General features: G+C 42.6%; 1 protein-coding gene across 2 annotated transcripts; it reads left to right on the top strand.

Moving 5' to 3' along the window:
- Positions 1-24723: 24723 nt before the first annotated feature.
- On the top strand, positions 24724-49572 carry LOC733735 (novel protein containing P21-Rho-binding domain). 2 transcript variants are annotated; one of them, NM_001044502.1, is given in 3 exon segments: positions 24913-24944; positions 25506-25836; positions 46713-47759. In NM_001044502.1, a coding segment is annotated over 1 exon segment (915 nt). In that variant the 5' UTR covers positions 24913-24944; positions 25506-25836; positions 46713-46725; the 3' UTR covers positions 47641-47759.
- The last annotated feature ends 13032 nt before the right edge of the window (positions 49573-62604 follow it).

Here is a 62604-nt window from a genome sequence, read left to right as displayed (position 1 = left end):
GCTGTGGACTGAGCTGAAGGCATAATGACAAGTATGGGACCCAAGGCTTTATGTTATTATTATTAACATTTATTTATAAAGCGCCAACATATTCCGCAGCGCTGTACAATAAGTGGATTTCATACATTGGACATACAGAGTAACATATAAAGCAATCAATAACCGAACAGAGAGCCCTGCCCAAAAGAGCTTATTTATAGTTACGAGGGTTTTCCTGGAACGTTAGTATTGTGCTGACTGATCCAGCCAGAGAAACACAGTTAAAGCTCCAACCTCCTTTGTTTGCTCCTCACTTCAGATCGGGATTGTGAGGAAGAAGGTGGAGTGAGCAGAGGTGTAACTACCCTCTTGGGGCCCACAGGAGACACAATGGCGTCCAATCACGGGTGAATCTGTGGAGAAGTTTGCATGCTAAAAGTAGATTGGGCACACTTCTTGAGGGGGCCTCTTAATAGTAATTACATTAATGGGAGTGAGGGTGCAAACCATTCCTGAACCTGGCAACATCAGCTTTGGCGCAACTTTTGCTGTAGCGAGCCTCCTGATATTCTGGTTTACAGAGAGTTCTGTATAATGGGACATCCGACGGTGCAATACCTGTGCTTCCTAAATTGAGAACATCTCCAGGCCAGATTTGTTAATTCATAGTGCTTCAGTTTTTTTACCATTGTGCGCAACAAGGGCCTTTGGGGGGTATTTAGGCTATTTTGTAATACAGCCCAAAATTTGCTACAGTGTGTTATTAATATTCTTTTTGTAGCTGATTCTACATAGGGCCTTCCCTCACCTACAGTTCACTTGCATGAACCTCTTAAAGAGGTTAGTAGTATATTATATTTTATATCACCTTTTCAACTGGTCTTTATTTCTTTATTATTCATCATTTTTGAACTATTTAACTTCTGCCTCTTTGGGGGGGTCACTGACCCCAGCAGCCAAAAAAACGATTGTTCTGCGAGGCTACAAGTTTATTGTTATTGCTACTTTTTATTACTTATATTTCTATGCAGGCCCTCTCCTGTTCATATTTCTCTCTCATTCAAACCACTGCCTGGTTACTAGGGTGATTTGAAGGCTAGCAACCAAATAGCTGCTGAAATTCCAAACTGGAGAGCTGCTGAACAAAAACCTAAATAATCCAAAAACTTCAAATAATAAAAAATGAAGTCCAATGGCAAATTGCCTTAGACTATTACTCTCTATATTATACTAAAAGTTAATTTATAGGTGAACAACCTTTTAACAGGATTTGGAGATTTTGCTTCTTTTTGCTCTAATCATATTTTATTCATTAAATACAAAATAGAAGAGCCCAAAAGTGCATGTGGGATCGGCTATTCCAGAAGCCATCTAGGAGTGTCCAGACAATTCCCATTCAGAGTCATTGGAGGGGCAAGTCCCAGCTTTTCTTTCCCACCCACTGAGCCGGATATTGTGGGGGCAGTAAATGCTGGGAGTCCCCCCGTGTCCTGTGTGCCATTGCCCTTTGGGTTAGTGAGTTGCTCCACTTCCCACTCTCTCTTTTTCTTACATTTGTCAACAAAGTTTGGAGTTTTGGCTCAGAATGCTAGAGAGGAAATCCAATGCTAAAGTCGGATCTCTGCCTTCCAAGCTTGTCCCTCTCACAAGGCATGAACTGACTGGTTCTCAGGGTGGGCTGTTTTGCTTCTCAGTAGCCCATACCAGCCCTGCAGACTGGAGACACTTCTCACAGTTGACCCATGGAATATCCTTTCCAACAGATTTTTGCCAGCTGCTCCTTCTCCGAGCTCTGCCTTTAAGGGGTTTGTGTTCACTCCAGAAACACAATAAACATTAAGGGTGGATTTTTTTTTCCATTAGACATATATTATGGGGAGAGGGAATTACTGTGTAAACAACTGGAGCTGATAATTTATGTGGGGCGAATGTAACAAAGAGTGAACTTTGGAGGAAGTGCCATAATGTTATTATGTTGTTAAAGTGCTCTGTCAGTTTGAAGTTCAATCTCCAGTTGCTTTTATTCAGATTGTTTTTATATTGCATCTTTTTCGTGACTTTTTTTTAATGACCCTTTATGACCATAAAGGAGAAGGAAAGGCATTTTGTGCATTTTATAGTCAATAGATTAGCCACAATAGTGCAAGCTAGAATGCTATATTTATTCTGTAAAAACTTACCATATCTTACTTACCAGCTCCCTCTGTTTGTTTAAGATAACAGCAGCCATTTTAGCTTGGTCTCAGGTACTTCGGTGCTGCAGCTCTGGATGCTGGTAGCTCAGATTACAGCAGAGTGGGGAGAGGAGGGAGAGGAGGGAGGGGGAGAGAGCAGAAGGGACGGGGATAAAGCAGAAGGGAGAATGAGAGAGCAGAAGGGAGGGGGAGAGACCAGAAGGGAGAAGGAGAGAGCAGAAGGGAGGGGGAGAGAGCAGAAGGGAGGGGAAGAGAGCAGAAGGGAGGGGAAGAGAGCAGAAGGGAGGGGGAGAGAGTAGAAGGGAAGGGGAGAGAGTAGAAGGGAGGGGGAGAGAGCAGAAGGGAGAAGGAGAGAGCAGATGGGAGAGGGAGAGAGCAGAAAAGAGAAGAAGAGAGTAGAAGGGAGGGGGAGAGAGCAGAAGGGAGGGGGAGAGAGGAGCAAACTACGCAGACTTATGCCATGCCCTGAAGGATTTTTCCAAGAGAAGCAAGTCTGATACTGAAGAAAATGTACACAATGGGGCACATTTACTAACCCACGAAGGGGCCGAATGCGTCCGATTGCGTTTTTTTCGTAATGATCGGTATTTTGCGATTTTTTCGGAAAATTGTCGCGACTTTTTCGTTACCAATACGATTTGTGCGAAAAAACACGAGTTTTTGTAGCCATTCCGAAAGTTGCGCAAAATCGTGATTTTTTCGTAGCGTTAAAACTTGCGCGAAACGTTGCGCCTTTTAAGTTAACGCTATCAAAAAAGGCGCGACTTTTCGCGCAAGTTTTAACGCTACGAAAAAGGCGCGACTTTTCGCGCAAGTTTTAACACTACGAAAAAATCGCCAGATTTTGCGCAACTTTCGGAATGGCTACGAAAAACTCGCGTTTTTTCGCGCAAATCGTATTGGTAACGAAAAAGTCGCGATAATTTCCGAAAAGTCATAAAGTCGCCGAAAAAATCGCAAAAAATACGGAAAAGTCGCAAAATGTTCATTTTTCAATCGGAATTTTTCCAATTCGGATTCGAATTCGTGTCTTAGTAAATCAGCCCCAATGTGTACACAAAATAGGAAAAGAAATCCTGTGTTTCTTTTGATGGAGGACTCTTCCTTAGTTTTAACCTTTCCTTATGTAGGTTATAGAAACGGCCTATTCCTGCAATTTGTTTTTATTATTTATATAGTTTTTAAATTATTTGCCTTCCACTTATTCTGACACGTTTCACCTTTCAAATGGGGGTCACTGACCTCAGCAGCTAAGATCTATTGCTCTGTGAGTCTATCATTGTATTGCTATTTTCAAGTTTTTTTTGCTTTCTATTCAAGCCCTCTCCTATTCATATTCCTGTCTCTTGTTCAAACCACTGCCTGGTTAGTAGGGTAAGACCCTAGCAACCAGATAGCTGCTGAAATACCAAAATGGAGAGCTGCTGAATAAAAAGCTAAATAACTAAAAAACCATAAAAAAAAGAAAAAAGAAAAAATGGAGACCGATTTTAGGAAGGTGTCCCCTTTTATTACTGTTATAAACTGAATATCCTGTATAGGTACTTTCAATATTTAACATAAGGAAGGTTCTTACATAATGCAGAGAGTGTGAGATATCTGAGTATCCCTTTATATTTGAGTATTTTTGCCTCATTTGGGGGTTACAAACTTTTCATTGTTGCGTCTTCTTAGTTCACAATAAAAACAAGCAGTTTTGGGTTGTTTCTTTGTTATGGGTCGCAGCTATCCAAATACCAGGAATCAGTGCGGGCAGGTTTACGATGGCCCATGCATTTCCTGACAGTTTAAATGCGGCTGGTAATTAAAATACTTCTTTTGCAATAGTTTTATAGACTGAAGTCTAAGTAGCCAGTCACCTTCCTGATGTCTGGGCAAACACTGAGCTCTGTTTGCCTGTTTGTGCCAGTAGGACTAATGCTGCTCAGCCTAGCCCAGTGATCCCCACCCAGTGGCCCACAAGCAACATGTTGCTCACCAACCCCTTTGAAGTTGCTCCCAGTGGCTTCAAAATCCAAAAGCACATTTTTGAATAGGAACTTTTTTCACGCTTGCGCTGCTCCCAGACGTTTTTAAATTTAAATGTTGCTCACGGGTAAAAAAAGGGGACCCCTAACCTAGTCAGTATCTCCCTAGTCTTAGGTTGAAGACTTACAGTAATGTCCATAGAGAGATTAGTCTCTTGCAATACCACGAGCGACTAATTTCTCCGAAATGCCTTTCCACCAGCAACAATGGGAATCGGCAATGGAAAGGCCTATGCATCCTATTGGTTTTTCACACAAAGTTGCCTGCAGGAGGAAACCTTGTGGGACTTAGCAGTCACCGGTGGCAACCCTCCGCATTGTTTTGGTCATCCTAAATCGTGTGTTTCTGCCTACAGACAACTTTGAGCGACTTCGGAAAATGAAGCAATGTGAAGGGCTTTCCACCGGCAACTCCTATTGTTGCCAGTGGAAAGGCATTTTGGAGGGGTTAGTCGCCTGTGATAGCAGAGATTTATTGCGGGTGACTGAACCGCTGCGTGGGTCCTTTCCCTTAAACACCAAAAGATTGAGAGTGTGTTTGGTGTGTTTGCTTCAGAGAATATACTATAGTTGAGGGGTCCCCAACCTTTCTTACCTGTGAGCCACAGTCAAATGGAGAGCAACACAAGCATTATAAAAGTTCATGGAGGAGCCAAATAAGGGCTAAGATTGGCTATTAGGAGCCTCTATACACACTATCAGCTTACAGGGGCTTTATTTGGTAGGAAATTTTGTTTTTATTCAACCAAAACTTGCCCCCAAGTCAGGAATTCAAAAATAACTACCTGGTGTGGGAGCACTGAGAGCAACATCCAAGGGGTTGGGGGGCAACATGTTGCTTACGAGCCACTGGTCGGGGATCACTGGTATAGTTTATATAAACAAGCTGAAGAGGAAAAGGTGAGCAGAGGCCCATGACTATATGTCTTAGTAATCTATAGCTCACAAGATAATATCTCAGCATGAAATAGGGAGGGCAAGGTATGCCAGCAGGTGAACCTGGGGCTATCTCTCTTTAGGGCTAAGGCACATGGGACACTGTAATCAGGCAGAAAGCAGAAAAGCGGTCAAGATGCCCCTATCCATCTGTCACTGCTTCCCAGAGTAAACTACCGGAGTCTCCTAAGGTACATGTGGGGGCCCTTGCCAAACACTTTAAGGCATTCACCACTCCATGTGCCTTAGGGGTAACTTTCTCATAGATTACTGTGGCAGGCAGGTTGGTAGGGTATATGCTAAGACTGTGTGAAAATGTTCTGTGTGCCACAGGACCATAGTCTATAGAGATACTTTCTCTGCCAGTGGGAATGTTAGTCAAGAATGACAAGCAGTTATTTTCACGTACATTTTGACCCATATAAAATGTTAAGTTTTCCCTTTACGATTAATCAGTGTCACATAAGGATTAATTAGGTTGTAAAATAAAATTCTGAATGATGTGCTTCTTCTCTGTTTCTCCCTAGTCCCTGAAAATTCAAAGGATTGTGGGAACTAGAGTCTTGGCTGCTAGAAAATGACCAGGGATGCCATCGGGGGGGACACAAAAGTTTGATGGCTGTGAAGATGGTGGGCAGATTGGGATGTGGTCAAGCATGAAATTTAGTCTGTTTTGTTTTTATTGGTGCCCCATTGACTTAGTTGGCAGGGCCCATTGCCTATAAGGGATGGGGGAATTAATAACTTGTGGTGGGAACTAATAACTAAGGGCACTAACAAACTAATATGGGTCTACTGCAACATTGTATAAAAATACAGAACCAGCAGTGCAAGGAATTTCAAAAGACCAGTAGTATAACAATGCTGCGCTGGGCTCCCTGCAGAAAAAAACTTTAGGGGCCCAGCGCCCACCACCTACCCGGCCCTCCATCCACCCGCAGGCCCACCTACCCGGCCCTCCATCCACCTACAGGCCCACCTACCCGGCCCTCCATCCACCCACAGGCCCACCTACCCGGTTGTATTATTAGCTGCTGGGAAGAGTGGATTTCTTATAGAGGGAGCAACCACAGGGTCTGGGCCCCCCTGTCCTACAGCCCACCCGCAACCACAGGGTCTCTTGGCTCTATGTGTGAGTGGCTCTTTCTGATCATTATACCTAAGCCTAGCAGCAAGGGGTCATTTACCATAAGACCTGAGGGATTTTAATGATTTCAAGCTCCATGGGCGGTCACTTCATTCATTTACATGGTGCTGTAGTCTGCAAGCAGCTGGAGATACAGATTAGTCTGGCAACACAGACGAGGAAAGTTTAAAGTGTAGGAAAGTAGAGAGGAAAGTATATATATACATTTATTTATATAAACCGTGGCTGCCCCAGACATTATTAGAGCAGATAACTTCATCCTGTTATAAACTTATTGTGCACTTTGTATTTCACCCTTGAAGGGGCAAAGTGATAATGGTTCTTTTTTGCAGACATCTTTTATCGTTACGCTGTGGTTCATTCATTCCATAATCTGTTCTAAGCCATTCCCCAGAATGAAACATTCCCTTGCAGATCAATCATTTGGCAGCCAAGACAGACCCAACGGCATGACTTATTCTCCAACTGTTCGACCTTTTCTTCCAGGTCAGATAACATGACTTGAAACATTCAGAGTTAGGGGCAACATAGAATGGAATATGCTCAGGGATCCATAAAACATTCTTCTAAAAACTCTCTGCTAATTTAAGAGGCTTGTCATTGGGCAGAGCAAGAAGATAACATGTGACTGGATGAAGCTGAAGACATGAAAAAGCTATTCCTTGTATAATGCAAGTAGGCCAAGGCCTTCTGGTGAAGGAAATATTTGATGATTCTATGGGTTTATTAACAAGAAAAAATACTTCAAGTATATTACTTTGTCCCAGTAATAAAGATCGTTGTCTTCCTGTGCAACTGAAATGTGTCCACTGGCTCAAACCTGAGCCCCGTTATTCTATAAACTAATGTCTTTTCTGACTATTCTAACAGAAACTTTTTAAATCATTATAAATAGACATTTCCAACATAGGCAAACAACACAAGGGCACAGATTAGCAGTTACATCTTATAATACTGTAAATAGGGGCCTTAGTAATTGGATTAAATTTGATTTTTTTTTTCACTTAAACTATTTGATATAGTTTGTGCTACTTCTAAATAATACATTATATATAGTGGAATAAAACTCATTTGCAGAGTAAAACAAACTTGGTGTTACCCATATGGCCTGACAAAAACAATAATGTATGGCTTTCAGCTGCTGACAGATAAGAACCACCTGACTCCTGAAACCTGCAGGTTTTCCCAGGACCATGTAGAGTCTGCGGCCCAGATGTTGGATTTTGGTGATATCTGAACAGGATTATTTTAGCTTCCCGTGAGTAGAGCAGCACGCTTGTAGGATGAACTAAACACCTACAAATAAAGCAGATGTGTGCTTTCTACCAATGATTTAGAAATATTGATTGTTTCTCTTCAGAGTGATACTCCCTTCATTATGTTTCTCTTTTTATACATTTATAGCTGTTTGCTATAAACACATTCACATATTTTACATTTTCTTCTCATTTTCTAAAGGTGGCCGTACATGAACGGATAAAATCAAAGGAAACAAAGTTTTGTGCAATTATCTGGACATGTATACTGGACCGCCTATCCCAACAAATGTTGGGATGTACTAAGGATATTGGTCAGTCTGGGAATTGGGTAGGTTTGGAAAAAATATATATTTAGATGTACCATACTGGTCAGTGCATTGGCAGATGCTGTTCCATTCTTTCATGGACTTTGCACAAGAAAGAAAGAAGAAAGAAAGAAGAAAGAAAGAAAGAAAGAAAGAAAGAAAGAAAGAAAGAAAGAAAGAAAGAAAGAAAGAAAGAAAGAAAGAAAGAAAGAAAGAAAGAAAGAAAGAAAGAAAGAAAAAGAAAGAAAGAAAGAAAGAGAAAGAAAGAAATGCTACACGGCAGGAATGTAAGGAAAGAGAAAGAAAGAAAGAAAGAAAGAAAGAAAGAAAGAAAGAAAGAAAGAAAGAAAGAAAGAGAAAGAAAGAAAGAAATGCTACACGGCAGGAATGTAAGGAAAGAGAAAGAAAGAAAGAAAGAAAGAGAAAGAAAGAAATGCTACACGGCAGGAATGTAAGGAAAGAGAAAGAAAGAAAGAAAGAAAGAAAGAAAGAAAGAAAGAAAGAAAGAAAGAAAGAAAGAAAGAATGAAAGAAAGAAATGCTACACGGCAGGAATGTAAGGAAAGAGAAAGAAAGAAAGAAAGAATGAAAGAAAGAAATGCTACACGGCAGGAATGTAAGGAGAGAAAGAGAAAGAACGAAAAAAAGAAATGCTACAAGCCAGGAATGTAAGGAAAGAGAAAGAAAGAAAGAAAGAATGAAAGAAAGAAATGCTACACGGCAGGAATGTAAGGAGAGAAAGAGAAAGAACGAAAAAAAGAAATGCTACAAGCCAGGAATGTAAGGAAAGAGAAAGAAAGAAAGAAAGAAAGAAAGAAAGAGAAAGAAAGAAAGAAAGAAAGAGAATGAAAGAAAGAAAGAGAAAGAAAGAAATGCTACACGGCAGGAATGTAAGGAAAGAGAAAGAAAGAAAGAAAGAATGAAAGAAAGAAATGCTACACGGCAGGAATGTAAGGAGAGAAAGAGAAAGAACGAAAAAAAGAAATGCTACAAGCCAGGAATGTAAGGAGAGAAAAAGAAAGAAAGATTGATTCTACTAGCCAAGAATACACTGAGAGTGAGACACTTGAACTTTTCCAGTTCCAAAGACCCCCCGCCGTTCTGTTATTGCAGAAACAGGATGTTGCCTTTGTGTAAACCATCAGGTTCACCCATTAAGGCCCTTTAAATTTGGTTTATTGGCTGAGGGCCTATACAGTCTGAAAAGCCGTGGGATGAGGCCCCTCTTGTTCAGTCACCTCTGTGAAATTGCCAATAGACTTATTTGGTCTAGATTAGGCAATTATACGTCTCCCTAGGACACATGAGAAACACTGAACCCGAACAAGAAAAGTGCAGATGTTATGGAGACAGAGCTACGGGAAACATTCGTTTAACATGTTTTCTCAGACTGAAAGATTGCTGATATCCAGTCCTTATCTATGCACAGTCATTACATCCAGCAACTGTCCTACACTCTTCTTTCAATTCTATTCCCCAGAAAACTTAGTTAAAGGGGCTTTTGTGCTGTATAAAGCTGGCCATACACACTGAGATCTGATTGTTGAGAAGAGGTTGTCAAATAAAGGTGGCCTTTAAGCTGGCCATACACGCACCGATACTATTGTACGAAACCTCGTTTCGTACGATATTCGGTGCATGTATGGCATGTCGGCGAGTCGACTGGTATCGCAGGAAGCTGCTGATATCGGACGACTCGCCGATCGGCCAGGTTAGAAAATTTTGATCGGGCGCCATAGAAGGCGCCTGACCAAAATCTGCCGTCAGGGCTGAATTGGCAGAAGGAGGTAGAAATCCTATTGTTTCTACCTCCTTATCTGCTGTTTCAGCCCTGACTGTGTGTGGCGGATCTGACGATGTTTCGTGCGACCGATGGTCGCACGAAACATCGTCAGATCGCCACGTGTATGCCCAGCTTTAGACTGATTCGGCAGCTTATCTGCCCATGTATGGGGCCCCCAGACAGGCCTCCTTGAACAATATCTGGTCAAAAATTGTCCAGGTGTCAGTCGGGCAGGTATGATTATTCCATCTGATTGTGTCCACATTGGATCATTGATGTGGTCCTCAGTCCGACGGCTCCCATACCCATTGTTGTAATTTGGCCCTATGTTAGTTGGGCATATTGGGACAAGATCACCAAACAAGTATGGCCATCTTAATCCACATATCAGTCGCCCAATACATGGACCAATAAGCTTCTGAATCAGGAGAGGTCAAGTAGCCAGCGTGCACTGGGCCATGTATAAGGAGGATACTAGAAGTCATATAGGAGTTTCATGGTTATATTATGCCAAAGGTTTATTCAGGCCTTTAGACTGTAAGGTCTTGTAAATAAATAAGCTCTTGGAAGTTGGTTCCCCGATCCTATTTTTTCTGTAACCCTTGTTCATTAAGTTATGACCCCATTTTATTGTAAATGATTGTAAAGTGAAGCATAACTTGCTGGAACTGTATAAATGAACAACCATGATAATGATGAAGAAGACATTCAGTCAACCCTTTCTACAAAGAAAAAGAAAATAAGACTTGCCCATGATATACGTTAATCCTCCACCCTGTTCCCCCAATGCCAGAGAATGGGTATAGATTGCTACACAGGAGGAACAGCCTCTTTGCAGCTTGGGCACCAGTGAACCCTTCTGGCCAAGGGCAGGATGCACTATAGGCTGAGGAAAGCAGCAGCACTCCACTAGCAGGTGAAAAAGTCTTTTATTAAGTGTCAAAAATGGCAGCCATATGTGGCACTTAATAAAATGTCACCTGCTACCAGCTGCTACTGCTGCTGCTTCACTCAGAGTCAAAAGTCTGTGACTGACAGTGATTGGTTATTAGTGGGTACAAATGAAGACTTGGCCAACAATGGGATATAGTGAGTCCCACCTAATGGTTGTTATATCACAGTGAATCAGACTTTATTTTCTAACTGAAATGTTAAAGAAACATTACAGAGTAGTTCTGTGTATAAAACATATTGGTTTCCCTAGGTAGAGCACTGCAGGGGATAATAAAGGTGGCCATACACGGGCCGACTATAGCTGCCGATATCGGTCCCTTGGACCGATTCGGCAGCTAATCGGCCCGTGTATGGGGAGAGCAGAGCGTCCTGGCCGACCGATATCTGGCCTGAAATTGGCCAGATCTCGATCGGCCAGGTTAGAAAATCTGGTCGGATCGGGGACCGCATCGGCTCGTTGATGCGGTCCCCGATCCGACTGCCCCATTGCCGCTCACATAATCCGATCGTCTGGCCCCAGGGCCGAACGATCGGATTATTATTTTTTTTACCTAAATGGTCCCCGATATCGCCCACCCGTAGGTGGGGATATCGGGGGAAGATCCGCTCGCTTGGCGACATCGCCAAGCGAGCGGATCTGCTCGTGTATGGCCACCTTGAGCCCTCACCTAACAAACTTTATAATTGTTTTTTATATAGCGCCATTTTGTCCAGCAGTGCTTGGTACCCACAGTGTTGATTCTCGCCCCACATATTTTTTATATGCTTTTATATGCTTGTGTAGGGATCTTTTGTGACAAAAAACATAATACATGACTTTGGATCATAAAAAGCCACAGTGTTTGTTGACATCATGTGTTAAATATTAACCATGTTAATTAACTAACATAGAACTGATATCAGATCAGATCCTTATCCCTCCCTTTGCATTCTCTCGCGTTTTCATGCGTATATCGGCTACATGTGCCTGCACCCGAGCGTATCCCATTCATTCGGGTGCAGGCACAAGTAGCAGGCGTAGGGCTGAATTTTCGGCAAGCGTTTTTCCGCTTGCCGAAAAAATCAGCCCTACGCCTGGTGTGGCATCAGCCTTAGTAGATGGCCCATAGGCAGCACCAACATTTTGACCTACTCCAGTCTAAGGTGGCCACACACATGGTGATTTTAGATCTTTCGGGCGACCATCGGTCGCAGGAAAGATCGTACAATCTGCCACTAACCGTTCAGGGCTGAAACGGCAGATAAGGAGGTGGAAACAATAGGATTTCTACCTCCTTCTGCCGATTCAGCCCCGAAGACAGATTTTGCTCAGGTGCCATCTATGGCGCCCAATCAAAAATTTTAAACCGGGCCTATCGGCGAGTCGACCGATATCAGCAGAATCCTGCGATATCGGTCGACTCACCGACTTGCCATACACGCACCGAATATCGTACGAAACAAGGTGTATGGCCAGCTTTAGCCTATATATTGCAAACTAGCCTAGAGGCAACTCGGCAGCTGACCAACTCAACAAGGGCCATCACCAGTCTCTCATCCCTCTTCCACCTGAGGTTGAGATGCCCCAGAACAAAAGTTCCCAAACTCTGGAACCTCCTCCCCATATTGGCAGGTTGTTCCCATAAGCCACCTTCCTCCAGCATGCTGTAACAACATATTCCCCACCCCCCTTTTCTTATCTCCTTTTTCATACCTCACTCAAGTGAACCAACTTTGGGAGGGAGGGAGATCTTTTCATGCCTGTTCCTCACTGAAATGGCACCCAGTCCAGCAGCCCCTGGCATCCTTGTCTTCCCCTCTCTGCCTCAATCCCCATTGGCAAGTTCTGCCTCTATCTTGTTGCCATGCCCCCTCTTCTGCCTTTCCCTCCCAAATGTGTTTATCTGTAAAGACCAATGTGATGTAATTTCTGGTTCTGGCCCTGTGCATAAGGAGTGATTATTCTCCTAGCCTGGACCAATTGTCCTCAAATTGTTTTGGTTAATTTGCCAACACAAACACACCACCAAAATATTTCCCCACCTGTTGAAGTTGCCTGTGCACCTGATATAATTATTCGAAGAAAGACCATTTCTGGAACAGATTTGTATTTATTTAAGTGGAGGTGAATAGCTAAACCTTCTTTTGATATGGAAAATGAAGGAAGTCTCTTCTTGAAGGAATACGCACAATGCAATCCGCAAAGGCTCACGTTGAGCAAGGAAGGATATGACACTCTTTGCTTTTCTGATTTCAATGCCGGTTCTTTTAGGTACTTTGTAAAACAATAAGGGAGAGTTACCTTAATGTGATTATGTATTGTCATTGTAATTAGTTCCAAATCCCTGAACCGCCACCATCCCCCTCCCAATTTCCTTCCTTTAGCAGCTAAATCAGAGTCTGCAAAGCTTTTATTATACCAAAGATGACAAAATATTTCTTGGAATTTCCTAGCAGTTAAGTCTTTATTATACTGTATATATTATACCTAGGTCAATAGCAGAAGTATAGATTCCCAGTGTCTCGCTTCTGTGGCATTTCCTGCATGGGGGCGTACAGCAAAATGCTGCAAATTGTCCCTATACTGACTCTAATGGTAACTGCCCGGGCCCTAGCAGTGCATTTTCAGGACTGCATCTGGGAAGTTCTATGTATTAGTATTGCAAGGGGACAGCAAGTCTGTTGATGGGGCTAATGAATACATAACGCTTTTATATAGGCATGGTTTGGAGCCATGGGTACTGGCACTGGGGTCTGAGATAAATCTGGCCCTGCATATTTTTAAAACAGTGATGGTCAGGCCTGGACTGGGATTCAAAATAAACCCTGGCATGTCAGTTACACAAAGGCCCAAACAGCCTCCCATCCAACCCAATACATAGTGACTGTCTATGGCATCTTACAGCAGCCCCTCTGGCATTTGCCTGAACCCACAGACTGTCAGTCTGGGCCTAGTGACAGTGAACCTGCAGCCTTCCAGGTTTATTGAACAACAAGTCCAACAACTTTTGGAGGATGCTGGGAGATATATAATAACATCTAGCTTGCCACCCTGTATTAGTGCTATTCCTTCCTTTATCCCTGACTACAACTATTTGAGGGGTTAAGAGAAGATGCCCCTATTTATACTCCTTGCAACAACACAACATGTTAACAAGACAACATGTAAGCACAGTACAGTACAAATACCCATATAGCAGCAGTTTTTATTAACTTATATTGACTTTACTAATGACATTTCTGTTAATTACTTCTGTATAATATTATTTCAAAAAATATTTACCTAAAACTTTGGAAAACTCATTCCATGGAAAGCTAATCACTCTAATTAGAAACTCACACAATGGAATTAAAGAATCAGAGTCAATTTTAAGACAAACACAGTCTTGTGTACTTCTCTGTGGTAGGTGACCGCCCCGAAGCCTCTCTAATCTACGGCAAAGAGAATGGAGATTAGAAGAGTCTGAGAGAGGTCTCAAGACAATTTGTGACTGCTTGCCAAGCAATTTTCTCAAAGACAAATCTAAGGCCATCCCACCGGCGAACATGTAAGTCGCCGGTGGGATGGCACACGCAGCGGCACGATTTCCCGAAATCAGCGAAAAAGCCTCGCGAGTCTTTTTCGGCGATTTCAGGAAATCGCGCCGCCGCGTGTGCCATCCCGCCGGCGACTTAAACTCGGGGAGATTAGTCGCCCGTGACAAGGGAGATTTGTCGCGGGCGACTAATCTCCCTGTGTGCCAGAGCCCTAAAGGTCTCCATACAAAGGCCAATTCTAGCTGCCGATATTGGTCCCTTAAAGTCCCTATACACTGGCAGATCCGCTCGCCAAGCGAGCAAATCTTCCCATGTATGGGGTCCTTTAGGCAACTTTTGTAAGCAGCCATAAACATGTCCCCAAAGTGCCCATGATGATCAACCCATTGGCTTGGATTGTATTTGCCACCATGTTTCCAGGCAACTAAAAGTGCTCACAGAAACACTTTCAGCCAATGGTAAAATTTCAAAGTAATTAAATGCAAGTCAATTATAACCCAATTATAAGATATAATATCCTAAAATACCCCAATATTTTTCTTAGTTAAGAGAATATCTTAAGGGTATTTCATGGTATCATCTTTCTGTACTGGCTGTAAATAAAAGGAGTAGATAGTTGTCCCTGCTATGGAACCCAATAGTGAGTGCCAATCTGGAACTGTGGCAAATGCCAGAAAGGCTGCATATGTAGGCTTCCATAGACCGGTAATTTATACTGGGCCTCTGTGGCGCTGTTTAGGCCTTTGTGCACTTGAAATACCACAACCCTCTTATGAATCTCATTCCAGGCATAGAGGAGAGTTTTATTTACAGTACAGCCTGGTTTGGTCATTCTTCAAGTGCTTGACAAGCCGTCTTGTTTCTGTCAAGAAGACCAATTGGGATTGTCGGTACGTACTTACCATCTTGGATATTCCTGGACATTATTATGAATAAATGTGTATAAGCTAAGGGGGCCTGACTGATTATGAACAGTTTCAGGACATTTGTAGAGATATAAAACTTTGATAGGGACATTAACTGTGGTTTAGCAAGACATCAATTAACTAAGACAATGATTTGTCAAGACTTGTGTAATTAGGTTTGCAGCATAGACTAATTCTCAGCCTGGCTGGAAATCTAAATGAGGGCATGATTGGATTAGATTAGAGGCTAGACTTAGCTTTGTCTCAGGGCTGAGAAAGAGAAAATTAAAAGGTGAGAAAAGGTCTCCTCAGCGAGGGTACAGATTGGCTAAAGGTGTAAATGCTGTAAAAACTAAAGGTGAAGGTACTAAAATGTGTTACAGCTACAAGTGTATATACAGGTATGGGACCTATTAAACAGGACCGGGGTTTTCCGGATAAGGGAGCTAAAAATGAAAGTGTTTTAAATGAATGACAATATAATTTACTGTTGCCCTGCACTGGTACAACTGGGGTGTTTGCTTCACAAACTCTACTATAGTTTATATTAATAAATATATAAATAGGCTGCTGTGTAGCCCCGGGAGCAGCCATTCAAGCACAGGGTACATGATAGATAACAGATATGCTGTGTAGATTCCCATTGTAGACAACAGAACTTATCTGTTATCTGCTGTGTAACCTGTTTCTTGTCTCCTTTTTCAGCTTTAGGGCTCTGGTACACGGGGAGATTAGTCGCCCGCGGCAAAACTCCCTGCTCGCGGGCGACTAATCTCCCTGAGTTGCCTTCCCTCTGCCATCCCACCGGCGAACATGTAAGTCGCCGGCGGGATGGCAGACGCGGCGGCGCGATTTCGCGCAAATCGCCGAAAAAGACTCGTGAGTCTTTTTCGGCGATTTCCCGAAATCGCGCCGCCGCGTCTGCCATCCCGCCGGCGACTTACATGTTCGCCGGTGGGATGGCAGAGGGTAGCCAACTCGGGGAGATTAGTCGCCCGCGAGCAGGGAGTTTTGCCGCGGGCGACTAATCTCCCCGTGTACCAGAGCCCTTAGGGTAAGAAACTTTTTTGTAAGCAACTGAACCATGCACGGTTCAGTTGCCTACAATAGATCTCTGCTATCGTAGGAGACTACCTCTCCGAAATGGCTTTCCACCGGCAACAATAGGAGTCACCGATGGAAAGCCCATCTCTCAATAGGGCCATTCTGCCCCCAATAAGGGGTAATTATATCTTAGTTGGGATCAAGTAAGCACCTCTTCTGTTTACACTGGAGAAGAGGCGCTTAAGAGGTGACATGATAACTATGTATAAATATATAAAGGGATCATATAATAACCTTTCTAATGTTTTATTTACCAGTAGGTCCTTCCAACGGACACGAGGGCACCCACTCCGTTTAGAAGAAGGGAGGTTCCATTTAAACATTCGGAAAGGATTTTTTACAGTGAGAGCTGTGAAGTTGTGGAATTCCCTCCCCGAATCAGTCGTGCTGGCTGATACATTATATAGCTTTAAGAAGGGGCTGGATGGATTCTTAGCAAGTGAGGGAATACAGGGTTATGGGAGATAGCTCTTAGTACAAGTGAGGGAATACAGGGGTAGGGGAGATAGCTCTCAGTACAAGTGAGGGAATACAGGGGTATGGGGGATAGCTCTCAGTACAAGTGAGGGAATACAGGGGTATGGGAGATAGCTCTCAGTACAAGTGAGGGAATACAGGGGTAGGGGAGATAGCTCTCAGTACAAGTGAGGGAATACAGGGGTAGGGGAGATAGCTCTCAGTACAAGTGAGGGAATACAGGGTTATGGGAGATAGCTCTCAGTACAAGTGAGGGAATACAGGGGTAGGGGAGTTAGCTCTCAGTACAAGTGAGGGAATACAGGGGTAGGGGGATAGCTCTCAGTACAAGTGAGGGAATACAGGGGTAGGGGGGATAGCTCTCAGTACAAGTGAGGGAATACAGGGGTAGGGGAGATAGCTCTCAGTACAAGTGAGGGAATACAGGGGTATGGGAGATAGCTCTCAGTACAAGTGAGGGAATACAGGGGTATGGGAGATAGCTCTCAGTACAAGTGAGGGAATACAGGGTTATGGGAGATAGCTCTCAGTACAAGTGAGGGAATACAGGGTTATGGGAGATAGCTCTCAGTACAAGTGAGGGGATACAGGGGTAGGGGAGATAGCTCTCAGTACAAGTGAGGGAATACAGGGTTATGGGAGATAGCTCTCAGTACAAGTGAGGGAATACAGGGTTATGGGAGATAGCTCTCAGTACAAGTGAGGGAATACAGGGGTAGGGGAGATAGCTCTCAGTACAAGTGAGGGAATACAGGGGTAGGGGAGATAGCTCTCAGTACAAGTGAGGGAATACAGGGGTAGGGGGGATAGCTCTCAGTACAAGTGAGGGAATACAGGGGTATGGGAGTTAGCTCTTAGTACTAGTTGATCCAGGGACTGGTCCGATTGCCATCTTGGAGTCAGGAAGGAATTTTTTCCCCTCTGCGGCAAATTAGAGAGGCTTCAGATGGGGTTTTTTGCCTTCCTCTGGATCAACTAGTAGTTAGGCAGGTTATATATAGGCATTATGGTTGAACTTGATGGACGTATGTCTTTTTCAACCCAACTTACTATGTTACTATGTAAGTACAGGTACTGTTTTATTATTATAGAGAAAAGGGAATCATTTAACCATTAAATAAACCCAATAGGGCTGTTCTGCCCCCAATAAGGGGTAATTATATCTTAGTTGGGATCAAGTACAGGTACTGTTTTATTATTACAGAGAAAAGGGAATCATTTAACCATTAAATAAACCCAATAGGGCTGTTCTGCCCCCAATAAGGGCTAATTATATCTTAGTTGGGATCAAGTACAGGTACTGTTTTATTATAACAGAGAAAAAGGAAATATTTTTTAAAATTTAAATTATTTGATTAAAATGGAGTCTATGGGAGATGACCTTTCCGTAATTCATAGCTTTCTAGATAATGGGTTTCCGGATAATGGATCTCATACTGGTGCTCTAGAAACCTAGAAAGCCTGTATCTCCCCACCCCCACCAAAGACTGATCTGTCTAGTACCATAATTCTCTTATCTGCAAATCCACACAAACAAATTGTTTGGCTAAATTGTCCCAGGTGTGCCAGCTGTACTGGCAGGTATAATATATATATTAGAGAATCACTACAGAAACAAAACCTGCTCAGACAAACTTTTCATTTAATATCACGAATATCAGAAAATGTATGGGCAAAAATGTTTGGAATGTAAATTATTGGCCCTTTGTGATTGGGCATTCAAGCGACCTGTCAGGTGTTTGACTATATATGTTTCTGTGTTCCACCAGTCAGAAGATAAACATAGAACACTTAGTAGCAGCTACTTGTCATGGGGACTAAACGCCAGAAAATCCCCTGCCATAGACAATACTGAGAATTGCCTCTGCTAAAACACAAGTAGAGACAATTATCAGTAAATGATCAGCATTGTCTATTTCTGTAGCCGTGACAAGTAGCTGCTACTAGTAACTCTGTGTGTTTTCACCCTAGCTCCTGGAAGTTCTATCCTATCAGATCTCTGCATGAGGGTGACCAGACATCAAGTCTTCTGAATGGTCTTATCAGGAACCTTTTGGCTTCTATGGCAATCCAGTTAACTAATCTGAACTTTCAGTGATACAGGATTTTTCTTTCAAGTGCTAAACTCTCATTATGTATGTCCACCTTCTGGTGCATGAGTGGCCACCATAGTAAAAGCTCCAAAAGACTGCCCTGCAATCTCATTAGACATTTTTACACTTATAATGTGGTTTTCTTCTATGAAAGGTAAAGGTGGCCATACACAATAAGATTAGTTTGCTTGGCAAGGTGGCCAAGGCATTTTTCAGGCACTGTATTTTTTCCTTGCTGGAAATGCCTTGGAGGAAATACTAATTTGTTGCTCTGACCAGTATGTTGGAACATCATAACTAGATGATTGTAATGACAATTTGTTATATACCTCTAGAATTGTTATTAGTTACAAGGTACCTAAAAAATTGTTGGACCTCAAAAAAGTCATAAGACTTCTGCAGTTTTGGGGTGTTTCTCACATCAGAGTTAGTACAATAAGACTAATCAGTGTAGGGTCTGTTATGCCATGTTATGTGCTTCCACGGGCCGTAAGCCACGTGACTTCTATTTAGTATAAAGGGAAAATGTCTGTCACTGGTTTTACGTATTTTGATAAATACGGTGCAGCGTCAGTAAAACGTGATTGAGCCGTTTGGTTTGATATAATCATTGCCATTAGAGGAAGCAGTTACGTTCCTAGGCCCTTTATATAATCTAGAAAATGATAAATGTAAACACTTGTTTGAACTTTTTTGTCTTTATTTGAAATAATCAGCGTAATTGCAGACAGGCCCTATGCAGTTCTGCCTAATGAAGAGTACATCTGACTCATAAAGCCCTCATTCCTTTTAAGTCATGTAATAAACATTTTAAGCAGGCTCCTAGAAAATGGGTCATGAAACATATAAAAATCTTTAAAGACTAATATTCCCTTTGTTAATGTAATCTTTTAATCTCTGTTCCCTATAGTAAAATCATGTCAACCCTGGATCCCCATTTCATTGGCTATCCTACAGAGCCTGGGATCAGATAATGAGAAGTAGATATATATATATATGAACCCAAAAAGTGACTTTATGTACCAACAAGTGCTGGGGCCATTGGTAATGATTGAATGATGACATGGACAACAGTTGAACAGGGCCAGAACTAGGAGTAAGCAGAAGAGGAACATGCCTGGGGTGCAATGGTAGGGAGGGCACAAGGCATGTACCTCTTTACCTACCTTTAGTCTAGAACCTTGTCCCACTGCCCTCAAGTATCGCTTACACCCTGCACAACCCCCCCCCCCCCCCATCTTCGGCGTGACTGTGCCCACACATTTGCTCATACGCTCATGTGCTTGTGCCTGGGGGGTTGGAACAGTGGGCAGTTTGACAGCTTGGCCGGCACTGCAGTTGAAGGTCACCATCTTTTGCAGAATCTTCCAATAGGAAGGCCCTAGCATTTCAAGTACACAGAGGCCCAAAAAGCCCCCCACCAGCCTACTAAATAATGTGGCAGTGATCCCCAAACATCTGACATCTGGCATCTGAGAAACATGTTGTTCTCCACCCTATTTAAAGTTGCCCAAGTGGCCACAAAGTAGGTGCCATTTTTAAATTTTTGCCTTGGAGACAAGTTTTGGAAGCACAGAGACACAGTTTTACTCCAAGCAGAGCCTCCTCCAGGTCAGCAGCCACATGGGGCTACTAAATAGCCAATCACAGTCCTTATTTGGCATCCCCAAAGAACTTTTCTCACGCTTGTTTGTCTCACCAACACTTTTTACATGAGTGTGGCTCACAAGTGAAAAAGGTTGGGTATCCCTGGTCTATGACATCTTACAGCAGCCCCTCTGGCCTGAATCTGTACCTGAACCCACAGATTGCCAGGCCAGACCTGCCACCAAGGAGCTTGACTGCAGAAGTGATGTGGCCAAATATATTTAGAGTCCAGGTATGGAGGGGTTCATGGAATATAAATCAGTAGTAGTGATGTGGTTGTATAGGGGTTCAGGGGGCCTTATAATTAAAAAAGCCTTTGCTGAGTGCAGATTGTAAAAATAAAGTATACTAGTTCTGCTGTTGAAAGGAGTTTATTTACCCTTTAAGCCAGTGCACACAGCTTAATCCCCATACAACAACATGGCCAGTGTGGAGTGTTTCTCACATTACCGCTTATAACCCCCTCAGATTCTACCCCCCCGGGGGCTCTCACATGAATCTAACAAATTAGCATCATGTTGTTTCACACAGTATTTTTAGGCAAATGAAAACCTCCTGGGAGGAGAGTGTGAGGGCAGCGTGGAATTTGTACATCAAGAACAATTTGAGTCTGAAAGTTGGGTAACACTGGTTATTTTAGTCTCAGTCTTGCCCTACTGTTTCTATCACACCATACAGTCTCCATCATGTCGTGATGTCTACACCATACCCTACTGTCACCATCTTGCTCTGCTGTCTCCATCTTGGCCTACATTCACCATCTAGTTCTAATGTCACCATGTTGCACTACTGTCTCTATCCTGCCTGCACTCTCAGCCTTGCCTTAAGGTGCCCATACACCTTACAATGTCGATCTTATACCACCTACGGGTGGGCAATATCGGGAGAATCCAGCCCTGGGGCCAAACGATTGAATTACAATACACAGGCCGATTAGCTGCCGAATCGGTCTAAGGGACTGATATCGGCAGCTAGAATCGGCTCGACAATGACCTTTACTGTCATTGTGACCTATTATCTTAACCTTGCTTTACTGTCTCCATCTTGCCTTACTGTCCCTGTCTTTCACTACAGTCTCCATCTTGCTTTACTGTCTCCATCGTGCCTTACTGTCCCTGTCTTTCACTACAGTCTCCATCTTGCTTTACTGTCTCCATCTTGCCTTACTGTCCCTGTCTTTCACTACAGTCTCCATCTTGCTTTACTGTCTCCATCTTGCCTTACTGTCCCTGTCTTTCACTACAGTCTCCATCTAGCTTTACTGTCATCATTGGGCCATTAGATCACCATCTTGCTCTAATATACCTGCAATCCCCTACTCTTCCTAATGAAAAACACTCCTATAAAACCAATAGGCAAGGCTGCAATGCTGCAAAGACTTTGCAATCAATACAGGCCTGCTATGTGAATTTATTAGAGGTAAATACTGTCCAGTTTGCTATACACGAGGCTCTGAAACTCCCCCTCTTAAGCTTGGATGACAACAGCTGGCTTATACCATTCCTTATCTACAAAGGCTATGGGGTGTGAATACCATTTTCCTGTATATAAATATATATATATGTGTGTGTGTGGATACCCAATCTGAGAAATGCACAGTTCTGCTATATTTCAGCCCTGCATGCTGTACACTTGTGAAAGTGAGGTGAAAATATGAAGATGTGAGAAGCATTTTTAAAGGTGTGATTGGGGAAAGGATCAGTCATACAATTCTTTCTAGCCCTGTTTTGTCACATTTTGAGCCTATCCTGCCCTAGTGAGTGTAAGTAATAAGACTCTATTTATTGGTTGGCAGGGAAACAGACGACAGCCTCAGTATGTGCTGGGGGGGCAGAAATGTAGAAAGCCCATTGGATGTCTGGGCAGAGAAACAGATCATCGTGGGGTTTTACAGATAAGGAGTCTTTCTGTAGCCGAAAGGCTACTAAAAAAATACAAAACATTGAAAAAACTAATAGAATTGTTTTACCACCAATATGGATACATGTAGCTTAATTATAGAGAACAAAGTCCTCTTCAGTTATTACAGACTAAAAGGAAATCAGTCAAAAATGTATCAGTTGCTAATATAGGAAATAGCCTTTCTATATTTTAGAGCTTTCTGCATAATAGGTTCCCGTATCTTAGATTCTCCGTATTCCTGAATGTAAATTGAATTTGAATATAGTCCAATAACTATATGAGAACTGCAAATAAAAGTTAATTTGCAAAGTCAAGTTCCCCTTTACTGCTTCAGTTCTCATAATATCCTAAAACAGCCACTTCCTCCGCATTCTCCTGAATGTTATCTGTAGTGTATATTGCATGATAATTTCCTGTGTTCTGAGAGTAAATAACCCTGAGCACCTACACATCCGAATGCATTTATTATTTCTTTCATCTTAGGTAGCAGCCCTGCCATTAGCATTGAATGGAGATGCCCTACAGACTACTGGTAATAGGCCAATAGAAAGCAATATATTGTGCTATATTGTGCTTATGAAAAGCTACGGAAGTCACTTTCATAAGATAACATTAAGGGACAGATTTATTATGAGTTGTAAAAAAATGGCTTAATTTTTTTAATGTGTTTTTTTCTTAGAGTGACTTCCAAAGGAACTTACTTAAACACAAGTCTGAAGCAGCGTAAAGTAACAGTGCCAAATCTAGTGTTGGGGCAGTGTAAAGGAAAACACACCTTGATAAATTCACCATTTATTTATTTTACACAGCTTTTTGCATCTTTTTTGGCAAATTTTGTTTTACCCAACATAATAAATAGGCCCCTTAGTGTCCCTGGGTGCAGCAGGTATTGGTAGTAAGTAGTGGAAGGTGGGTACAGCAGAGTAGCATTAGGGTTTATATTAGGGTGACATTAGGATATTGATATAGGCAATTAGGTAACATTAGGGTGATTTGCCTGGGGCCCTACCACTATAAAAGACAGCACTGATAGTTGTTGTGTCTCTTTAAAGAAGAACTAAAGAGAGAACTAACTCTTTAAAGGAGTCTGTGAGGAGGGGGGTCATTAGATAGCAGAGTATGGGGTTTTTTTGTCTGTGGGGGGGTTAGTTCTGTTTTTAAATAAAACCAATGTTTAAGTTTGGCTTTATTTTGTTCAATAAATTGGATTCTTGCCCAACCCAAGCAGTGCCCCTCTACTGTTATGGCCTAAAGATAGCGCTGGCTAGCTTCTCCTTTTAACTTCTAGTGACCATCTTGGCAACCAATGTGTCTACAGTCCCTTTTTAAAGTGGCTATACATGGGCAGATATGGGTGCCGATTCTAGTCCTTCAGATTCAGCAACTTATCTGCCCATTTATGGGGCCTCCCCAACTGATATCTGGCCAAAAATTGTTAAGGCGTCGAACGGACAGGTTTGATTTTCCTGTCAAATCGGATGTTTCATTGACTCCTTGATGTGGTCCTCACTCCTACGGGTCCTTCTCCCGTTAGTAATCTGATTGTTTGGCCCTATTCGATCGAATTGGCCCGATATCATCCACCTTGGCTGGGTATATAGGGAGAAAGATCTGCTTGTTTGGCGACCTTGTCAAATTCACAGATCTTACTGCGTGTGGGCAATTTTAGGCTCTTACCCTGGAATCTTTGAGAAAGAAGTAAAGCCATACAAAAAGCCTCAGTCAAGGCCCCGACATGTCCAACATGCAGCACACTGTAAATCAATGAATTTTAACTCCTATACTGGAAGCTCTGTAGAATACAATAGTGTTTTATCTGTTATCTGCTATGTGCCTGTGCCTTTTCTCCTTTTAATGGCTGCCCCCATGGCTACATAGCAGCTTATTATATAAATTATAGTAGACTTTCTGAAGTAAACACACAACTTTTACCAGTGCAGGGCAGCAGCACATTATATTTTAGTTACTTTTATACACTTTCATTTTTTGGTGTTACTGTTCCTTTAATCACACAACCATCTGCAATCAGTGCAGCCCTGCAACCTGCATTTTTAAAAAGTGTCTCCTATTTCCCTATGATCTATCTTTGCCCCATTAATGTTCTATTTCTATTGGGGCAAAGACACAGCCCTTCTTAGCTCTCTCCTGCCTGGGCCCTGCATCATCAGCGCTGGGTTTCCAAATCTGGAAGAAATTACACTAAAAAACAGTCTCAGGAAATTCCAACAATGGTCTGCGGGGCAGGGGTCGTCTCACTCATTGAGGAATTTCTATCATTTCCGTCGCTATTCCCAACCCCCCATTTCTAATTTGATTTTATTTTGTACCTAGTTATCCTCTTATTCTCTTCCAACTCCCCCCACCCCCCGTTACTGTAATGGCACAGGCACAATAATAGGCATTATTATTATTATTAGCAGTGAGGCAGTGACGCTCGGCCCCCGACTGATCAGGGTCAGGCTTGCAGGCAGCCCGCCAGTTGGAAGTCAGAAAGTTGGGAAACTTTGGGGATGAGTGACGTCACTGATGCTTTTAACTCCATGTGTCCCGGCCAGGAAGGGGGAGGAGTGGCAGGCACTGAGTTCGTTCAATGCAGTCTGGGCTTTGGGTTTCCCACCCATTCCCTCTTGGTGCGTTTTTACTGCAAGGCGCCGGGAGTGAGAGATTCAGATGTGTTGGCTCAGCAGGATGGACAGGGATCCTTAGCTCGGCCGAGGTAAGAAGGGAGACCAGCAGGCAGGCTCAGGTACAGGGCTCACTAGCACAGGGTTATTAATGCGCAGTTAATCTCACAAAATGCAGAAAAAAAGAACCTTTTCCCTATTTTTTAAAGGTCCTTCCTTTATATATATATATATATATATCTCTATCATATTCTGGTATATATATATATATATATATATATATTATATATATATATATGGTAAAAGTTGGCTATAAGTAAATCCATAGGTTTACATGTAGTGACTGCAGAAAATAAGATTTTTCCCTAAAGCTATCAGTGGGTAGGGATTGGGGGATTGGGGGGACCCATTGGATGCGCTTTTACGCGCTGTACCCTGACCCCCCCCCCCCCCCCCCCCCCCAGTGGTTCCCTTTGGGGCAGTGATTTCATTGGAAATAATGGGTTTGTGACCACAAACTAATGACTGGGATTTGGCTTTATCCTCAAAACCTCATTTTCACACAGAATTAATTAGCATTGGCTGGGAGGGGGGAGAGGATTAGTCCCAGAATGGATTTCTAGGGTTTTTTTTGCGATTGTGTCACTTGGCAGGCAGGACGCTTATTTGGAGTGATCTTTGAAGCCCCCGCCCCAATCGCTCGGTCCTGACGCCAGAGATCAGGAAGGAGAGGGAGAGGGGAGAGCAGAAGAGCAGCCGCTGACACCTACAGGCACAGCAGGGAGCGGAGCTGCGGGACGGGCAGTGTATGAAGCGCCGGGACTTTTCTGGCAATTGGGGGTGATCGGACCCAGGGATAAAGGCGCCGATGTTATAAAGCGACAGGACCACGCCTGCCATTGCCAGCGACTCTCTGTTGGATTACAAAGGTTTTAGCTGGAACTACTGCCCTTGGGAACATCGATTTGGGAAGGAAGCGAAAAGGTGAGTTCCACTGTGTATAACCAAACCCGAATCTGGTGCTGCTGAACTAGTATCTCCCGGCGGAAGGTTCTGGGGTTGCAGTATGAGTACGCTCGGAGGGGTCTATTTTACCAATGATAGGATCTTGCTGCTCCTTTGCTTTACATACAGTTGCTATGAAGGGCCCATGGCAACCTGGGGCCCCAGGATCTGGGGTGAGGGGACGGAGGGGCCACTCCAGTGGCGCTGCCAGTCACTGCTAGGGGCTTACCGAGCTGGGGACTTGCTGGGGCCCCGGAGAGGGAGTCGGACTGGCAGGAAGTGGGGCTGGGAGTCGCACAGAGGCCGATCGCTGCTGGGTGGGGGGCACTTTGTGTGAGAGGCTGCTGGCATTACCGTGCGATGGAGTCGCTGTCGCTAGGAACTGGCAGCAAGATCTGTAGTTGCTTTACTGCTCAGTATCACCAGCTGCTTTGGGACTCGGTGCTGTTGTTCCATAAGCGCTGCCAAATCGCTTTGACCTAACTGCCCGCTCTGAATATCGCCTGATACAGTCGCACCTGGTCGGGGGGAGGGATGGAGTAGAGTAGGTGCTTAGTGTGACCGGCAGCTAATCATCAACATGGCAGCAACCTTTGGAGCTACAGTTCCTAAGTCTCCTCAGTTGTAGTTCTGCAACAGCCAAGTGCCAAAGGTTAACTGCCCTAAAGAAATACTGGGTAGCCTCTTACCTTTATCACATGCCCCCTCTGAGGTACAAACACAATGGGCTGAGAATGGGCAGTCACTCAAGCTGAAATTGGGCACACCTTTACATGGGAGATAAACTGTGGCTAATACAATGGGTTTGGTTCTTACACAGGAAGATAAACATTCAAAACTTTACAAACTATAGAATGAAATCCTGTCATATTAAATAGAACATTTGTTACCAAATACCGTTTTACCGTTTATAAATGTAATATAAATTGTGTCCCATGGGATTAGAGGGCTGTACTGTCTCAAAGCAAAGACACACAGTAACAGTCTGTGCACATGTTTATAGTAAGTTACATTGTGCCATTCGTGCTTATGGCAGGCTATTCCCTAGTACTGCTAAGTCTTCAATGAAATGCTGATCCACTAAGTAAACTTTATTTGGGCAGTGTAAGTGGTGCATGTTCCCCACCATGGGTACCTTGGGTGCTAATGCCTGTAGTCAAAGGTGCAGTTGTTCTAGTTCTGGGCTAGAGGGAACCACGTGAGAATGGAGTTCTGCTGGGCCTTGGGTTTTGTAATTGTCTGATCAGAGGCCAATGATAAACTTGGAGATAATAGGTCTTCGCCAGTTTTTTTAAAAAAATTGCCTCCATCTTTGTGAGCACAGAACCATGTCCAGTGAAGCCCTATGAGCTATAAGCATGGATACTCTACATGGCACCCTGGGCATGCAACAGTGGGGCACAGCCGGTGGGCTGCAGGTCGGGCAAGTTGGCCTGTTTGGCTAATGTTATAGGTCGGAATACTAGGATCAATCAGAGCCACACGATTACTATTAAACATATATTTATTAGCAGAAATGTTCATCTACAGATACAACTGGAATGCTTTCCAGGTCAGAAAGTCTCTTTCTCTGTTCAGGTTGGCAGTTGGGCTAGTTTGGCTAAAATATTAGCCCTCACGCTGACCACACACAGGCAGGTATGACTGGTGGCACAAGGGCAGTTTAGATCCCTCTCAGGGGGGATGTGGCAATAAAAACGCCCCTTTCATTCATCGGAAGGTCCATTACACATGGAGGTGGCAGTTACTTGGGGACATGCCTTTATCCTTGGGAGATTAATGGAGATCTAACGTAGCCACCCCTAATGTTGGGGCAGGTATACCATTTCACTGGAGCCTTTACAAACTGGTTACAAAATAAAAAAAAGTTTCCTGGCTAGAAAAGAAGGGGGGGGGGGGGGGTATCATTCTATCAAGAGGACATTCTTCCAGTCGAGGTGATAATTTGTGAAGCTGTTACACCCCTCAAGGGTTGGGATCAGAGGCTTAATCCTCCCCTTGGGCACTGTGTGACATCTGAGGGCTGGATGTCTGGAGGGGACTGTACTGTTATCCTGTCAGCATCTGACATTGTGGGTATTGTTAGGGCAGTTATGTCCCATGTGGCTCCCACTACAAAAGGCTTTTGAGGCACCTAAAGTGTTGTGTTTACTCTGTACAAGTGGAGAGGGCTCTCTTTGTCTCTATGGAGGTCACTTGATTTTTTTCTAGTCTGATACCTCAAGGACATGGCACAGGAATGCTAACATCTGTATGGGGAGAGATCAAGCTGATATGGTGCTTTAGATGCCTGCAGGGCACAGGGAGGGTATATAAAGCAATCACATGAAAATGCCTCAAATGCATTTACACACAACATGCATTTAGTCTGGACTGTTTTGGTGCTGTTTCTAGAAAACACAATGTTTTTATTTGTAAATACCTGTAGTGTCTCTAAAAGGGCTGTTGGGGGGCAGTTAATGAATATGTAATGTCTGGGGCGGCAGTGAGGATCATAGAAGGGGTGGGGACTTGTTTAGACACAGATAAAAGATGGCTGAACATGTAACATTAACCATGCAGCATTCCAAGGAAAGGGAAATTTTACAGCAGTAAAAGTTACATAAGTATATAGGTCAGGTTAATGATTCTTTTTGGGTTTACAGGTGAATTTTTATTTTTTAAATTAATAAAGTTTAATGGGAATAGGGAGGTCTGAGAAATCTGAAGTGACTTGTTGCATGCCCACCAGTTGGTATACTCTCCCCCCATATCATTAGCATTATATATATAATATATATATATATATATATATATATATATATATATATATATATATATATAGCGCCAGTAAATTGTGCAGCACTTCACATTAACTTTTAATGAACAGGGATCTTACTCTTTAAACTTGTGTATATTAAAGTATTGTAAGAATAGGATAGTAATAGGATAGGAAGGTCTGTACATCTCTGACTTTTAGGCTCTGTCCATATGGCCAATGTAAGTGGTTCATGTTGGGGCAGTTTGCCCGGTACCTTCCCCCTGTTGCCATGGTGCAAGATATACATACTGTGCCGAGGGCAGGGAGGCGCCTGAGTCAGTCGTCGGCTCTCGGAATGCTACCAGCAATTTTCTGCATTTTTTCTTGGGTCAAAGAAGTTTCTAGGTGCGTTCCACGTTGGATGACGACTGTCTGTTGTGATCACATCTGTTCAGGTTGCCTAGCTGAGTCTTCAGAATATATTTATTTTTTTACTAGAGACACCAGAGCATGGCCAAGGGGGCTCTGTTAGTAGGGACAACATTCCTAGAGCACACAAGCCATCTGTTTGTTTGTATGGAGACTGATCTAGGGATTTGCCAAGGGCTGCATTATGGAGTGTTTGAATGACATCACATGGCAGTTAGAGGTGGATGTTAGCCAACATCTGTCTTATATCATGTGCTTTGGACACCTAAGGCTTTCCCTCTATGGCTTTATACCAATACCCAAGCTGTATGCTGTGAATCTGTTCTTCCTGCATTGGGGCAATGGCACACAGAGCACTTGTGAGCATTTTGTTCCCATCTCCTGATCTCTCTGCTTGTGATCATGACAGTCTGCATTTCCAGGCAACAGCTGTCTAACAGTTGGATGCACTTTTCAGCATTTTGTTTCCAAAAACTGCCCCGCTGATGCACCTCTATGCCTTTCAGTCAGTACCACCCATCAAAACTGTCAGGTCAGGCAATGAGTTTACTTACCCTAACCACCCAAACAATTTTTTTATATCTACAGGGGTCAGTCCCTTCCTCCAAAATATATTCAGTATGGCTTTATTCTTGCAGTCTCTGAGATTGTACAGGCAGCAGCAGATCTCAGTTTCTGTCAGTATATAAACACCTTTGTACCTTTCCCCCCCAGAATATATGTCACTACATGTTCTTTCATGAATAGATACTCATATGTGAATGTGCCTTTTAGAACAGGATAAATATGACACGCTGGCTCCCCCACCTCCGCCAGCTGCCCCATACTGTAAGTCAGATATAAGTCACGGCATTAATGCTAAACCTGCCCGACAGGTTCTCTGTCATTTTCACTTGCTTTCACTTGCTCTTGCATTGTTTGGTGCATTTCAGCTGTCTGTTCCAGGGACATGTCATTTGTACGAAACAAAGGGCTTGGTTGATAGAAATATGTGCTTCCCTCCTGCCTTTAAAGGGAAAGTATACCTGAAAAGCAAGCGGGTTTTTTGTCCAGTCTTATTACTCGAATCTCCTTTAGCTTCAACAAATCTAAGGAGGACCCTGCAGATGGAAGATAGAATGCTTGATCTCTAGTGTAAACTGCTAGTTGGGCCTACAGGTCTCTTGACTGAATTGTGTGGGATCTGGCTAACTGTTGATGGCCAAATTGCACTGATGTTTTTGGTTGTGGCTTTTGTTGCTTCCAGGTTTGTAGATGACCTTCTGCTTGCATTGACCATTCATAAACCAGCCAAGGATCCAATCCTGGCTGACTCACTATCACCTCAGAGTGCATGGTAGGATTGGCCTGTCGGAGGATCTTCCAAGAGGCCCAGTCGTTGTAGGTCCCAGCCAAGGACATTTTCCACCAGGTCTTTCTTATGTCCACCATAGGTCTATATCAGTGATCCCTAACCAGTGGCTCCTGAATATCATGTTGCTCACCCACCATCCATTTTAATGTTGCTCCCAGTGGCCTCAAAATAGGTGCCCATTTTAAAAAAAATTTTTGGCCTGGAGAAGTTTTGGAAGCACAGAGACAACGTTTTATTCCAAGCAGAACCTTCCACACGCTAGCAGTCCCCATGGGGTCACCAAATAACCAGTCACGGTCCTTATTTGGCACCCCAAGGAATTTTTTTCATGCTTGTGTTGCACAACAATACTTTTTATGAGTGAAAAAGTTTGTGTCTATATGATTCCTACTATATTTAGTATCGTCTACATCAGGGATCCCCAACCTTTTATACCCGTGAGCCACATAGATGTAAAAAGGGTTGGAGAGCAACACAAGTATGAAAAACGTTCCTGGGCTTACAAATAGTGACTCTGATTTGCTATTTGGTAGCCCCTAGGTGGGTTTGCAGCCTAAATGAGACTCTGTTTGTCAGTACACATGGTTTTATGCAACCAAAACTTGCCCCCAAGCCAGGAATTCAAAAATAAGCATCTGCTTTGGGGCCACTGGGAGCAACATCCATGGGGTTGGGGAGCAACATGTTGCAAAGGAGCCACTGGTTGGGGATCACTGGTCTACATCTAACTCTTGTAAGGGTTGTCCTTTGATGTCCCTGGATCCCAGCAAATTCTGTACAGTTGAATAGAAAAAGGCAAGATTGCATTAAAGGCTCCATACCCTGGCCAACCCTCAGTACTGTATGATTGGCCATAGACTGTGTTGGCCAGATGTTATTGTTCCATTTGTTCGGGCTGAAAGCCAGTGAATTTCCTGTGACTGTCACGGAATTTCCATTCTCGGAAATAAATCTTTGTGGGATCGTGACACGTCAGATGGGGCAGTAACATACGCAGGGCTGGGCGTTCCTACAGTACATTAGTAGTACAGTCAGTGGGAACAAACAGTAAATAAATATAAACACACTTACAAAGTGCCACGTGTTACAAGACCCAGGGAGTTATTCCTAGACTTCAAGGAGATTAGCAGCTCCTACTTGATGATGACCAGTGATAACGTTCATTTTGTAGGTGGCAATTATATTATTAGGCTGATATTACACCAGGAGACTCTCTGTTAACTCTGTCTCTACTGACAGATAATCCTGATGTAACATCAGCCTAATTAATACCATGGAAGGGAGAGGCAGTTACTATAAAACCTATGGTAAGTGTGTGGGTGGTTTCAGTCATTGGCATTTGCATTATGGCTTCATAGGAAACAGTCTTTATACTGGCAACTAACTGTTTCATTCATTTATAGTATAAGCCTGTATTAATGGGTTAATCCATAAGGTGTTTTTCACTCTTCTCTATGGACCGCAAACAGCCAAGTTTAAAGCTAATAAACATTGTGATTTGATAAAGGGGTTATTCACCTTTAAATTAACTGTTAGTATGTTGTAGAGAGCCATATTCTAAAAAAAATATGTGATTTGTCCTTATTTATTATTTGTGGGGATTCAATTATTTAACTTTTTATTCAGCTACTCTCCAGTCTGGAATTTTAGCAACTATATGGTTGCTAGGGTTTAAATTACCCTAGCAACCAGGGTGTGGTTTGAATGTGAAACTGGAATATGCAGGGTTGGACTGGGCCCAGACCAGATCCCTGTTGCCGCTCCCCCGGCTGCTGGTGTCCTCCCCCTGACGCGTTTCACGGGGTGGCGGGGGCCCCTGCAGGGGGTGCGAGGTGGGGGCCCCTGTGGTGGGTGCGGGTGACATGGCCAGAGGGGGCGCCTTGGTGGGAAACTTCGGCAATTTCCGCAAATCGTGCACCGTGTATGCCATCCCAACAGCGATTTACATTTCCGCCGGTGGGATGGCATATCGGGGAGATTTGTCGCGGGCAACTAATCTCCCCATCTGTCATGGCCCTTAGCCTCAAATAGCAATGTTTTTTTTTTGGCTGCTGGGGTGAGTGACTCCCTTTTTGAAAGCGGAAAAGAGTCAGATGAAGGAATTAAACAATTAAAAAAAAAAAAAAAAAAAAAAAGGACCAATTGAAAAGATGCTAAGAACTGACCATACTGAAAGTTAATTTAAAGATGAACCACCTCTTTAACAGCTTTGGTGGGAGTCTGGGGACGCACTTCCCATAGGGATATTCAAGGGGGCGGCCCAGGGTTTGAAAAGCACTGGTCACCTTTCTAGTTATATCACCTTGTTACCCTTTATCAGCTGAAATGTGCGGAGAAATAAATCCCCTTTAAAACAGATGTGTGCTGACAAAAGAGTTGGAAAGGAGATGGAACTGTTTTTTTTATCTTTTAATAAGTTCAAGCTGTTTGAACCCAGAAAGCCACATAGATGGAGGAAGGAAGGGCAGGGGTGGACTAGGCCCCATCCATTATTTCCTTTCAGTCCCCTGGGAGCCATAAGCAGCTGCTCTGTAGGGCACATGGGGCACAGGGAGTGGGAATAGTGCATGGGGCAGAGAGCCGGAAGTCCGTTCCATCATTCCCAGGTGGGTCAGAGTCTGCTCTCCAACCATTGGCAGCGGCCGAGCTCAAGCTTTCCAACTGCTGACTTCATAGGCTGACGCCGTGTCCTTGTCCTCTGTTGGTTCTTTATGACACATGAAAGGAAGAAACACTGCAAGGTAATACATCTGGAGGCTGCCACGTGGTGATAGATTTTAACTCTTTAAAGGGAAAGTTTACCTTTAAAAGCATATTTAAAGGGGAACTCCACCTAAACACAACTTGAGCTTTTTGAAAAGTAACATAATTTCAAGTAATTTTGCAATATACATAAAAAAATCCAGCCTTGATTGTAATGTAATAATATGGTTAATATGATAATAATATGGCTTGGAACAGATATTGAAGCCTGTTCCCCTGCCGATCTGGCTACTTTGAGACTCAAAAAAATGTAACAATAATCAACTGTGTTCAGCCTGCATCCTCCCAATCCCACAATTCCCTGCACACATGATGTCAATAAGGCAAATCACAGTGCAATGCATTGTGGGTTATGTAGTTCCTGCGTGCTGTCTGTAAGCTGTAGAGAAGTTGTTGCAATGTGTAACATCAATGTTTTAGTCCCTCCTCCCCTGCCAGGATTTCAAATGATACAGAAAGAGAAGAACTCTTTTGCAACTGGATTTCAGCATATAAAAATGGTATTTATTTGTACTTTTTGAAGGAACAGATTATAGTGATAGGTATATTAGGGGTTTCTATGGTGTGGGGTTCGGAAGCTGGAGTTCCCCTTTAATATTTTTATAGGTAGACCTATACTGACAAATATGTTCTATTCAAATCAATTACAGACTTCTTTGCCACGTTCAGGTGCTTTTCACCCAGGTGAAAAATGCTGGCAGAGAACATGCCCAGTGTGCCAGGGGTCTAAGCCTCCTATCCTCTTTTTTGTACTGGTTGACAATTTAAAAAAACAAAACAAAAACCTTTTTTTATAGCTAGGATAACTAACCCTTTTTCACTTTCTATCCAGGCTTTCTGATACAGGTATAGGACCCGTTATCCAGAATGCTCGGGGCCAAGGGTATTCCGGATAAGGGGTCTTTCTGTAAGTTGGATCTCCATACTTTAAGTCTACTAAAAAATCAATAAAACATTAATTAAACCCAATAGGATTGTTTTGCCTCCAATAAGGATTAATTATATCTTAGTTGGGATCAAGTACAGGTACTGTTTTATTATTACAGAGAAAAGGGAATCATTTAACCATTAAATAAACCCAATAGGGCTGTTCTGCCCCCAATAAGGGGTAATTATATCTTAGTTGGGATCAAGTACAGGTACTGTTTTATTATTACAGAGAAAAGGGAATCATTTAACCATTAAATAAACCCAATAGGACTGTTCTGCCCCCAATAAGGGGTAATTATATCTTAGTTGGGATCAAGTACAGGTACTTTTTTATTATTATAGAGAAAAGGGAATCATTTAACCATGAAATAAACCCAATAGGGCTGTTCTGCCCCCAATAAGGGGTAATTATATCTTAGTTGGGATCAAGTGCAGGTACTGTTTTATTATTATAGAGAAAAGGGAATCATTTAACCATTAAATAAACCCAATAGGGCTGTTCTGCCCCCAGTAAGGGGTAATTATATCTTAGTTGGGATCAAGTACAGGCACTGTTTTATTATTACAGAGAAAAGGGAATCATTTAACCATTAAATAAACCCAATAGGGCTGTTCTGCCCCCAATAAGGGGTAATTATATCTTAGTTGGGATCAAGTACAGGTACTGTTTTATTATTACAGAGAAAAGGGAATCATTTAACCATTAAATAAACCCAATAGGACTGTTCTGCCCCCAATAAGGGGTAATTATATCTTAGTTGGGATCAAGTACAGGTACTGTTTTATTACAAAGAAAAGGGAATCGTTTAACCATTAAATAAACCCAATAGGGCTGTTCTGCCCTCAATAAGGGGTAATTATATCTTAGTTGGGATCAAGTACAGGTACTGTTTTATTATTACAGAGAAAAGGGAATCATTTAACCATTAAATAAACCCAATAGGGCTGTTCTGCCCCCAATAAGGGGTAATTATATCTTAGTTGGGATCAAGTACAGGTACTGTTTTATTATTACAGAGAAAAAGGAAATCAGTTTTAAAATTCTGAATTTTTTTTATTAAAATTGAGTCTATGGGAGATGGCCTTTCCATAATTTGGAGCTTTCTGGATAATGGGTTTCCAGATAAGGGATCCCATACCTGTATTTGTATTTTATTTGGGCTTCCAAGCCGGAATCTGGCTCCCAGGGAAATGAAGCCTTAGCAGAGCCGGGCCAAGTAGTTTTGCTGCCCAAGTCTGACAGATACAAAACAAATGCAATATTCAAACAAAATATTCAACAAAATAAAGTAAAATTACACTGTCTTAGAATAACACAAGGTAACTGTAAGGTTAACTATTGACTTGCTAAAATCCATTTCAGGGCTGACTCACAGGTACCACAAGGCTGAAATACCAGGTACTGATTTTTTATAAGTAGGGTTTATGTTGACTTTAACCTTCTATAAACATTTGGTGCAACACAGGTTATACTGCACAGGAAGTTCATCTGTGTACCTGTGGTTTGGCATGAGTGGGAAGCCATCTTTGTCCTGAGGTGACCCCCGCCCTACCCCTCTAGTGCCTCATGGTTTGTTTGTTTTTTACAAAAAGTGGCAAAATGCTTGTTTGGGTTCAACAAGTCCAAACAGCTAAGAGACATCTACATGTACAAGTTTCACATTCACTTGTGATAGAGCTCTGTCTCATTTCAGGCTGGGGGGGGGGCAGCAAGGTTTCTTACATGCTTCAAATTCTTCTCTTTTTTTAAGCCTTGGATTTGCTGTGTTTGAATTCACATCACTGTGATGCAGCTTGTTGCATGTTTGCTATATTATGTTTGAGGGACTGATTATATTGAAGTTATTTCATGCATAGGTACCCGTGGGAGTCTTGTCTGGGGGCCATCCACATTCCTTGGAGGGGTTGCAGGCTACCAGAGGGCTTCTGATTGGACAGCCCTATTCTAAGCTATGTTTGTTACTAGTCAACCTGTTATAAGAGAGAATAAATATTAAGTGAAGGCAGAGAATTACCCTCGTGTGCCAATGGGCCAAGGCCTGCATTGTGCAACCAGTACACATGCTGCTGCAGCCTGCACTGGCATCGGAAAGTAACCCCTTTGCAGGTGTGTGCGTGTATTTGCATTCAGCCATACAAAAAGGTCAATGATTTAGTAAAGAAACTGTCACTGCATTAATTTAAGTGGTCAACCTTTGACTCAAGTGGTTAACGTCTAACCAAGACGTTGGTGCTCCTTTAAAGCTATCTCTCACATGTTGCCTTTATCTACTAAGTAGATGGAACTGATCCGAGACATGCTTGTTTCCTGAGCGGCTCTTCATTGAATTCCACCTCCCTTCTAAGTTCATGAACTTCATGTATTAATAAATGTATAAGGGGAAAGTGACTTGTGCTTGTTTGCTGATAACTGCGCCCTGATATTGGCCTTGCGTGCCATTGCTTGTGTGTGTGTGTGTGAAGGGCAGGGAGGGCAAAGGATCAATGAGTTCCTTGTGTAGAACATTGCCGTCACTGTGCAAGTTTGTGTGGCTTTTTATGGCTACTAAACAGACGTGTATAAGGCCACTGATCTTATATTCCGTTTCCGCCAGCAATGAGTGTCGGATGGCATGACTTCTTGTCACCCACTTATAATTCATTATTCAACGAAAAAGTTGGCAACCCAATCCCTAACTTGCATGTCTGGCACCAACATTTACTTTACTATTCGTTTTCTTCGGGGGCTCACAGTCCTTCCCACTACGAGTATATAAGTGAAGCTAATCTATACTTCAATTACTTCTTACGCTTGCCAAATTAGGTTGTAGGTTTGGGTGCTTAAACCCTGAACCCTTCGCTTATTTTTCGTTCTTCGTTCTGAAGAGTAAATACCCATATGTAAATACAAAGTTCAAGATGTTCACTCACTGCTTCCTTCTAATAGGGTGCCATGCCCCAGACCCGCAGCATAGGGAGATTCCATTTCAGTATCCAGCACAAAACAGCATGCACTCGTCAGACTCCAGGACAGAGACAAAACCTTTTACCACTAATAAAGCATTATTTTAATTTTATCCACTGCCTTGGAGTCTGATTTGTGCTGGATACTGGCACCAACATTCAGTCAAATGACCTCAAACCAGTCCACGTATGGATGTCTCTCCTCAACCAAATTGCTTTTCTAGTGGATCCACTTCACCGGTTCTATATGTACGGATTGGAAATACTTCATTGCACTGATGAGCCCCAATAATGGCTGGTCTGCAGTTGGGAATCCAACCAGCATACTGCACTGGCTGTGCTTTAAAACCCTGTGGGTGAGGCTTGGTCTCTAGGTCAGGGATTCCCAACCTTTTTTTACTCGTTAGCCACACTCGGATATAAAAAGTGTTTTGGTAACCACATAAGCAGCGCCAGATTTCTTTTTCGGGTGCCTGTAGGCTGATCATGAACATTCTTGTTACTCTCATATATCCCCAGTGCTCCGTATGTGAGGGAGCGGCATGCTGCCCTAGGCCCGGGCCTTTGTGGTATCGCCACAAATCTGGGCCAGCACACAAGCATGAAAAAAGTTCCTTGAGGGTGCAAATTAAGGGCTGTGATTGGCTATTTGGTAGCCCAATATGGACTACTAGCCTGCAGGAGGCTCTACTTGGAGTCTGCTTCCAAAATTTGCCTCCAAGCCTGAGGTTTAAAAATAGGCACCTACTTTGAGGCCACTGGGAGTAACATCCAAGGGGTTGATGAGCAACATGTTGCCCACGAGCCACTGGTTGGGGATCACTGGTCTAGTGTATTCCATGTAAATGGAAATTTTAGCAGTGATCATGGGCTTCCTTCCCAGAAATGGTATTGTGAGATATTCCAATTTAGCCGATTGGAAGCATTATGGGAAATGTGATAGAAACCAAATCTGCCAGAAAGTGAGTTAAAGTGTGAGTGTAATAGGAGAATGAAGGTTCCACTGGGTAACTGAATAACCTCTGTAATGCACTGTGGAATATTCCAGTGTGTGCGTGTATGTATATGTATATTGTCAGTAGTGTTTCTTGTTTTTATTGGGCAGCCTGGCCAGTGAGCAGTGAAAGGGCCACAGTCCTTCCAGAACAGTCTCCCCGGTGCTAATGCAGGGGGCATGACAAGTCAAGTGTCTGCCACGCTTAATCCCATTCAGCTGCTCTCAATTGTCTGTAATGGAATGTTTGTGGGCTAGAAGATGTTCCCCGAACAAATCGCTTGAAAGGTTTAGTGGCATCCCCAAATACCATAGATAATTAGATAAATAGCCCACCCTGAGCTGCTCACATAGACACAGGTTAAACACATGTTTTTGACTCCCTAAATAGGCTTACATGTAATCCAGGCCGTATATTTGTGTATGTAAGGCTGATGGCAAAAAAAAGTGACCAAATCTGCCACTGCTGCTTTCCATTTGGTGCCTTTCAGCCTGAGAACTAGTACTTTGGGCAAGTTCGAGTATTGATGCTCATTTTCCATTGAATCCAGTGCGGAAGTAGCAGTGTTGGGTGCATTTCCTCCTGCTGAAAATGCAGGCGTAGAATACACCTTGGGTGCCATAGCTGTAAGGCTAACAGGGTGGCCTGGCCTGTATTTGGGAAATCTTTTAAAGGGGTGGTTCACCTTTTAGTTAACTTTTAGTATGTTATACATTGTCCTATTCGTGGCAGTTTTGCAATTGATCTTTATTATTTATCTTTTATGGTATTTGCCTTCCTCTTCTGCCTTTTCCCTGCTTTCAAATGGGGTTCACTGACCCCGGCAGTAAAAAACTGTTGCTCTGTGTGGCTACAAAGTTACTGTTATTGTTTCCTTTTATTTCTTATATTTCTATTCAGTTCCTCACGTATTCATCTTCCAGTCCCTCATTCAAACAATTGCCTGGTTTCTAAGGTAAATAAGGCTCTAGCAACCAGATAGCTGCTGAATTACCAAACATTTCATTTAAAGGTGAACTACCCCTTTAAGAGTGGTACAGTTAATATTGGCCCTGGTGACTACTAGCCAGCTCTGATTTGTTAGAATGTACAGGCTTATAGAAGGTGCTGGTTTAGCTGCCAAACACACGTGAATGGTTTCTAGCCGTTGGGATGCCCGTCTGTAGTAGGGCCTGGGTTTCAGGCATTCATATAGCCAGCTATGGTACTGCATAGCACAACTGTAGATGGAGTAGGATTTATTGGCGCATCTGGAATGCAAAGCTCTGATTTATTATATGTTTATTATATGTTTGTGGCTATCCTGCTAATATCCCTGTAATGCACAGTAGATTGAGCACAAGCAAAGTTTTGGCTACCCACAGCAAGCTACTGGAAGTTGTAGTTCAACAACATCTGGAGGGCCAAACGTTGCCCATAGTTGCAGCAGAGATTATCCCTTATATATTTCTGTATAGTAAGGTGAGCAGAACCTTAAAGGCCACTGATCACCCCTATGTTGTTTCCCCCACCAGAGATAGGGGAAACAATAGTTTTTTTTTTTTTTTATATATATCCTGGAATTAAAACTCTCCCTAATACCTGAAGTGCATAGAATCTCAGAAAGTTTTTTTACTCCTAATAAAACGCTCGATATCTGTGCTTTCTTTATCTCCCCCACCCCGTATTTATGGAAGCTGTACAATAAAAGTCCATCTGCTGTAAAACTAAATATTGAACAGATCCAGCCTGCGCCAGGGCGTCTTGACACTTAAATAGGGAACAAAGCACAATCTGTCTGCTTTTGGCTCGGCGAGTAGAGCGTCACATGGTGACCAGAATATAGATGAGTCTCAGCAATAGATATCGTCTGTTATTTGGGAACAAAAATGTCGATTTTTTTTTTTTAAATAAATAACTGTATCTTGATCAAAGGGGACCTGCTTTGCCTGAAACCATGTGCTGTTAATGGAGAGACTGCTAAATGTCCCTTTGATGATCGCTAAGGAGATACATACCCTGCCCAATCACTGTATGTAGTATTGGGATAATGTTACAGGAGCAAAGGTGAACTGACATAGGAGTAGAGATGAAATGCAGGCATATCCTTCATGTGTTGTATTGCCTGGGGGGCCTTGTGGGTGTATATTCACCCTGTGAAAAGAAGATATGAAGAGCCGGCATGGCTCATATTGGGAAGGCTTACGGCAACAGGCTGTGCCTTTCAAGGACAGTGGAGAAGTAATTGCCCATTTCAGTGCTAACAGTAATACTTGGTTATGGGCAAACACACATACATGGTGTTCTTCAATAGAGTGGAAATCCCTGCTGGCATTGGCCATTATTGTGCGAGAATAAATGAGCCGGCCATGCCATATGCCATAGGAAGGGTGGTTCCCATTCTATTGAATAGGAAACGGGATTGTTCACCTTTGTGTTAACTTTTAGTATGATATAGAGAGTAAAAGTCCAGTTTGCAAAAGCGCTTTTGTCTCAATGTCAGGTGATTCAGTGCACAAGTCCAGGGTCGGACTGGGCCACAGGTGCTCACCAGGTTTTTTCCCGGTGCCCCGATGGCCCAGACCTGATCCCTGTATGGTGCTTCCCTGAGCAGCTGGTCTAACTCCCCCGACATGCTGAAGATAAATTTAATTTACCCACGATTAGGGGAAGGGGTCAGAGGGGTAGTGGGGGCCCCTGCGAGGGGTGTAAAGGCCAGGCCCCATTGGGGCGTGCAGGGGCCCCTGAGGCAGTAGGCCCTGCACCCCCAGTCCGACCCTGCACAAGTCTCAGGGGTTTGGTGTGGGTAGATGCCAGCCGAGGCGACGAGGGGGGGGGCTGCCTTGGCCACCCTCACCTTTAGCCCAGAACTGGCTGTCTCTAAACTACATCTAAAGGGTTAGTAGCCCTTAAACATTAAATGACTAGTATTGTTGAGTGATTTTTCTTTTTACATTTAATTAGTGTCTGTCCATGCTTGAACAGTACATAAGCCACCCACACCCCACCCTTGTGGACCCTAAGCCACTTGCTTTGACTTCATCTATTTTTATTTCTTTAAACCTTTTAAATCCTGTGCCGAGGCAAAATGCTTAGCGTATGCCCCTTAGTGATTGATGGAATAAGGTGACCTGATACAGGCCAGAAAAAGGATGAGCTAACTATATCCGCCCCAAGCCTCTTACTCACATCTTGTTCTCTCTGTTCCTGGTCTCACCTCGGACCTCTCCTACATTCCAGCCAACATGCCTCTCACTCTGATCATAGTTGAGGATACATGTCACTCGAGCGAGGCCGGGAAGCCACAGCTGTGCCAGTTCACGGAACTACGATAAACTGGTTATTTTTACTGGCCGAGTTACAAGGGCCAATTGTGTCGGGGAGGTTTCTCATAAAATGCTTTTGAATAGAGCACTGTGTGACTTTCTGTTTATTCAGAATGCTCTATGTGAAGCTGTTCAATGAAAGCAGCAATTGACATTGTAAGCACAATATGTAATGTTAATACTTATGCATTATCTATAGGATTGCAACAACTGAACCCAATGTCTTACAGTTGCAACAGCAGTTTCTGGATACTCCAATAGGCGCTACTAACATACTCGCAGAGCAGCAGGCTTTCAGACTTAAGCCAGACATGATTCCCTTTGGGACCCAACATTTGGCAGTGCTCCCCTTAGCATAACAAGTTTGCAGACATAAATGTATCTACTATTCAGTCCGTTCCAGGAATATCTGACCTTCAAGGTGGGCTTCCAGGGAGAAAATAGACACCCCCAATCTCTCCTAGCTTGCTTTTAGTTGATAGCACCTACTAGAGTGGTGTAGCCCCACAGTTTGGGAACCATTCTCCTAGAAAGTGTCACCTCCATAAAATCTAGAGGTAAAAGATTTTAGGGCCTCAGTATTTTCACACATATCCCTTTTTGAGCTATGGGGGTACAAATGTTACATAACAAAGAAGAGCTCTGAATACCCCTTTAAAACAGAAGGAGAGGTTCAATCACTTGGGGAATGGGGGGTTGCCAGATGTTATGCTCCCCTCCAATGATTGTAATCACTTACGTTATACCCAGGATAGTGCTCCTAAAAAAAACTGCCCCGGCCCAAGTGAGCGATCCTCCTCCTACTTTTGTCTTCACGCCGGGTGCGCAGTAGGATGAAAAGCTGAACTTTAACAAAAAACTGGTGTTTTCACTCCACTGCTTATGCATCGGCCCTTGGATTTTTAAGAAGGGCCAGTGCAGTTTTCTGCTAACAGGAGTACCGGCCGGGGTATCAGGTAAGTAATTACAGTAACTGGGGAGCCTAACATTTGACACCCCCCATGATTGAATTTTTCTTCTCTTTTAAACAGGTGTGTACCAATAGGGCCAAATCTGGTCTGCATCTACAGTCCAGTGTGGCCCTCACCCTACAGGCCTGCACTTGGACAGCTTCTTTAAAGGAACAGTAACACCAAAAAATGAAAGTGTATAAAAGTAACTAAAATATAATGTGCTGCTGCTCTGCACTGGTAAAAGTTGTGTGTTTACTTCAGAAAGTCTACTATAATTTATATAAATAAGCTGCTATGTAGCCATGGAGGCAGCCATTCAAAGGAGAAAAGGCACATAGCAGATAACAGATAAAACACTATTCTGTTCTACAGAACTTATCTGTTATCTGCTATGTAACCTGTGCCTTTTCTCCTTTTTTCCAGCTTGAATGGCTGCCCCCGTGGCTACACAGCAGCTTATTATATAAATTATAGTAGTGTTACTGTAGCAAACACACCAGTTTTACCAGTGCAGGGCAACAGTGCATTATATTTTTATTACTTTAAAGCTCTTTCATTTTTTGGTGTTACTGTTCCTTTAAGCTAAAAGGGTCCTGTACAAATGTTGGACAGCAAAGGAAAAGGCTCGAGGACAATGGTTTATTGCCAAAAAATGCATATAGGAGAGAATTACTGTTGTGATGACTTTCTATGTCCAGCAATGAGGCTTGTGGGGGGCACTTTCAACAGGGAATAAATGCCACAGGCAGACCTCCTGAAATCTGTGTGTGCTATAGGCCTTAGCTTAAGGTCCCCATACACCACAAGATCCGCTCGTTTGGCCTATATCTGGCCTGAAATCGGCCAGATCTCGACCGAATTTTCCTATACCCTGGATTCTCCCGATATCGCCCACCCATAGGTGGGGGATATTGGGAGAATCCAGGGTATAGGAAAAGTCGGTTGAGATTAGATTTCGGTCGGGAGTGCCCATACACGGGCCGATTAGCTGCCGAATCGGTCCAAGGGACCAATATCGGCAGCTACTATCGGCCGTGTATGGCCACCTTAACAGTCTGCCCTAATTACATAAGATCCATCTTATTTACAAAAGCTCCCTACAATGCCTGCAGCCCTGACAATAAAGGTGGCCATATATTATAAGATTTGCTCATTTGGCAAGGTCAGTTATTCCATCCTTTGGCTCTGGGGCCAAACGATCAAATTACAATGATGGAGATAAGTGGTCGGAGCGCGGACTGCATCATTGAGAAGATACGGTCCCCAATCTCGTTAAAAAGAATTAAACCTCGATTGACACCTGATTTTCGGCCAGATATCGGTCGGGTAGGGCTGCTGGGGATCACCATACAGATAAGCTGCCTAATTGGTCTAAAGGACTCTGATTCACCTTTTAAATTTCAAGGTGAATGCATGCAATTCCTTCTTGCTTATTTATCCCACTCCCATCCCGCTGCTTTGTAGTTTACTCAATTTTCAGCCAATTCTTTTGCTACTTTATCCTGTTTGCCAGTCGCCACATTGTTGCTGAAACCCCCTTTTTAAACTGTTGGGAAAGATGGGGAATGTTTTAGCGACAGGAACAGCAGTCAAAACAATGTTCAGCCGGCCGTCTCCATAATGGCACGGGAAACCAAACAGCAATTTTCATGCCTCTGTTAGAAGGTAAAGAGGATTAACAAAAACCAATAACCGCAAAGAAATTTTCCATGTTGGTTTTAGGTCTGTGGGACTCAGGGTGTGACTGTTGGTGCAATCAGAAAACAGCAGTGGCCATAATGCCCCTAACTGCCTGCTACAACTTTCCTCGGAACGTATGGGACCCTGCATCCTGTAGCTGCCATAACTCTTCTGTAACATTGGCAGCTGTAGTGCAGCAGTTCTCATGTCTGAAGATGCTTTTTGTTGTGCGTTATTGATGAATATGATAAATATTTCCTACTCCGTGTCTGGAAAAACAAGCTGAATATGAACACCCCTAGGCAAACATCTGACTGGATCTGAGCCCAAGCATGTTTAGCTGTTACAAAATGCAGGGTGAGATAGGGGCTGCCAGAACCCTTGGCAAAAATAAGCACCACATACATAATCTTTCCTGGGATGCCAGAATAAACATTATATATTGCTCACTGCTTGACTATCAGTTGCCCACCATGGCAGGCCCCACAATGGCTACTGCAGGATTTCTGCTGCGTTGACGTAAGGACAAGCCTACCTACTGCTTTGTGTGTAACTACTTCTCAGACAATTTTTAGTCAGAATGTTCTTGGAATCTGGATGAATCCAATTAAATTTACCCAATGATTCCACCTATATCTTTATATCAGTGATCCTCAACCAGTGGCTCGAGAGCGACATGTTGTTCCCAGTGGCCTTAAAGCATGTTCTTATGTTTTAATTCCTGGCTTGGAGTCCAGTTTTGATTTTGATCTGAAATTTCGGATGCCGAAAGTCGTTTGAGGTAAATAGGTACCCAGGTTTATTAGACATGTACGTGGGTCTCCGACCGGGTTGCCTAGGCCTGCCCCTGGAAACCACTGCCAAACAGAGCCTCCTTTAGGCTGGGGGGCTACCAAATTGGCAATTATAGCCCTTATCAGGCACTCCTAGGACTTTTTTCATGCTGATGTTGCTCCCCCAACTCTTTCTACATTTGAATATCGTTTGCAGGTAAAAATGGGTTAGGGACCCCTGCTTTTTTTTTATGATCATCCAAGTCCATATTTCCAATCTTATTCACCCTATGTGTAGTCTAAAGAGCAAATGATCTGTCTGCTAAATGGGCAAATAAGCCTATGTATGGAGATATTCTTGTGATTCCCGATGCAAAAGTTATAAGAACAATTTGTTCCTCTACTAATGGATCTCTATAGCAAAAGCCTAAAGCTGGCCATACACGTGGCGATCTGACGATGTTTTGTGTGACCGTCGGTCGCACGAAACATCGTCAGATCCGCCACACACAGTCAGGGCTGAAACAGCAGATAAGGAGGTAGAAACAATAGGATTTCTACCTCCTTCTGCCGATTCAGCCCTGACAGCAGATTTTGGTCAGGCGCCTTCTATGGCGCCCGATCAAAATTCTCTAAACTGGTCGATCGGCGAGTCGTCCGATATCAGCAGCTTCCTGCGATATCGGTCGACTCGCCGACATGCCATACACGCACCGAATATCGTACGAAACGAGGTTTCGTACGATAGTATCGGTCCCTTGGACCGTTTCGGCAGCTAATCGGCCCGTGTATGGGCAGAACAGAGCTGCCTGGCCGACCGATATCTGGCTTGAAATTGGCCAGATCTCGATCGGCCAGGTTAGAAAATCCAGTCAGATCGGGGACCGCATCGGCTCGTTGATGCGGTCCCCGAACCGACTGCCCCATAAGCGGGGCCAAACGATCGGATTATTTTTTTCTTTAAGTCCCTTGCTACCCGATATCGCCCACCCGTAGGTGGGGATATCGGGTGAAGATCCGCTCGCTTGGCGACATCGCCAAGCGAGCGGATCTTATAGTGTATGGGGACCTTTATGGCAACCTTGAGTCAAGATAAGGACAGTGATGTAAATAAGGTGAAAAGGCAAGTGACTGACAAGACCAATAATGAATGGCTATGGTATTTTGCTAGGAATGCTGAGGTTGGATTGTGAGGCGCAGCAGGAATAGCAACATAGCTCAGCTTTCTAAAAAAACATAACCTCCACTAAACTCTATGGTCAGACTTAGATGGGAGAAGAGAGTGATTTGTTACAGGGTCAGATACAGACCCCTTTGTTTCTCCGTATGAGCTGTCACTTGACTGTGGTCTGTCAGCCCCCTTCTACCTTCTGGTGTTCATGTTGTGTGTCTAATACACCTGGAGATTCTTATCTGTTGTAAATCACGATTGCTCCAGCTTTATAACCTGTTTGTTAGCAACCATCTTTCCAGTTGCTGTGGATTACCTGGAGCACACCTTGAACCTTTAGTTGCCTCCATTGAGGTGGGGTATTTCCTTGAACAAGTAGAGAATGTAGTCCGTGCTATTGGGTTATAAAGTACAGTATTATGGAAAGTGGGGAAGATTTTATATTCGTACCCTACAGGTGTTTATCATATGGCTACTAACATTTACGCATGTCAAGTCTGTGGCAAAAGATGCCTGGGATGGCAGATGTTTCCCACTATAATATGGGACTAATACATAACCAGTAAGGAGCGAGCGACAATGTTCCATATATGCATTGTTTTCCTATAAATATAATATAAAGCAACTCTCAGCAGTTCCAGACAGAAGATCTTTTGATTTGCATTCACCTATAGAGGGTAAAGAAAGGTTTCACAAGGAAACTAAGCTACTTACGTAGGAATGGGATCATAATGTTCTTTGTTTATAATGAGTAGTTTGTATAAATGAATAATCATTGACAGATTGGTGGTAATCATTTTTTTCCTTTTTGTTTTGCAGATTCTGTGCCAAGATGCCTATTCTCAAGCAATCCAATTCCAAAAAGAAACTGCGCATTGATAGAGACATGATTAGTGCCCCTTTGGGGGATTTTAGGCACACCATGCATGTCGGCAGAGGAGGAGATGTCTTTGGCGATACATCCTTCCTGAGCAATCATGGGCCTTCCTCTGCTTCACAAGTGGAAGTCCAAGCCCCAAAGAAGAATGGCCTTACGACGCATGGTTCTGGAGATCAAGAGGAAAGTAAAACGGCAGACTCTCTTAGTCAGATTTCACAGTCCTCTGGAATAGGGTCAGGCGCAGGAAGTGTCTCCTCCAGCCCAATAAACAACATCCCATCCAAAGATGATAACTTGTGGAACAGCGGCAGCAGTGTTGGACAGAGAGATCAGCTCGACTGGCTCTCCCCTGGAAAGAACTGTGGGATGAAGCATGCAGAATCTATTTTGTCTTTCCATCTTGACTTGGGACCTTCCATCTTGGATGAAGTGTTGGGTGTAATGGACAAAGATATTTCTTCCACTGACTGGAATAGTACAGATGACCAGTTTAATTTTGGGTACAAATGCTCCCCAGCTGGCACAGCAGAAAATGAAAAACTAATACCAGCTTCCTTGGCAGAAACAAAAGGAGTCCACTGTAATATGTCAAACACTCTGCCAATCACAAACCTCAATGTACACCACAACTCAATCACTACCTCTGAAAACCCGGAAGGTAACCAGTCCACTTATGAGGGCGACAGCGAAGAAGAAAAACGCTCTATCTACGAGGGAATTGCCGATGATCCAGAGTCGCACGACGGCCACCTACACACAAGCCACCGAGTACAAGTGGAGGAGGACGATGATGATGATGATGACGACGACGATGCAGGGCAGGGATACACATTTGATGAAGACCTCGATGATGAAATTGGTGTATAGGAGTGAAAATTGGATTGGTGAACTCTTATCTACTGCGCTTACACTTGTTTGAGAACAGTGATCAACCAAAGGTCAATCATTGTAAATGGGATTTTAAATAAAACTCTTAAATAGAACTATATAAGGAAAGGAACTTATCTAAACAATGACCTTTTCCCATCTAATAGAACTTTGTACATAACCACCCCCCCCCTTATATCTTGGCTTTGGTTAAAAAAAAAAGTAGACCATAATTGCTGGAATCTTTTATTAACATTCATGCACACTACAATTATATTTTCATTTAATGGAGTATGTTTGGGACACTTGACAGAAAGATATATGGAAAAACATATCCATTCTAAGGACATTTTAAAAAGGGTTGCTGTTGTGATTGTTAAAGAAAAATGTCACAGTAGATCAGAAATGTGATCAAGTTAGGCACATATTTGTTTTTCACATAAAAGGAGTATTAACCATATTTTAAATGCAATATTTGCCCCCTGTTGGCCATATTCCCTTAACTTAGCATAGAGCAGGGCTCAGTGTACAAGTAAGTGGTAGGAGAAGACCTTCTCTTGGTGGGTTTAAGCACATGCACTCATGTACAAGTTAGGGGTTATTATGCCTTTTTTTTGTTTGACAATGTTTTGTGTTGGATAAAGGGGCGAGGGTGCAACCACAAAAACGGAAATTCTTTTACAATATTATAGTTTTCACACAGTCTTTTATATATATATATATATATATATATATATATATATATATATTGTATATTGACTAAAGGATTTTTGTACATCATGAACACTAAAGAAGGACTATTTATTGGCCGAGGCTTTTGGAATGGAAGTGGAAGACCTTTTCTCTCATCTCCTGTTGGGTAGTTAGACCATCACAAGGTGCTTTTATGGACTGGTCTGGGAAAGAGGCACTACTGCTTCTACAAAGTCCTGCTCTTGACACAATGCTGCAACGTTTTATACCTGGCTGCTTGTGGTCTGCAGTGTGAGCCGGAAAAGTTTTTTTTTTTCTTCAATGATTTCTTGAAGTTACACCAAGGCTTTCTGTAATGTGTCTCTCATAATGACTTTCTTGTTGATGTTAAAAGGAAACTACAAATCTGTCAGCAGCCCAAGTGCCATCATGGAGCCTTGACTATAAGCGATATAGGCTAAGCATTTATTAAATCATTACTCTTGTGGATAGAGGGAAAATTTATAGCATGATTTATATTCCTCTTAAGTGGCAGTAATGCTGTCTGAGGTAGATCACCTGGTTTTTCAACCATTGTTTTGGAAGCATACCTGAGCCAATAACCATCCAGCTCTGCCAAGAGTTGAACAAGTTTGCCACACCAGTATTGGTCCATTTTTGACTAAGTTAAAGTATAAATGCGTTATCTTATTGCTTGGCTAGAACAGTGATCTTCAATCAGCAGCAGCAACTGGAGGTCACTGGCCTTGGAAATCCTTTGTTAACATTAACAGTTGGCTGTGGGCTGCCATGATTTCAAACTCAACAGAAACCTCCTCAGTAGGCTCCTATTGCAAGAAAATCATCTCTTTGTGAACACTAAAAGCTTTTGTCTAGTAGAGCTGCTGCCAGCAGTAAAGCAACTCCTGCTTGTATGTACAGTATATAAATCCAGAGGATCCATGGCTTTTGCACACATTGAGTTAGGTTCTTATACTTTACTGTCCAATAGGAAACAAGAGAATGGAACCCCATTTATAAATAAGGTATAACTTAACTTACATGCTATCCCACAGCTTCAGTTTGTAGACTCCAAGCAGGATTCAGCCATATGTTCTCATGGTTTTGGCACAACACTCCTATGCGTATATATTTTTATTTTTGTGCCTGTATAAGAAGAAAAGTTGCTTTACGATATGTCATATAGTACAATTTTTATAAATATTTTTCCAGCATTAAAAATATCTTTACATTGGTTTATTTTTTGCTGAACTTTCTTTCTCCATGCCTGTTTTTTTTTTTCTTACACCTTCTGTTATTTGGCTGTATGGTCTCACATGGGGTTTATTTGTGAGCAGTGGTCAGGGCACATATAATGAAAGAACAGTAGCCTTCAGAAATTCACCCTGTCATCCTAAGTGCCCTGACCAGATTCCACCCTGGGTCAAGCATTCTTGGTTCTTATTTAGTGCTGGGAAGGTGTGGTCAATTTCTAAGAAGAACTGGTTTCCAGTTGGTCATTATATTTCCTAATGGCTTTTCCACCAGCAGTGACCTGGGGTTGACCATAGACTTAAGCTAACAAAATCCATCATGTCCTTACACCTTAACCTGTTGCCCTCTATTTCCTATGGAGTTTTGAAATATCTTTCCTGGTTCCACCCCAACTATTCATAAATGGAAGAAAAGGCCTTATTCTATTGTTGGTGAGCTTTAATTTACATTGAGGCTTTGTTCTGGATTCTGTGTAAGAAACTCCATAATTCTCATTCCGAACTGTTTGCACATCCCACAGCCCTTTGTGTAGGGGAAAATGCATTCTGCTCTGCTCTGCTGTAATAAGGACAGGGCACCTAGAACAATCTAGCAGGCATGAAAAAAAATTTTGCTCTGAAAGCACTGTTTCAGGTTATTGAGGTCCATGGCACACACAGCAGTTTTTGGCTTTTTGTCCTCTTTTTTTTTTTTCCAAAATCAAAATGTAGTATCAGAAACTCACTTAATCAAAAGCTCAGTTTTAGGTAAGAACCTAAATTCAGTGGGGATGGTGGAAGGGAGAAAAAAAAATGGCAGATGAAACTTTCACAGCCGCTGCAGGTGCCATAGGCCTTAGGGTCTTTGAATGTGAAGCACTTTAAAAATACTTTATGTGCAAGTATCAGGAATATAGCTCTGTAGTTTATAGTCCCTGTATTTGGCATTTACAAATTCCTGCTTTATGGCAGAAAGGGCATTCCATTGGTTTGGAAGCTTCTTGGGCAAGAGTCGGGTTTCTTTACTGCTTCCCCATAAAAACCGAGCAGCTAAAACCGGCCACTCCGGCCTTTGAAGTTTGTGTGCAGCTTCCCATTATGCCTCAAGGTTATGTGATAATTCATAGCCAAGTGAAACATTAAACCGTGTGTTCTATCTGCACTGACAACGCAAAGCATTAGAAGCCCAGCATTATTCACCCAGATTATATCAATAAAAAGATTGCAACTGTTTAGCATTCTTGGAATCGGCTGGGCCTCCCTTAGCTTTACTCGGCTCTGTATCAGTTGCATCTTAGGGTGTATCATGAAAGGGAAACTATAGCTGGGGTTCAGGGGAGCAAATTTTTACTAAAAACTCCTTGATGCCTTTGCAATATTTTATATTCATGTTCTATTTAAGACTGTTTGATGGAGGAGCCCTAACTTAGTAGTATGGGGCCCCCATAATTACTGATGGTGTCTCTGCTTGTGCCTGACACATAGTACACTATACCTTGCACCTAATAGTAACCACAAGGCATGTGTGTAAATGTATTCAAGCACCAGTTAGAAGCACAGGATGGCACATTTATTACTGGTATAATGATACATGCACAAAGGGACTCAGGGCAGGTCAGCTGAAGCACCACTTCCTTTGCTCAATGGTCTCTTATGGCAGATATCAGTGTAAAAGAGCTGAGCAGTTGCATCTGATCTGGAGAATAGGAAACAGGAGGTTTATGATAATCCAAATGGCAAGAAAAAAACTTCAAAGGGCAGCTCCAAAGTGTTTGGGGTGCTGGTTCCTTGCCAGATAACAGTTAAAAGAGAATGTAATAGTTGCATGTCTGAAGTGTCTGCTAGGACTTCTGTCAACAGCTTATCATCGACACATTTCATCTTCTCTTCTGTTACTTAGGGCAATGGCACAGAGCATTTTTACACTATTAACTGATAAGAATGTTTTACATATGGAAATATGAATAGGCATGGTATTTTGGGACATTTTGTCACCCTGGGGGGAGCACATTTAGCCACAGGCAACAAAATACCTCCTATGGACCATTGCCCTTTTAAAGTATTTAGGCTAAGGACCCACGGACCTCCTGCGGTTGACATGGTGCAACTTCAGAATAATGAAGCAATGTGATGGCCTTTCCAGGTGACTCCTGTTGTTGACGGTGGAAAGGCATTTTGGAGCAGTTAGTCACCGGCTCCATTGTTCCTTATCCTAAGTGCTCCATCCTTGCTATCTTCATCACTGGTATTAGATACAGGCAGGGCTCCTTCTGGCAAAAGGTGTATATTACTAGAGCCCACAGGGACACTGAGCCGTCCACCAGCTATTTCTTCTGAAATAACATTTGAATGAAGCATGCACCACAAAGGGCAAAACAGTTTTACTATTTCCACAAATATTTGTTGCCTTTTTTTCAATTCTACTTTAACTTTCTTTTGGAGAAAAAAAAACAGATTGGTTAGGAGGCACGTAGGAGGTGCGGCCCTGCCATTTCTTTCCCTGCACAAAACAAACCAGACAGAGCACCACCCAAAGAAAAAGCGTCTCTGGAAGTGGTAGCTACCCACAACCTGCCTAATGCAGTATAATAAAGCAGGTGCTTCCACATGGGTGTGACTCCTAAATTAATAAAGCAATCACCATCTTATCTTGTTCAGCATCATGCATAGAAATAGTGTGCTGGCCAGTTGCCCAAACTGCCATTTGTTTAACAGGTCAAGAAAGAACAGGCTTGACTGGACATAAATGTCGGAATACTATAAGTAGGTTGCAGTACAATAAGTAGGTTGGTGTATAATATTTAATATAATGGCCCATAATATACATCTGTATCATGCTGCAAGTGGGAATGTTAGATGTTTTTCCTTCCACATCTTTATTTACTTTAAACACTCCTCCTCCCACAAAGATACCAGTGTAGCTAGGGGTTAGTGCAGCCCTATGGCCACTACATATATTTTAGGATTGTCCTTCCTGTGTACAATTGTCCTATCCAAGTATAAATGTAATGCTTTCCAAAACAAATTCCAGGGATTCCAGGCAATTATACTGTATGTATCATGGGGACAAATGGAAAGCTTCCAATATACAGGGAGCAGGGCCCAAAAAAACATATAGCTTATGTCATTCCACAGGGGTGGAAGCGGTGATCGGAGGGCCATTGTGCAAAGTGTAAGGGCCCCCCATTGCTTTGTAGCTAAAACAAAATAATGTATATTAAATATCTGTCCTATTATTAAATCATTACAATAGGCTGCTGAGGGCCCAAGCTATATGGAGAACAATGTTCCCATTGGGTATTGGGTGTTTTGTGGGCATTTCACCAGTGCACCACTGTTCCTGCCCACCTGAGTTAAAGAAGGGCTGAAACATTTTAAGTAGAAGATTGCAGGCAGGTAGAAGAGGTATGTGCCTAGCATTTCCCCACCATTCTGCCCTAGGCATGTATCTACCCCTAGTTGGCATATAAATCTCAGACGGACCTTGAAAAGCTAATAAGCACACTGGATATTAATTTAGGTAATCATACAATAGAAAGGAGAGGGACAAGAATGGGTGCTCGGCCAGATGTGTATCGAGGCATAGGAGGAGAATTAGTATTCTGCAAATTATTGCCCTGAGAGTGATGTCAAAGAAGCAAGGCATGCTAACCCAGACACTGGTAGCCAATCACATTCTTATTTGACTGTTCTAGGCATGGTTATTTAGATTGAATACTTGTGACCTTATCACACAGTAAGAGGAACTTATTTACAAAAAAACACCCACAGCCTAATTTTTTTAACTTGTTTATTAATGACCTGGAGGTGGGCATAAAAAGTACTGTTTCTGTTTGCAGATACTAAATTGTGCAAAACTATAAGTGGCAGGATATAAATGGCAGGTTGTTTCCACTTTGCAGAGCGATTTGACAAAATTGGAGGACTGGACAGCACAGTTGATAAATGCAAGATAAGCACTTCAGTAGAAATAGCATAAATGCTATGAATCCTGGTAGATCGGCAGGCCAGTCTAAAGGCCCCCATACACGGGCCAATAGAAGCTGCCGATATCGGTCCCTTGGACCAACTCGGCAGCTTATCTGCCCATGTAGGGGCAGAAACGAGTGGCCTGGCCTGAAATTGGCCAGATATCAATCGGCCAGGTTAGAGAATCCAGTCGGATCGGGGAACGCATTGGCTCGTTGATGCGGTCCCCGAACCGACTGCCCCAAGGCCAAACGATCGGATTATTTTTTTTTTTAAAGCCACTTGCTACCCGATATCGCCCACCCGTAGGTGGGGATATCGGGTGAAGATCCGCTCGCTTGGCGGCATCGCCAAGCGAGTGGATCTTATAGTGTATGGGCACCTTAACACTGAAATAAGCTCATTGAACACCACAAAGTAGAACAGCTGTGTCAGTACTGTGCACCCAGCTGAGTAGAGAGGTGAAGGGTGAACATTACTTTCACAGAATTCAACCAAATAGGAATTAGAGAGAACCTGGGTAAAAAGTGGTCAGTGAGCCTTAAGGTAGATTAATATCTAATAATAACAACGTGTGAGTAATGTGGTATAATGTGATATATAAAAGGCGCACCTCCTGAAGGAATATTTACAGCAGTGATAAAAAGCACAATTGTGTGGATCAGTTTTTGGAAGTGGAAGCAGCTCTATATTCTTTAATGGAAAACTATACCCCCAGAATGAAGAATTAACCAACAGAGAGTTTATATTATTTTAAGTGACCTATTAAAGAATCTCACCAAACTGGAATATATATATCAGTAAATATTTTACATCTTTTCTCTTGAGCCGCCATTTAGTGATGGGCTGTGTGCTCCCTCAGAGATCAGCTGACAGGAAATAATGCAGCTCTGAGCAAAAGGCAGAGCCATTAATTGGCTGATGGGGCCTAGCATGTATGTGTGCCTTGGCTTGTTTGTGTGCACTGTGAATCCTATGATCCCAGGGGGGCAGCCCTTTTATTTAGGAGTAGCCAATGGCACATACTACTAAAAAAGTATATTTTTATGAAAATGGTTTATTTAGATGAAGCAGGGTTTTACATATGAGCTGGTTTATGCTATATATTTTTATAGAGACCTATATTGTTCAGGGGTATAAAGTTGTTGATATTTTCACTTCTGCTGATAGTGTGGCACCAAAGGTTGCTTTATATGGTGCTGTCTCTAATAGCCCAAGAGTGGTCATACCAAGACAACAAGCTGGGAGCTGAACCTGAACTTACCAAAGTAACTGGTTTATCAATACGGCAACTATTACTTTGAATATCTCTGAACCAGGAGCTTCAGGAAGCATTTAAAGCATGAGTAAATACGGCCTTACCATTGATAATGTAACCTGCAAAACCAAAAGCTTATAATTGCCGTCTGAGGAAAATTGCCATCTAGGATCAGTGCTCTAATATGTACCCACAGGATAATACTCAAAAGAAAATTATATTTAAATAAAATTACTGCACAGGGAGCTGCCCTTATTGATGCATCTGGCATCTCATTCATTTGTACCAGATGCTTCAGTAAGGTCAAGAACAATAAGCCAATAACCATAGGGAAGCTGATCCTATTGTAGAACAAAGGCCAGTCAAATCTGTTAATTAAAAGAAAAGTCAAAAGAAAATAAATGAGGTAGGGGCTGGAGGTGGCCTCCATCTGTAATGGCCACAGACTGGACCACTATGGAAAACCAGAATCAGATGGGCTGTTTCGGTAAATGAGTAGGATCACCAGTCTATCTGTAACTGAACGGATCCATGCAATTGCTGAGTTCCCAAATGATGAGCCCATTGGCCAATTTTTTTCTACATGTGGTCAAAGCAAACTGATATCCAGCAGATTTTGGATAATCAGACAATTACATAGAAGACGATTAACATGGATCTCTGGCCTAAATAAGCTTTTCTTGTTCCTTGGTTTCTTTTGTTATGCACAGAAATGTAGTTACAACTGTAAGTTCTTAGTCAGTTGCCTTCAGCTGTATTTATTCTAAATGCTTCCTTGATGTAATGAAGTCATATGATTCAGTTATATTAAATGAATACTGTCATGGGAAAAAATGTTTTTTTTCAAAACACATCAGTTAATAGAGCTTCTCCGGCAGAATCCTGCACTGAAGTCTGTTTTTCAAAAACACAGATTTTTTTATATTTAATTTTCTCATGGGGCTAGCCATATTCTTCATTTCCCAGGGTGCCACAACCATGTGACTTGTGCTCTGATAAACTTATGTCACACTTTACTGCTGTGCTGCAAGTTGGAGTGATATCACCCCCACAGCAGCCGATCAGCAGAACAATGGGAAGGGAGAAAGATAGCAGCTCCCAGTAGGTATCAGAATATCACTCAATAGTAAGAAATCCAAGTCCGGCTTGGGACTCCTCTAGTTACATGGGAGTAGGAGAAACAATAGGTTACCTGAAAGCAGTTCTAATGTGTATCGCTGGCTCCTTCTGAAAGCTCAGACTCAGGCACAATGCACTGAGATGGCGCCTACGCACCAATATTACAGCTAAAAATACATTTGTTGGGTCAAGAATAACATTTTAAATTGTAGAGTGACTTATTTGCTATGTAAACAGTGTCATTTAAAAATAAATAGTACACCATAAAAAACATGACAGAATCCCTTTAAACTGAGCACCATATTTTGGTTAGGAACAGATGTTTTAGTGCTGATGTCAATGCACAGCATTCCATATGGATTGACAGAATGTTAAGAGATCCCTAAAATCATTGCTCTAAACCTGTGTTTCTAGCTGCCACTGTACTACTTTTCCCAGAGTCCTTAGCTTTCTCTGAGAGAAGCAGTACCTAGAGAACTACAGCCTGTAGATACCACCTGAAGGCAATGCGGATATTCTGGAAGCTTATTTGTCTGTGGTTTCTTTCTTAGATGTTTTTTTTTCCAGTTGCACCTATTTTGCTCTTTGGTGGAAAGAGCTAGTCTGCAATTTGCACACCTCTGTAATCAGGATTCATTGATGGCAGCAAATCTCCCAGTTCTGGCACTTCTTGCCCACTTTGCAGTTTTAGTGACTAGCCTCTAATTACATCCCTTGAAAACAACACGCACAGTTGTTGTGGTTGGACTGACAGTGCCTGGATTTTCCATTATATGTAAAAGATGAATGTTGCAAGGCTGCTGCGCACCACGCTCTCTTTAAAAGGTCAGCAGCCAGTGTTGTATCCGGATAAGTAAACACATCTGCATTCTCTCATTTACGGATCAAAGCAGTCCATTGATGTCAAACATATAGCACCTGATGAGCCAGAGCTTTTTAAGTCTAATAATGAGCCATTTTCTCTGCCCCCATAGAAAAACAGCCCAAACCATACATGGTGCATCCCATTGGGTAGAATGGAAACTGGTACAGGGTTATTTGGCCCAAAAACAATCACTTCGATGTTTTCTGTTACAATAACTGCAAATACTAGAGGTATAAAGCAGTTCCCATTACACTAAAGCTGGCCATGCAGTAAAGGAGACATTTGTTTGGAGAGGTCACCAAGTGAGTAAATGTTTCCCCCATATTTGCACCTTGAGGTGGGGTTATATCAGATTGATCGATCATTAAGCTCTCAGGCCAAATGATAGGATCACATTGACGGGATACAGGGATTTTTAAACCTACCATGAGCCGATTCTATCTTTCGGCAGCTTTTATCGGCCCGTGTATGGCCACCTTAAGTGGGGATTGGCACTGGCAATATCAGGTGTCTGCCACTGTTGGAGAAATGTCTCATTTAACATTAGCCAACAGAGGACCAAAACTGAATCTACATATACTCATATAAACCATTATTACTCAGACATGCTGGGTTCAAGTTCAACCATTTGTGGTCCAAGATTTGGCAGGAGCCTCTGCCCTGTTATTTTATAAAAGGGTTACAGATATAGGAAAACACTGTTACATCAATCCACCTTCTACAGTTCAGGATCAAAGACCTTAAAAACTTTATCAATGTAATAGGCTTGCAGGATTGGCTTCTAGTCTGGGAACCAATGTCATAAATTCTTTAATGTAAAATGTTCCATGTTTTATCTTAAATCGTACAAACACTGCCAGGTCTGCTTGTTTGCCAAGGTTGGCAAATCTGATCTGGGTGTAATTTGGCCACCGGCCCACTGGGCCAAATAGGGCTGATTTGATCGTTGGCCTGGGGTTCCACTGGATGAGGACTATATTAATATGCAGATGCAGTCCTCATCAGGCGGGAAGATCAGACCTGCCCTATTGATCTGCTTGACTTTTAACCAAGTAATGGTTGGACAGGCCCAGATTTTATTTCCCTGTCCGGCCACCTTAAGAGTACTTCTACGGACCACATGTACCGACAGTATCCTAAAATAGAAACAAGCCCGAAACAACATTGTAAATAAAATATTGTCCTAAAAGGACAACATGCCCTGAATGTGTTTAAACACAAATCTGGGGAAATATAGGTGGAGTACTAATCTCTATTAACCAATACGCAACCATCAAATGAAAGCAAAATTCTCATTGGCTGCAATGGATTACTATTCCATGTGTGTACCTGTTGGTATGAATGGCTGCCTCAGTATGCACCTTAAGGGCAAAGGGTTACTGCATTCAAAATGCCAAGAATGCCATGGAAAGTGCTAGTGTGGAGATAGTGAACACCCTCTATCATAAAACAGACTGAAGTATAATCCTAAAATGGCTGTAGAATGAGGTATCAGTCCCCTGGTATTCGGTTTTCTATAGAGGTCCTGGCTCACCAGAATTCCTTTTCTAAACATTTACTCAACGATGTGTATTATTTTAATGTTCATATTCTATAGAGATTACGAGTTTATTATTGTTAGAGTAATAGATTAGAGGCCTAAATGGTGAGCGACTGCGTAATAAGGAGAGATTAAAGCCGACCCAGAACTCGTTCTGCTACATTTTCTCTTTCATGTGTGAGCAGAACATCAGCTCTGTAATTGATGAACAGTGTCTAGAGATTATGTTTTGTAGTAAAAAAGGATGATGTAACACCCCCAAAATTAGTTGTTACACTGAAATAAGAGGCTTCAAAGCCTGTGCCACCTCTGCACAATTAGCTCCGCAGGCACCTGCACCCACAGCTACTCCGCTACATGGCACTTAAAGGAACAGCAACACTAAATTAGTGAGTATAAATGAGCCGACTGTAACGTTTTTGCCAATTTTTTAATGCAATAGCAACTTGCCCCCCTCTCCTGCCAAGGTAAGACTGGGCCAGCGGGACACTGGGAAAAACCCTGGTGGACCCCAGCCCTCATGTGCCAGAGGGGGGGTGTGGGCCCCTGGGGTAGCAGTCCCTGGGGTAGCAGTCCCGGTGGGCCTCGTACACCCCAGTCCGACCCTGCCCTCCCCAGTGATTTTATATTTCCTTCTCCTTTAATGTTTAAAAACGTGGTTTGGCTGAAAAATTAGGGGCACATTTGTCAAAGGAAAAAATCAGAAATTTGTGTTTAATAAGGTTAATGTCAGCTAATCAAGTTTATTTGCCTGTGATTCAAGTTTTCCCAATCACAAGTGCCAATTATTTAAGATTTATAATACGACGAGGCGGACATGACAACTCTGGTAACTGGATATACAATTTTTTTTTTGTTTCTTGAAAACTTAAATAAGTTTTTTATGGATGTCACCTGACTACTCAAATGGCTGCAGATGGCATGGCATGCTGGGATTCAATATTTTTCTTAAGGAGATACTGATAGCTAAATGAAACTGTTTTTTTTTTTTATATATCATAACATTGTCTTTGCATGAGCTTTACAGTTTTGCCATAAAATTACTTTCTGATAAGTTCCCCTATGAGGGGGCGGCCATATTGGAGGGGCAGTGGTCTGTTAGGGTTAGAAAGTCAGTGAAACACTGAAACAACAACAAGTCCTATAAGTAATGTAAAAAAGTTCTGCAAAACAGCACATGATCTAAATGGCCACACCAACTAAACTGCAAATAGCAACAGATGTCCAACCTGGATGGTTTAATGTTTAAAGATGATGTAGGTCTGTGATTTACTTTCAGCTCACCACTAGTCACAGAGAAGCAACAGGTCCATATGGACACCAGTGACTGATCAAAACAACCACAGCTGGAAGTCTGGAACCACCCACTGACTCCCATATCCAGCCCACTGCTTTGGTCTCTTCAGAACAGCGGCTTTTCATGCTGAAGGAATGCCTGGAACAGTGGAACTGCGATTTTGTCTGAGCAACAGAGTAGGTTTCCAACCATGAAAAAATAACAAGCAGATCCCAAGTTAACCACAGACTACTGATATGAATAGCCAGCACATGGAAAAATATCAGAACACAGCCATGCCGTTTATTATCTATAACCCGTGACAGTGTTCCGGCATTTCTGTGCTCGGTATAGAGGCCAGTGCAGTTATGGTTGGCTGTCTATGGAAGCCACAAAGCAGCGAGTCTACATTTTTCTAAATTCAAGCCCCCTAGTGATATTAAATGACATAAAGGATAGTCAAATGCTGGTTAGAAATGAGAGCTAATGCGGGAAGCTTAACCAAAGCTGTGGAGAAGTTGTTATAATTTGTAACATCAATATTTTAGACCCTCCTCCCCTGCCATAAAGGAAAGAACTGTTTTGCAGCTGGATTTCAGGATATAAAATAGTATTTATTTTTACTTTTTAAAGGAACAGATTACAGTGATATGTTTGTTAGGGGTTTCTGTGTTGTTTGGGGCTCTTTAACAAATTTTGGTTTGGAAGCTGGAGTTACTCCAGCACTGAAAAGCATTAAAACACAATAAGGAGTGCTTCAGAAACAGGCAGATCACAGTTTGCAGTTAAGAGAATGGTCTGGGTGTAACTTGGGGGTGGCCAGGTATTTAACCAAAGCAGATTGGCATCATCCATCAGCAATTTTTGGACAGAATGTTGCCAGTTATTTACATGGCTTTGAAATAGGGTTGCCACCCAGCCGATATTTGACTGGGCTAGCCAGCATGTCGCCAACTAGGACTGGTGCCGGTATTACTAATGTAATGGCAATATACCTGCCTATAAATCCCCCCCTTCCCTGGCTTGCTCCATGGCCAATCACCCATTCCCCACCTAGCCTGCCCATTCCCCTGCCCCTTGGCATCATCACCCACCCCCAAGTCACATCACTACCCGCAAACCCGAAGGCCGGTATTGTAAAGAAAATAAGGTGGCAACCCTACTTTGAAATCAAACTACATCTATCATTTTTAAAACAGGCGCATGGAACCCCATATCTATAAGTCATGTTAAAGAAACAGTTCTGTTCATACAATGAATATAAATGATGCAATTTCAAACCCCTTCAGAACACCGGAAATCCACATTCCAGTGACATGGGGCAATCTGTATCCCAAGAATGCAATAAACGGGCCACATTTGTTCAGCCACAGAGAGGAAGATTACAGAAAAGGAAATTCTTCAGCTGAGATGGAGAGAAGCGTGGAGAGAAATATTCTCTTTTTTCAATTTCCAACCAGCTGTGCACATATTAGGGAACATAATGATATGTACAATAATATGTATAAATAGCACTGAGCCTCGTGATTTTCCATTTGCATGCCAAGAGCATAAATACTATCATTTTCTTTGTTATATTTGGCTATTAAATGCATGGCATTTTTCCAGCTAAGTTTTGTGCCAAAGGAAAATTTAGCACGATGGGACACGTGGCAGATGGAGCACCTCTGCAATCCAAACACCCACTGTGGATCACTTCCAGAGGCAATGGAGCAGGTCACCCTGATCCTGAGATTACTTGCCTTGGTAGCAAGGATTTAAACTCTGCTACAAGTAACGGTGATCATAGCTCAGTGCTGGACCTTCATATTCAGGAGGTAAAGAAGGGCACAGATCACTCTCTATTAGGGTGAAGATAGACAGGGTAATAAGTAGTCACGATTTTTAAAATGCAATTGCAGCGACTAATGAACCCTGCAAAAGTCGTGCCAAGTAGTCCCCAATGGTACATTTTGAAGACTTGTATAGACTAATCGCCCCGTGTCTTTGCCCCTTATGTAACCCAAGTGGAATAATATGCATAAAATATAATTTACATATGTCCCCCAAGTAGTCAAATATGAATGCAGTGTGACTGAGGGCAGGGGCATGTTTTGGGTTTAGGCCCTGACTGGCAATCTGTTTATTCAAATGCCAGAGGGGCTGCTGTAAGATGCCAAAAACAGTGACAATAGGAATTCTACCCATGTCTGACAATTCAGCCCTAATCGCAGCTTTTGCTCGGACGCCTTCAACAGCGCCTGAGCAAAATCTTTTGTCCCACCCGATCAACGAGATGGCCGGTATCGGTCGTCTTGTTGATCCACCATACATGCATCAAATATTGTACAAAATCTCCTTTCGTACAATAATATCGGTGTGTGTGTGGCCAGCTTAAGCCGATCTTGCAGCTTAGAACAAAGCTCACTCTGTGCCTATAGCCACTCTTTATTGTTAGCTAAAGTTCATAAAATTGATAGGCATATAAATAAAAGTCCATATCCCACCGACATGCCATCCCTTCATTTACAATCACAAGTTGCACCAATTGCCAATCAGTTTACTAACCAACAGAAATTGAGAGCCTGATTACAACAGGTGCTGGATTCTGGAGTGTGAGGGCCCTGCTCAGCTCAACAATTGCCATACATATATATATATATATATATATATATATATATATATATATATATATATATATATATATATATATATATATATATATATATATATATATATAAATGTACCTTTTTCTTTTAAACACAAAAAATGCTTTGGATCCTTGTTAGGCTAATGCAGGGATCCCCAACCTTTTGTACCCGTGACCAGTAAATGGAAAAGTTTTGGAGAGCAAAAATAAAAATAAAGTTCCTGGAGGTGCCAATGAGAGCTATAACTGGCCATTTAATAGAATCAGCTATGCTCTATGTTTAAATCTTGACGGCTTTTATAGTTTTTTTCCTTTTTTATTTGCAGTAAGTGTTGCACGGAGTAGTCAGAGTGCCATTTTGGGGCAGAGACCTGCAGTATTCA

Source organism: Xenopus tropicalis, chromosome 7, assembly GCF_000004195.4.
Source record: "Xenopus tropicalis strain Nigerian chromosome 7, UCB_Xtro_10.0, whole genome shotgun sequence".
Lineage (NCBI taxonomy): Eukaryota > Metazoa > Chordata > Amphibia > Anura > Pipidae > Xenopus > Xenopus tropicalis.
Note: the sequence above shows the minus strand (reverse complement) of the source record. Positions and strands in the feature narration are given on the sequence as shown.

Coding starts and splice junctions, on each gene's coding strand:
- LOC733735 (XM_018095415.2), top strand. CDS start 24,739: ATGAGTGACGTCACTGATGCTTTTAACTCCATGTGTCCCGGCCAGGAA. Junction 24,945..46,712: donor GGATCCTTAGCTCGGCCGAG/GTAAGAAGGGAG, acceptor TTTGTTTTGCAG/ATTCTGTGCCAAGATGCCTA.